The sequence below is a fragment of the Ictidomys tridecemlineatus genome, unplaced genomic scaffold, assembly GCF_052094955.1.
Source record: "Ictidomys tridecemlineatus isolate mIctTri1 unplaced genomic scaffold, mIctTri1.hap1 Scaffold_78, whole genome shotgun sequence".
NCBI lineage: Eukaryota > Metazoa > Chordata > Mammalia > Rodentia > Sciuridae > Ictidomys > Ictidomys tridecemlineatus.
The window spans coordinates 332705-404793 of NW_027525752.1; the positions used below are offsets into that span (position 1 = coordinate 332705).

A 72089-nucleotide genomic window follows, 5' to 3' on the forward strand; every position below is an offset into this window, starting at 1 on the left:
TTGAATCACGTTTTTTTAATGTGATACTCAAGACAAAGAGAATTGTTTTCAAATACTGATGGTCATTTTTATAAATTTGGAGAAATGTCTATTCAAGTCTTTTGCTCGTTTTTTAAAAGACTGTTATTTTTAACAGTTATATAATTGCATCTATGTATAATCCAGATTATTTTACATGAAAATATATTTCTCTCAGAGGCAAGAAAACCTGTACCATATAGTATATAAATAAAAAGAGTAATACTAAATACTCAAATAAGTACTTTAATTTTTTTATTTGTTAATTTTATATATACTTGAGAGTAGAGTGTAATTTAATATATTATACATATATGGAATATAACTTAATACACAACCTGAATATAACTTCCCATTCTTAAGGTTGTACATGATGTATAATTTTACTGGTTGTGTATTCATATATGAATATAGGACACATGTCTAAATAAGATAAGTAAGTATTTAAAATATTAAAATAAATAAAATATTTTTTAAAATTCAAGATTCTGTTATGAGAGGTTAACACTACAAGCTAAATACACAATTCTGAGTGATTCATACAGTCAAGATACTGTTTCTTCTTTCAGAACATTAAGAAATCAACTAAGCCTCCAAAGATATAACTGCCCTCAAGATTTTGATCAAAGTGGTTTTTTTTAACATTAAAATTCATCATGTGCACAATTAAAATATGTCAAAAAATGCATCTGCTACTCTAGCTGATGTTCATGCTTAGTATGGGTTTGACTAAATTAGATCATTTTAGGGAAAAAGAAGCCAAAACAAAGCATTTACTTTGAAATATATACTAAATGATATATTTGTTAAATATATAATAATAAATATATACTATTATTTCTAATAAAATAATACCTATTTTATTAGAAATAATAATTTAAGGTGATAAAGGATTATTTATCATGTGAAAAATAGAGCAAAACATTAGAATGAGCAAACATTTTAAAACAACAAATATGGCAAAAGACACTTGCATTCATTTTTATTATAATCATCAATGATTTTTATTATTTCCACTGTATTTCATCAGCTTCTGAAACACCTCCTGAATCACTCCAGTTCATGGCAATATGGCCAGACAGGATGGGGCAATGTCATCCCAATGAGCTTCTTGTTTATGCTGCTCTTCTATTTTAGTAGCTGAATGCCTTTTTAAATTGCTTCTGGAAGTGCACTCTTGGCATCACTGATACAGATAGGGTTGGTCGATGACATTTTGGCTTATTAGCAGGCATGACTTATTTTGGAAGTGATGGAGGTATTAATGGAAATTGGGGACTTGAGGTGGTAGTGGTGGAATTAGATGGAAGAAGGTGGAACTGGAGTTGGAATTGCCCACAGGTAGCATGATGTCTAAAAGCCTCAGGTTTTGTAGAGTTTTGAGTTCTCAGTAATTTTCATTTGCCATAACTAGCAAAGAGATGATGTCATTAAATTAGGAAACTTGTGATAATAAATATTTCATGGAATTTAACTTTTTCAAGTTATTATTGACTTCTTTGTGTGGTTATGTGGTATGTGTGTGTGGTGGGTTGGTGTTGGCAGAATTTTAGAAAATTGCTAAGATCACATGTGCCCTGCTGTCATGGAACTTGCATTTGTGTGGGTTTATATTTATATTGCATATGTGTATTGAGGCAAATAGTTATTAGAATTCCTTGACTGTAAGAAACAGGAAATGATCATAGTTAAATAAGGAACAAATATACTTAATAGGAAGGATACGGTATAGTTCTCAAAACAGAGAAAAGAACCAGGACAGAAAATGAGGCAGCTACAGAAATTTAGGAAACTGTATCTAATGGGACAATCTCTCTTAAAATCACTTCTGTCAAATTGAGTGAGCACCAAATACATTTTGTCTCTGCTCATAATTGAAATTCTAGAGCAGAGAATATTGCTGGACTGCTTTGGGTCATGTGTTCACACTTTGGCCAGGAAAGGTGGGTTTGTAAATTGATAATACCATGAAATTGTGTACATTTAGGGAGTGGTGTTTCCTCAAAGCAAAATCAGGGTGGTGATAGCCAAAGGGGGAATTGGTTTTGGAAAGGTAAACACAGTATATATGAACCAGAAAGGAACAAGATAAATGCATAAAGGGCAATATTAGAAGGAAGAATATATAAGCACTATGAAGGAAGCTTTTTAAAATTCTGAGGAAAGACATGCATGTGCACATGTGCACACACACATATATACACACACACACAGTGATTCATCTTGAAAACTTGCACAAAGGAAATGACATTGTTTTCCTTCTAAGAAGGCATATTTTATTTATTTTTTCAAGTTGGTAAGCACTTCAGCATTTTATTAATTAAGATAATCTTGGGGTTAGGACTCATTTTTTAATTTATTTGTCTCTTTTTCCATATTTTTATGGCTATATTAAATTCTACCTAATAATGGGATTTGTATGACATGGTTATACATGCATGCAATGTAACAATTTGATTTGGTCAGTGTCATTTTTCAGTACTTCCCCTTTCACTCCTTTCAAAACTCCCTGTGGACCATTCCTGTACTCTACTGGTCTCCCTTCTATTTTCATGACATTTTCCCCTGTTATGAGTTACATATGAGGTGTGCCCCCAAAGCTGCTATATGCATTCAGGAATATTCAGAAGTAAAAGAATTGGATTGCAGGAGTAGTAACTTGACCAGTTCACCCAAGTTTGAAGGGACAGGGTGGTAACTGTAGGCAGGTGGGACATGGCTGGAGAAGGTGAGTCAGTAGGGATGTGCCCTGGAAATATAGATTGATCTTCCCTGTGACTCTTTTCCCCTTTCCTATCTCTCATTCCTAGCTGCCATGAATGTAGCAGTGTTCTCCATGAAATTCTCCTGCCATAATGTTCTGCCTCACTTTGGGCCCAGAGCAATGGACTCAGCTGAACATGGATTAAATCTATGGAACTGTGAACAAAAGTAAACTTTCCCACTTCTAAGGTCTTTTTGACAGAAAAATGCAAAATTTGTTAACATGAAAATTGGCACTAAGAAGCAGTGGCTAACCTGACCATATGATTCAGAATCCTTTGGAGCTTGTTTGGGGGAGAATTTTAAAATATCTGGAGCTGCAAGCTAGAAAAGCTTTAGAATGTTGTAAATAGAGCTTAATGGGAAATTCTGGTGGGAGCTCTGAATACTAGAATGCAGAGATAAAAACTGCTCATGAGGTTTCAGAGGGAAATAAGGATTCCCTTGGACATTTGACTAGAGTCCATTCATGTTACATTGTGTCAAAGAAGTTGTTACATCCTGCCCACGTTCTGAGACTTCATGTGAGACTCTATATAAAGACATAGACATCTTTTTGAGAAAATTTCAAGGCAGCAAAGAATTCAATCAGTGGTGTGGATATTGTCCCCAGCTTTTAGCCAGGTTTGCTGTGAAAACGTGGGGAAATCATATCTGAAGGATTTTAGAAACTTAAGCTTGACTAGACAAGTGCATGTAAATCTGTGCTCAAGAAAAATGTGATTGTTAAGGAGATTATGACCACTACAGAGATGTTAAGCACTTTGTAGAGGCACAATAGGAAAGATGGCTGAGGGCACCTCAGGAATTTGCAAGACAGCACACATTGCCTACTGGATAATGTGGAGGAAAAAAATCCTTTGAGAAAAGATCTTGGTGGCAGCCTGCTTTCACCAGGGGGCCTAGGAAATTGTTTCACACTGCTCAGCCACGCAGGACCTAAGATACTGCTGTTGTGATTACAGGGGCCCTTGGTACTGCCCCAACTGGTAGCAGACATTGACATCATCTACAGGGTGTCACTTCTGCTGAAATACAGAATGCTCAAGGTAAGGACCATGGAAGCTTCCACCAAGATTTCAATGGAATGACTGGGAGGCCAGGCAAAGTGTAGCAGGATCCAAGTCCCTGTTTCTTGACCATGAAGGGGTGATGCATGAAGTTGTGATCATAACAACAAAGCTGAAATGAAGGTCCCAGGAACCAAGAGATGCCTGTAATATGAACTTACCACTGGAAAGATCTTCTGCCTGTGCAGAGACTCAGACTATTGAGAACATGTGTGCACTGCAACTAGGAAGACTAAAGAGGCGGGGCTGTCCAGATCCTTAGGAAATCACATCTTACCACCAAGTTTCCCAGATGCCAGAGGTGGAGGTATAAGGCTTATTTGTTTGGCTGAGTTTTGGTCATGTTTTAGTCCCATCTCTTTTGTCTCTGTCTGTATTTGTCCATTTTGGAATGGAAGATTTACTCTTTGCTTCTGTACATTGGATATATTTAACCATTTTACTATTTATTTATTTATCTTGTTAAGGTTATGTAATTTTAAATTTGTTCTAATTAGTTATACATGACAGTAGGATGCATTTTGGACACATTATATATAAATGGAGTGTAACTTCCTCATGGAACATGTTGTAGAATCACACTGATTGTATAATCATATATGCACATATGGCAATAATATCTGATTGATTCTACTATCCTTCCTACCCCCATACCCTCACCCCTCTTCACTCCCCTCTGCCTAATCGAAAGTACCTGTATTTTCTTCCTAGTCCCCACTTATCGTGAATTAACAAAAATTTTTTTTTATCTTTACAATGACTCACAGTCAAGAGTTTTCCTTGAGTCTCAGAGAAGACTTTGGACATGGACTTTTGGAACAATGGTAAACTGTTAAGACTATGAGCCTCTTGGAGAGTGAGTAAACTCATTTTTGTGTGTGTGTTTTGAGAGAGATGTGAGCTTTGGGGGACCAGGGATACAATGTTATGATTTGGACATGAATTGTCCCTCAAAAGCTCCTGTGCTAATGCAAGAATATTCAAGATAAAATGATTGTATCATGAGGGCTGTAACCTAATTGGTTCATCCTATTCTGAATGGACTGATTTGGTGGTAACTATAGGCAGGTGTATCATGGTTGGTGGGTCACTAGGGCATGCCCTGACCCTTTCAGCTTTTCCTCTCTTTGCCTTCTGAATGCAATGAAGGTAGCTGTGGTCTTCCACCACACCTTTTCTCCATGATACCTACCTCATTTGGGGCCCAAAGCAATTTAGACATGGAATAAACCTATAAAACTTGAGCCCAAATAACTTTCTCTCCTCTACATTGTTCTTTTCAGTTATTTTGGTCACAATTAGAAATCATTGACTAACAATTCCCTCACTACTTTTTCCCCTCTTTTGCATTTTTTCTAACTTTCATATATAAGAGAAAACATAAAACTTGACATTCTGAATTAGGCTAAATTTACTTAATATATGATCTCAAGTTTCATCCACTTATCTGCAACTTACATGACTTAATTCAGAGAATATATCTTCCAAGATAGCATATAGATTGTCAGAAAGGATCAAGACAGAGGAATAAAGTTAAGGGGTTGGGAAGGTGGAGATCTATTTGATTAATAGAGACCATTCCTGTTTGATTTCAATGTAGAGCAGCACTTTCCCAAGTATGCTTTTGAAATAGTGGTGATAATTGGGCAGGGGATGTGGCTCAAGCGGTAGCGCACTCGCCTGGCATGCGTGCGGCCTGGGTTCGATCCTCAGCACCACATACCAACAAAGATGTTGTGTCCACCGAGAACTAAAAAATAAATATTAAAAAAATTCTCTCTATCTCTCCCTCTCCTCTCTCTCTCTCTTTAAAAAAAAATACTGGTGATAATTGAAACCCTATCAGGAGTCCCACAAGGTCAAAGTAATGTTCATAATAATAAGTTGGCATTTTTCTTTTACGCACTCACTCTTTAAGGAATGTGCCCTGGGTTCTTCAGAGCTATATTATATGTGATGATGCCATTATTTTGATGATCAATGAAATGATGGAATAAGTAGTATGTGTTCCTGTGTCTTAAAAAAAGGTCTCATGGGATTTCTGACATAAAATATATTGATGAACAAAATCTATTTGGACTCCTAAATAATATAATGGCCATAATACTGTGGTAACTTTTCTAATCCTGTTTCAAAGAGTATATGAGTAGTCTGATAGCCAATAACTTGCAAAGTGTTTTGTGTAGCAAAATGGCATATTTGGAGCTTCCTTTAAAGGAAAGTATGCTGGAAGAGCACCAAATGGGCTGGGGAAACCACTGTGGAGAATAGGAGGGAAATTACAAGGCAGCTATAGGATCCCAGGCAAGGGATACATGCTACTGAAGCAGAAATGATAATGGGAAAGAGAAAAACAGCAGGCAAAACATTATGGACAGGTGGCCATTACTGGATGTGATGAACATGGAGCTTGCTAGAGAGTGAGATGTTAAGAATGCACAACTTGGATTCTAGCTCCTTATGATGGTCTATTTTTTATATCAACTTGGCTGGGTCATGGGATCCCCAAATATTTGGTCAAACATGATTTTATATATTTTCATTAGGACATTTTTGGATGTGATTAACATTTAGACTGAGTAAAATGGTTTGTATTGGACCTTATCTAATTAGTTAATGGCCTAAATACAACAAAAGGCTAAACCTTATCTGATTAGAAGAGTATTCTTCTATTTCACTCCCCCCACCACCATTTTTTTTTCTTTTTACAAAGTTGGGCGTCGACAGTAGGTCTTGTGCATGCTAAGCAAGTTCTCTGCCACTGAACTGCACTACAGCACTCCCTGATGGCTTTGGAAATGGGACTCTTGCAGCAGTCCTGTGGTCTTTGGACATACTGAGATGTTAGCTCTGTATATTTTGGACTTGCGGCTTTCATGATTGTATGAGTCACTTGGTTATAATAAATATATATTACATTCACATTCGTATGTTTGTACCATGGTTTCTGTTTCTCTAGAGAGTAGTTCTGGAAGAACAAATCTTGAGTGAATTTTCTGAATTGCTCTTATGTTTTTGAAAGTCAACTCTCTAATATATTGATTTAAAAACGTTAACGATTCTTTTCAGTAGTAAATAGAGCATGATAGGCCATGACATGATCTGACTAAAGAGGTATAAAAAATCCCCTTTCTAAATTCCTAATCAAACACAAAAAGCAAGAATCTGGGTGATTACATAGATGGTACTTGCAAATATTCTGGTCTAAATTAATACATATAATAACATTGCTCCTAATGTTACAGAACAAAGTGGGGAAAGAAAATGTTGGGCCAAGGGCTGAGGGCCACACAAATCTATCTGAAAGCTTTTCTGTCCTGAGAGAGATTTTTATCTCCCATAGCTGCAGAGTTTATTTTCATTAAAAATCAAACCCAGAATCTTATCCTTTAGGTGATTTAATTACAACTCATGGGCTGGGGATGTGGCTCAAGCCGTAGCACGCTTGCCTGGCATGCGTGCAACCCCGGTTCGATCCTCAGCACCACATACAAAGATGTTGTGTCTGCCGATAACTAAAAAATAAATATAAAAAAATTTCTCTCTCTCTCTCTCCCTCTGTCTCTCTCACTCTGTCTTTAAAAAAAAATACAACTCACACTGAATCACCATCTTCACAGGATGTCTACTCTTAATGTAAGGACATTCATTTGGAAGAAATCAGTTGAATTGGGAAGATAAGTAAAGACTGAAGAACTTAGAGAAAATGAATCCCTAAATTCCAATGATAGTCTTTTCCAGTAGAAGCAACTTATTCAAAATCATCTGAGGAGTTAACCTTGCATTACCTAAGGAAAAATAATAGCTCCATCCCCACACCAGCCAGTTGTATGGCAAAGGAGTGATCCTCTACTCAGGACCTACCCTATCATTCCTCATGGTTCTAATCCTATAATTAGAGTCTGAAACCAGAAGGCCCCAGGTTAAGTGCAGCATGTGACCCATGAAGAGGTGAACCATACCCCATAAGAACAATTTGAGTTTTCCAGTTTATACAAGATAATTGGAGTTTACATGTGAAGCAAATATTAAAGAGATGGGATAACAAGGAGGGGAACACACAGTTGGATCTGGCTGAGTTTATTGATATGAGTTTACTAAGTGCAGGTAATATTAGAGCCTGGGGACTTAGAAAAGGCTTTCAAAGTTTATATGGTTGGCTGAAACATGGCTTGAGAAATGGCTCACAGTGAATGAGCTAGAAGTGTCAGACCAGTCTTGATTTAGTGTAGACATACGGATTGTAAGACTTAGGAGATTTCAATGTCAGAGTGGATCTGTCACTTAAGATCTTGTCACCCATTTTGGAGACATACTTTTCCTGACAACTGTGAGAAACAAATAAATGAGGAGAGCCCTGGCCTTCTTGAGGACTTGGTGGTTGCTCTTCTCTGTACACGAGTCAGTATAGTGGGAACTGTGGCCACTGAATCGGGAATTCTGAATTCAGTGAGAGTGACTGGATACCAGAATTGCAGGAGCCAAGTGGCAGACACTGACTGTAAGGTAATGAGTTAAAGCAACAATCAGAAGAGTCTGCCTCATGCAGGACTATGGTGTTGGTTACTTGATCAAGGTGTTCCCAGAAATTAAATAGATAGGACTGCTAAATTCATGTTCTGTGTAAGCAGGAAAGTTCTAGGTCAAGTGAGCAAATGTCTAACCTGAATCATAGGATTATAAATCTGTTGTCCCGCAATCACTTCCTAGGCTTGAGTTTGTTCACAGATTCACAATATTTTGAATGGAAGGGAAAGGGCCCTGTACACTGCCAACATCAATATTGTTAGTGTTTCTCCCAGTCTTCCTCAAAGGAACCTATGGTCTTTTATCAGGTTAAATGCAATGAGAAAAAGGAAATAATCAGAAATTTTGGAGACTACTGAACACATGGACTCTGAACTAAAATTAATCCTAGGAGACTAAACATCAGTGAGGTCTACCTGTTAGGCATGCGGAGGTTGAGTGATCAGTGGAGTTTTACCTCAGTTCTCTCTCCTAGTGGTTTTCTATGTTCACAAACTCATTCTGTGGCTGTTTTCCTGGATCAGGCATGTATAACTGGCACAGTCATAATCATCAACAGTGATTTCCTTTCCTATGGATTTAGGGCTATTATGATGCAAAATGGTGTCATACAGTATAACTGTCCCTTCCTAGAAAAAAGTCACAAGCCAAAAACAGTACCACATTTCTGAAGGGACTGGAGAGTAGTGCCACCATCAAGGACTTGGGAAATGTAAGGATGGCGATTTCCACATCCTCATTCAACTTTCCTGTTTACCCTGTGCACAAAGCAGATGGATCCTTTATATACAACCAGAGATATGAAAAATTGTGCTCTATAAGTGTAATAAGAATTGTAATGAATTTTGCTGACATATATAAATAAATAAATAAATAGGAAAAAACAGATGCATCTTAGAAAATTACAATGAATTATTCTAAGTTTAACTAGGTATTATCTTCAATTGCAGCTACTATACCAGATTTGGTTTCATTGCTTAACACATCCTTGGCATATGGTATGCAGTTATTGATTTGAGAATTTTATTTTTAGCCATTTCCTGTCAATTAGGTCCACCAGAAAGAGTTTGCTGTTTTCTGGCAAGACCATAAATTCACATTCTTTGTCCTTCCTCAAGGGTATATCAACTCTCTAGTCCTTAGTTTTCACTAGTCTGCAGAAATCTTGATCCCCTTTCCCTTCCACATGATGTTATGCTGGTCCATTTTGTTGGTTGGACCTAGTGAAAAGATACTACTTCATACATTTTAAGATAGTTCCATGTCAGAAGGTAGGAAAAAATTCTGATCAAAATCCAGATCTTCCTGCTAAAAAATTCAGGACAGTGCTAAGTGTCTGGTGATATGAGGCCTGTTGAGGTATCCCTTCTAAGGTAAAGGGTCATTTGCTGCTCTCTTACAGGCAAAACAATAGAGGAAAAATGCTGAGTAGAGCTCTTGAGATTTTCAAGGCATCATATTTTTTATTTTGGTGAGTTATACCAGTCCATATATTTTTTTGAAGTATGCTGTATTATTTTATTGTATATTTCTAGCCTTTGTTATTATACAAAACTTGAGGTGACTCAAGAACCATGAGAGTAACAAGGAGAAAATAAAAAAGAAACATCTAATGAAGGAATGGAATATCTTCTAACTGTAACAAGTACCTGTTCTTATTTGTTGAACGGGAACCTCTGACATAATCAGTGTGTGGGGACATGGGCACATGAACTAGGGAAACGGACATGGGCCTGGTGCTTGTGCCTACTCATTGCCAGAAGGCACGTGTCTTCTACACCTTTTCTTAAGTGACCGAAGACAAACTACATGAGAATCCAGTATTTAGATTCTGCCCATTTTGAGGTATTAAATGCATAAGGAAAAGATTACTTATGTCCAAGTAACATGCAAAAAAATGTCTTTAGGGGCTGGGATTGTGGCTCAGTGGTAGAGGGCTCGCCCAGCATGTGCTCGCCCAGCCCTGGGATCTCTCCTCAGCACCACATAAGAATAAATAAATAAAATAAAGATATTGTGTCCAACTACAAATCAAAAATAAATATAAAAAAAATTAAAGGCTGGGGTTGTGGCTCAGTGGTAGAGTGCTTGCCTAGCATGAACAGGGCACAGGGTTCGATTCTCAGCACCACATAAATGTAAAATAAAGATAATGTGTCCACCCAAAACTTAAGAATAAACATTTGAAAAAATTAAAAAATATATATATTTTTAAACCAACATGGTTAAGTGTTAAGATTTTTAGAAATCAGAATATTTATTCACATAATTTTAAAGTCATAGCTAATCATACTTTACAGTAATGATTTAAGTGATGCAGTTTTCACATTTGTTTCCTTCAGAGAAAAGGTAGATTAGTTGTTTTTGAACAACTCAACTCAATGCAGTTTTGCAAGAGGAGACAGAGTTTCCAGCATGCTTTATTTTCAGTTCAGACACCTCAATTAAGTTCTTTCTAAATTCTGCCACTGTCTTTTGTTTGAAATTTATAAGCTCTTCTTTTGCAGATTCAGAAAGCTGTTCTAATTTCTCATAGCATTTCTGCTGGTGTTCCTCAGCCAACTTGACATCTTTGCTTTTTAATTGGGCCTTATCCAGAGCTTTGTTTGAGTTCTCTAGTTGATGAAGCCTTTGGTGCCTCTGTATAAGAGACCCTTTGCAGCCTCTATGAGCATTTAATATTGGAGAAGCTCTGTCAACTTTAAATCTTCATCTGATAAGACTCTATCCTCCACTTTCCTAAGGTTTTCAAATTGTTCAGCAACTTCAATAGGTATTTTTTACGATCGTGGGTTTACCTAAAGCCAGGCTGTGCAAGCTGGCTGCAGTGTGAATATACTCATCAGCAATATTTGTATGAGATCTGGTCATTCTGTCTGCTTTAGTACAGGAATCCTTGATCCTGTGGGAATAGTAAATAAGAAAGTTCTCTTGCTCCAAGAAGTCATCCACCTCCTTAACTGCAGGAAAAAGAACTTCATCAGCACTTTTCACTACACTTTTTAAAAAGCCACCAAACATCTCTTTTTTTTCACCGAACACTTAGATCCTGATCATATTCTAGGAAATCATGAAAGTTGTGATTTACTGAGAACAGAATGAGAAGAAAGCTACTGAAGAAATACTTCATGAGAGGACATAGTCTTCTTAAAGAAAGCAAGATACTCAGCTTCCAGTTATTGCTTCATCTTTGCAAATTCTTCTTTGGTCATAGGCCCTTCACCCTCGGCCGGTTTCTGCATCTTTTTTTGAGGACAATTAAAATTTGGTTTTGTAGGAGCAGGAGGAATAATAAGCCTTGTCTGTGGCTTCAATAGAGTAATATGTAGCCACTCAACGTTTCGATATCACCTGGTGGGAGAAAACTCTGGGCTCTGAAATGTGGGCTTTGGAGTCTTGGTGTGACTGCCTACTCAACCTTATCTCTGTCACTGAGTGCATCAGGTGTGTCAATCTGAAGTGAGGGATCAACATTCAGGTGCACAGGCACAGACCTCAGGTTGCATGGACCTCCTGCTGTTGCAGCCACTCGGGAACCATGGTCTTGGCAATGCAGCTCTAGAGCAGATGCTGCCTGGCCTTACTTAGCACCACACAGAGACCATTGACCCGAGGACTGCGACATGGAGAGCAGCACTGATGCTCTTCCAGTGAGGTGCACGTTGACAGAGCACAGTCCCTATATTGTTGACCACAAAGCTTCTGTGTTGAGTGAGGCCCAGAACGGTATGTGTAGTCTGCCTTGCCACACGATCCACCAGATACAATGGTGCTTTGATGGTGCTTGTGATATTGATGCTGTGAAGAGCCTCAGGCAGGGCTCTAGGTGAATCATCACTCAGGCCTTCAGGATTTTTGAGCAAATCACTGTAATCACCCTCAGAAAACTATCTCCATTTTAGAGATACATCTTAGCCTGCTACCAGACTTTCATAGAGACTGAACATTTAACTATGGGCCACCAGGTTACCATGTGACCTCAGCTGCCCTCACAACCTGCTATAATCTGGCCCCCCAAGTTATTAGGTGGCATGTGGAGTGCAGCACCGACATTGAGTGGAAGAGGTACATATGAGATTGGATTGGGCAGGCCCTGATGCTGCAAGTACCGTACATGATGTATTGCCCTAAATGCCCATGGCCCCACAGACTACGATGGAAGCAAGGAAGAGCAAGTCTAGGACACAGGAGATCTCCTAGATTTTCTCTTAGTATCATTATACTCTGCAAACATGAATTAGAATGGAATTCTTGCATGACCTGTGGACACCAATGGGAATTATAACACTTCAATTCAGACTTAAGACTCTTTGGGATGAATGTTTAGGTCCCTTTCCACACACCAGGTAAAGATCTGCTGAGCTTTTGATGGAGACAAAAAAAGAATATGAAATGGGTAGTGAAAGTAGATACAGTTGGCCCTCCATGTCCACAGTTTCTGCATCTTCAGATTAAACAAATGTAGACTGAAAATTGTGTCTATACTGAATATGTACTGACTATTTTTTGTCATTATTCCATAGACCATACAGTTTGCCAATCATTTACAGTGCACTCTCACTAGAGTTGACTTAAAGCATACAGGAGTATGTAGTTTATAGGCAAATACTGCAGCATTTGATGTAAGAGAATTGAACATCCATGGACTCAGGTATTCATGGAGGAATCCTAGAACCAATTCCCCTGAGATACATGATCAGTTAACACAATTGAGGACTGTCATTGTGTATGTTTGTGTACTCTCCACTCTATATATATTGTGTTCATACTCTTCCTTCCCATTTATTAACATGAGACACTTTGCCTTTGTGCCATAGTATTTAATAATTTTAAACTTTATGCCATAGTATTTAAAATATTGGACCTCCACAACAAGAGCACTCAAGGAAACTGCTATCCTGAATAGCAAGTGGAAATCACCTCTGGTTCTCCCAGCTTGGATGGCAAAAGGCAGGGAGGAATTCACGACTCTGGGCTGGCAGGTCAGTCTCACATATGGAGCCCACATCCTGCTTGGCTTCCATTTGGTCTCCCTACTCCCTGATGATTCTCTCCTGGAAGAAGTTGCACACAACTCTCACTGCCAGGTCTGCTTCTGGGAGCCCAGCTCCAGAGTTTGCCGTGGCTTCCTGAAGCTGTGAGAAAGCGCCTCATAAAGAGCCTGTGGCCGATTGCAGTTTCCTCCAGGATTACAAGCAGACTGTGACCTGATGTCCCAACAATTCCACCTTCCTCCTCCCTGAGGCCTGGAGAGGAGTCCTGGGCTCATAAATGTGTGGGCTGCTGGGAAGGGCATCTGAACGTTTCGCCCACATCCTGCCAGGGCGCAGGAATAGGGAATAGTTCCCTCCAGAAGCATGGGCTGGCTGAGGAATCAAAGCTAAGTAGTACTCCTACGAGATGACCACCGGTCACAGAAGAGTAGTTTCAGAGTGAGGGCAGCCATGGGCCAAGCTGACCACACGGGTTTATCTTCTAACAAAGAAGGGAGCCCACGCTTGATTTATTTATATCAGAAAATATCAGAGATTTTTGATAGAAAATTCTTTACCAAAACAGGATAAAGGTAGGGGCAGGCAGGTTGCTCAGTTCCTAAAGGGTCATGCCATCTCTGGTGATGCTTGGGGACCTTTTGGCAGATGGAGGGGGAGTCCACTTGCAAAGGACAATCTTGATAGCAAGGATTGCCACTGTAAGTCCCCAGTTGGTCCCCCTTGATGGCTTGTATGCTCTGAAGGTCCTCATGCATCTCATGGTGGCTTCCCGCAGGGACAGCCCACTGTTCACAAACCCTCTGGAGGGAGGCGAACTGGCCTGCTGTCCCCTCACCTGCTCTATTCATTATTCCTTGTTGCTCACACCTGGTGGTTGGGGATGTTCTTCATCACCTCAGAGTTGAGTGAGGCAGACAGTGGCCCCTGGTTAAAGACATGATGGACTCTGGAATTTTCAGCCTTGGCAGGCCAAGCGCTAGTTAGTCAGTTCAGTTTTTTCTCTGAAACTCTGGATATGGGCCTGATCACTCTGGGGGGTGCCATTCGTGACTTCTCCTTGGAAACTTGTTCCCCACGACATTTCACAATTCAGTGGTTCACTGGGGATGACCTGATGCATGGAGAGCTAAGTACTCCAAACTCTTCTTGATTCCCTTCCTCTTCTGGATGGAGGCCATGTTCCTGCTAATGACTTGAAAACATCACCTTGTCTTTACTCTAGAGTTCTTGCCAGCATGACCCACATTGACCATGGGTCCCTTCTGTGTCCACCTCCCTACTCCTATGTAATGTAGACCATTTCCCAAGGGGTTGTCCCCTGGGGAGCTGAGTGGAGGAGGAGCTCCCGCCTCAGGAGCTCAGGAGATCCGGTAACCTGGACCCTCATCTTTCCTGGACAGTTGGGTGTTTCCCCCTCATCAGCCTCACACAGATGCAACCCCCTCTCTGGTGACAGTCTCCTATTTGAAGGAGGTCTCCTCAGTGCTCTTTGGGAAAGAGATTGAAAAGTTCTTAGAGCATCTAGATTTGGGGACTTCCAGGTGATCCTAAACCAGGACTTCTACCTTCATAAATATGGATCTGGAGAACGTCTGTTCACCTCTCAGGAGAAGTCCCAGTTAGATGGCACCAGAAATGCAGCTTGAGCCACACTGCCTCTCTGGGGCAGAGGAGAAGGAACCATGTTCTGAATATATTTTTATCATTTTGTCTCTTTATGTAAGGCTCAGATGAGGCAAATCAGTGATGTTCACTCCAGGCAGATGGACATTTATGCAATCCAAGCCTTCTGCTTTTCAGGGTGTGTGGGTGGTTGGTATAGACACACTTCCATGAGTTCAACAAATACACTACCACTGTCATGCCACATTATGTATAACCACAAGAATGAGATCCTAGTTGGAATGAGTTGTACTCCATGTATGTATAATATGTCAAAATATGCTCTACTATCATGTATATCTAACAACAACAAAAAAATAGAGTATATATCTGTTAAAAACATGCTTTGTAATGTATACATACGAAATTACATTATATACATATTAATTTATAAAATGGCTGTTTAAATAAAGAAAAAAACAAGAATGTTGGCTAACATGAGGCAATGCCGGTACAAGGCCAGATGCAGCCCAGTGCACAGGTAGATTTCCCAGGAAGAAGAGGTTTCCAAGAGGGATACCAAGATACTCAGAAAAAACAAGGACCCTTCTTTTTGCTTTGGTTATGATGAAGATGAAATATGAAATGGTTGATGATTTTAATGAAGAGACTTTATAGTTAATTAAATGGAAGCCAAGGTGGGTTTGGGAGTCAGGGAAATTCAAGGATTAATCATGGAATAAAGCCAGCTTGCTAGGTTTCAGGATTTGTTACATGATAAGAAAGGATCCAAAGAGCAGTTAAATTGTGGTAGTGCTCTTCTAAGTGCTAAGTAGAATCAAAGAACTAAAAAATGTTGTCTGAAGAGAAGGTACTTTTTTTTTGGTACTAGGGATTAAATCCAGGGGTACTTAACCACTGAGAAAAATCTCCAACCATTCTTATTTTATTTTATTTTTATTTTGAGACAGGGTCTTAATAAGTTGTTCCGGGCCTTGCTAAGTTGATGACGCTGTCTTTGAACTTGCAATCTTTCTGCTTCAGCCTTCTAAGCTTAAGGCATTTTTAATCTATGGTGTGTGTTTTTTTTTTTTTGAGAGAGAGAGAGAGAGAGAGAGAGAGAGAGAGAGATTTTTAATATTTATTTTTTAGTTTTCAGTGAACACAACATCTTTATTTTATTTTTATGTGGTGCTGAGGATCAAACCCAGCAACCAGCGCATGCCAGGCAAGCACATTACTGCTTAAGCCACATCCCCAGCCCAAATCTATGGTTTTATAGTGAGGAGGGAATGGAACACTAGCTAGAGACTGGGGGAATCCTTATTCCACTGCATCCAACATAGTCTCTCTCTCTCTCTCTCTCTCTTTGTTTTCTCATCCAAAAAGTGAGATTGTTGAATAGTGAAATATTTCTGGCTCTCCTAATTCTATTTCTAATTTTTTGATCAAACTTATTGTAAGTGAATAGTTACAAAGTAATTTTTCCATAACTATTTACAATTTGATCTTCCATGACTGATTCATTTAGGTGTGTGTGTGTGTGTGTGTGTGTGTGTGTGTGTGTGTGTCTCATTAGAATAAAGGTGTTTTTGAAAGTACCCATGAACGTTGAGCATGTTAGGTTAGCAAGGCTATGTGGATGTTCTTTGCCTCTATCATCGTTATTCTATAGGGTTGGGACCACAGATATTTAAAAATTAAATTAAACCACTAATTATTCTTTTCTGTTGGTACTAGAGATTAACCAAGATACGCTTGACCACTTAGTTACATACCCAGTCCTTTTTTTTGTATTTTTATACAGGGTTTTACTAAATTGCTGAGAATCTCATTAAGATACTGAAGCTGACCTTGAACTCTCAATCCTCATGCCTCAGGCTCCCAAATCACTGGGATTACAGGAGTGCAACATGGAAGCCAGATAATATTCTTTGTAGTACCTAGACTATTATAAGAAGTGCATAACAGAGCTTTAAAGAAAGAAGTTCAGAAATACTTTAATTGAAATTTTTGAGAACTAGGAGAGTGGAATTCATTTTTACAAAAATAAAAGTAAAAAAATTTTTACAATTTTCAAAAAAGTAAGGTAGGTTTTGCCTAGTTTTGAAAACTCCAGACATATTGCTTATATTTTAATACCTCTTATATGACCAGCCCACATGACATTGAGAAGGGAAGGATTATGTGCTTTCTGTGGGAAGTTTCAGGAAGTTCCTGGTATGTGAACTGAAGGCGTTCACGCTGGTCCACACTGCATAACGACCACAGCACTGGATTTTTTGTCATGTGGTTAATGATCTGCTTTCCTTAGAAAGTGGAAAGAGGAAAGAACACAGATAGGGCTTCATTTGTTCTTGGATGGAGAAAATTTTCTTTATCATTTGTTTAGTGGTATAGGAAATCACCCCTCACACAAAATGCATTTTGCTAACATTCTATAAAAATAATGCAGATGTTTGAATACCTTGTGCAAATGATGGCAGACATAGGTTTTAATGAAAAGGAGAAAAATGAACATGATTTTATGATTAACTTGACTGTAAGGACAATTTTGCTAGAAGCCTTCTATTCAAGAAGTATGAAAAGTGATATTTTCCCCCAGAGATATAAGATTCAAATCTTTCTGAAAATGTACAAGGGACTGGATATTTCATTTTATTTTTCCTAGGTGAATTTATAGTTCTTTTTTTTCTAAGAAGTTCATCTGAAATATCAAATATCTTTCTGCTTTCCAGTCTTACTTTGGTCACAGAGGTTGGCTCAGGTTCTTGATTATCTTCAGTTTTTCAGCATTTGCTCCAATGCCAAGCAGTGGCCTTTCTCTTTGGTCTTTAGACCGTTTCAACATCACCTCACTGGATTTCACTCTTCATGTTATCCTCTGTATCTCATGGTCTAATATTAGAGTTGTGTCATCATTTTTCTTATTTTTGACCATCACTATTTTTAATATGTCCCTCAACCTTGTGTTAGATACTCAGTCTCCATCGCAACACTGTCGAGAGGAAGATCCTCATAAGAGGTGATGAGGTCATTAAGGGCATCACCAGAGGAGTGAATTGGGGGGGGGAGTGAGTTCCTAATGAAAGGATAAGCCCCCAACCCTGATCTTTTCTTACCATCACACTTTCCACCATGGAATGATGCATCAAGAAAGTCCTTGCCAGATGTGAACCTTTCAACTTTGAAATCCCTACGCTTCACAATTTTCAGAAACAAATCTCTGTTCTTTATAAATCATCCATGTCAGTTATGGCATCACAAAGTGGACCAAGACAAATGTTTAGAATAAAACAATAGTTCTTCACATTCTCCCTGGTACTTCTCATTCCCTTTGCTTTATTTTTAAATTCCTCTTGAGCGGAAATTCTGTTCTTATTTGTTTATCTCTTTTGTTTTGTCTTTGAGAAACCAGATAGCTGTAGACAAGTGATGGAGTGAAGTTGTATTTATTTTGCCTTAGTACAGAGTATATTTTCATGAGGCAGGAGTCCGCACCAATGACCATGTAACTAATTTAAAACTTTCTACCCAGGATTTGACTGTGTTTTAATGAAGTATGATTATAGTAGTACAGGATCTACAGATAGCGTGGAATGACTTAGGATGGGAGGAAGAATGCTTTTAAGTATCATGGGGCTTAAATGGGTACAATCTATTAATAACATCTGGGGAAGCACCCCACCTCCCCCACCAGCAGCTCTCAGATCTCTGTGCGAAAAGTCAGAGTGCTCCCTGCCATCTTCTTCTGGTAGTCCTTGTCAAATTCTTCATTTTGGGCCACAGTGAAATAGTTCTTCCAGTCACCAGGCATCCCTGAAACAAGGCAAAATCTCAGTGACTGCTGCAGGAGTCCAGGGAGAATTGAGTGTCCACCCAAGTTGTACAGTGGTGCTTCTGGCAAGAATAAGCAATGCAGCAGCAAACACTAATGGAAAAATCAAGTAGACATGAGAATTACAGGGTTTCACTTGGCATCTTAGGAAATATGTCTCAACTACCTTTCTTCATAAAAGGGGAGATGGAGTGGTCCCTGATGCTGCTGGGTAGAGTAGTATAGTTGGCCATTGGGTTTTGCTTCATGACATCAAATGAGGTATGATAGATGATTTTATTCAGAACTTCCTCCGTTACGTCTTTCTCTAGGAACTTCAGTATCTTCTCAGTTTCTCTCTTTGGGTCCTGTATGTAGAACAATTACACAAAACAAATATTTTGGGGTCTTCCATAGGGATGATATTCTGTTTAGATTAACTGCATTTCTAAAGAGATGTGTTAAGGGATTCATTCAAACATATTCAACAAATATTCTCCAGTGTTACTAGTGAAAGGCACTGTACTACCCCAGATGTGCAGCAACAGAAGATTGGGACTATTTCTATCATCAAGGAAATTACCCTGCAAGAAGAAAATTGGGTATAAAATGACCAATTGAGGTTCTGGTGGAGAAGGAATGTGCTTCTTGCACCCAGAGAGAGCACCAGGAGACCTCAAGAGAAGGAGAAATGTCATCTTCTGGAGGAGATCAGGGAAGGTATAGTGAGCAACAGATAGTGTTGGTCAGTATGATAATCAACTCTAGTCTCTGGGATATAAGAATTGGCAGCAAATGGTCTATGAGTTTAATAGAAGATTAATAAAAGGATGAGTAGAAGGAATATCCAATTTACCAAGAAATGAACATGTTTATACCTTGCTTTTTTCTGATTAAAAAAGTTGCAAAAAAGGAGTTATAGCTTTAGATTCAATTTTAGAGAACATCTTAGCATGGTCATAGGTGGTAGTTTTGTAATTCAAGGACATTAATCCAGACTCACAAGGGTTGAATCTGCTATCCACTCATCCACAGTTATCAGTTCACTGTCCTCATGTGTGACACTAATCCTACAGACTAGGCCTCAAGTAGTGATGAGGGCGTAGGAGAGAGAAGGAAGTTGATATCTTGAACAGAACTATGCACACTTGATCATTAAGATTGCACAAATCTTCACAATGATCTCATGAGATAGAGATGGTATGATTTTGTAGGTAAAGAAACATGGCTCCTATGATCAGGACTCAACAAGGTGATCTGGCGAGAAGGCACAGGCTATTTCCAGAGGAAGAAGGATCTTCTGGGAAGTGTGAACAAAAGTCAAGGTAATTCTGAAGACAAAAAATGTGTTTAGAGCTTAGGAGAAAACCTAGCTTGAAAGAGTGCCATGGAGAGGTTCTTCTGTTGGTAAGTCCACATTCCTGTGCCCCCACATCCCAGGAACTGGGAGGACATGATGGGATCATATGCCCCTCACCTCCTTCATGTCCTCATAGAAGAGGTAGAGGATGCGGTGCTGGTCCTTCACATCCCACCATCACTTGACGTGGTCATACCAGGAGCCCCACAGCACTGAGGAGGAGAGAGAATGTCAATATGAAACTCACCAAATGAGCCTGACTTATCAAATAAAAGAGGACAGTTACTAAATACAACCAAAATACAACAATACTGAGCAGAAGGATTCTTATTGCACAAAACAGAAAACTTGTCCTTTGAAAGTATTTTGGAAGATTGTGAAAAATATTCTGAATTCCCCGGGTTATATTTCCCGGGAAACTTAGTTGAACTTAGTTTTCCATAAAACATTGTCTATGGCCAGGGAATAAAAATCTTTTCCTTGCATCACCACCAGTTGTCTAGATCAATAAATATCGTTTCCAGCATGCTGATTTTGAAAAAAAAAAAGGCTTTTATTTTAAAGCGTCTCTAATGACCTGCTCTTTGGGCATCTTTGTGTTCAGTGATGGTGAATGGGACGGAGAGAAGATTGCTGGGTGAACCCTCCTTTACCTCGCGTCTTTGTCTACATTGCCAAGCACTTTGCAAGTTGACCTGCCCAAGCTGTCACCAGAGGCTCCTTTTCCCTCAGAATTACAGGTGGACTTTACCTCAAGAAGCATTGGGAGGCTTTGGCAAGCAGGAGGAAAGAAAGAACAATACATTTATTTCACGGATGCCTCCCAGTTTACTCACTTTGTTGATTGCTCCCTCCACTGAAGGCCTCAGCTCCTGGGAAGGGCACCTCTCCTATCTGCAGGGAACTGTGGCTGCTTCAGGAATTCTTCACTGGTTCTTGCTGATTTCCCCAACTCTGCCCACAGCACTGTGAATAGTCTATTTGCTGACATCTCCTGGGAGACCTCATTCTTGACATCTACTTACTTGCAGGACCTTGACAGAATCAATTCAGCGAAGACTCTTCTTTTCTGATGTCAATAGCTGAGTGAGTGAGAAAATAGGATCCCACAGTTTCCTTCCACTTACCTTTCCCATCTTTGAATGTTTCGATGTATTCCTCCCATGTACCAGGGTCAGGCACCATTGAATTATTTCTTGAGAAATGATAGTAGGACACCAGACAGTCCTTGGCATTTCTGGCTACATAGATAATCTGGAATCATCCAGAAAAGGGAGAGAGAGGCAGAGAGTAAGCAAGATAGAAAATCATCACCATTTAGTGCTGAGGTTGTTGTTTTTAGAAAGCTGTTTTGAGAATCTTGGATGATCCTATTGGAGAAATAGAACGTACATATGTTTTCTACAAAGTGATCATCTCTTCCAGTCTGCCTCGAAATCATTCTGATTTGTGGCTGGTAGTCTTTGTATTACTACTGAGTACCTCTTTTTTAAAAAAAAAAATTCTAGAATTATCCTGGTTTGCACATAAATACTGCACTCATTCAAACTTAACTTGGATTCATCCATTCAGGATGCTCTAACGAAATACCACAGACTGGGTGTCATATAACAACTAGAAAGTTATTTCTCACAATTCTAGAGGTTAGATTGCCTGGTCAGGTCTTGCTTCCTCACAGATGACCATGTTTTATAAGAGTCCTAATCTTAGGACCTAAGGACCTAATCATCTACGAAAGCACCCCCATTCTTAAAACCATTACTTTGAGGGTTAGAATTTCAGTATTTGAACTTGAGGGTCATAACATGTGAAGGAGAGGTTCTCCTTGGATCTTGATAAACAAGAAATCTAAATTATAAAGTGGAAGGAGCTAAAGCAATGAGCTTATCATCCCATTCCTACAAGACAAATCCCAGGCTTATAGATAAATTATCATTGCTACGTTTTTATTCCTGGATAAGATTGAGGCCCTCTAAGGACAGTGCCAACTCTTCCTTTAGTGATGTCTGTGATGCTGATTCTCAAAGAAAAGGCAATGGTATGTCCTGGCAAGGAAAAAGTGACCTCTTGGCTTCTTGTCTTGCTGTCCCCCTCCTGCCCTAGCCACCTTGGCTCCTGTTCCAGCCTCTGCTGCTGTCAGTGGGGTTGGGGAGGAAGAGCACTGTGAGGTTGGGCAGTGTCCCCACAAAGGTCCATATGTAAAGAGTTAGGATTTAGGGCAGAATTACTGGAAGTGCTATGGACTTTCAAGAGACTGAGCCTTGTGAGAGGGAGGTCTTAGGTCATTGGAGGTGTATTCTCACAGGGGATTGTAGGACCCTGTGTCTTCTCTCTCTCTCTCTCTCTCTCTCTCTCTCTTCTCTCTCTCTCTCTCTCTCTCTCTCTCTCTCTCTCTCTCTCTCTCTTGATGTGAAAACTCACTCTGATATGCACTTTTGCCATAAATTGCCCTCACTGGAGGTCTAACTAAGTGGGCTGCCTGGTCTTGTATTTGACCTTCAAGCCAAAATAGTCCTCCTTTTACTTCACAAGTAACTGTGTCAGGTATTTCATTACAGTACTTCAAAGCTAACTGATACAAGCTCAGTATTTTCTTAAGCACTTTTGCCCAGCATATCACTTTATCAACAGAATTTGTGTCCAACACAACTAATACTCAGTTATAGTTTCCTCTTGGTGAATTTCTCTTTCTCTCTCTCTCTCTCTCTCTCTCTCTCTCTCTCTCTCTCTCTCTCTCTCTCTCTCTCTCTCTTACATTCCCAACTGCATTTCACGTATTATTCTCTTAGTCCTGTCATAAATATTTTTCTGGCCCATTTTTTGCTGTTGGATTTCCATCCAATATTCATGAACATAATTAAGAAACCAAAAAAATTGAGGTAACTACAAAGCCATATATCAATATATTTTCTTAGCTATTTCTTAATTTTTATGTTGGCTCTTGCTTTCAAGGCCTGAGTAACTAACAGTATGAGTCTTGGGCTAGATACGGATGTGTAGTCCAATGTTAAATCAATTTCCAAGAGTTTGTTGACCTGTATTAGTTTTGAATTGCTGCTGAAACAACTCACCACAAATTCAGTGCCTTAAAACAATGCAGATTTATTCTTTTATAGATATGGAGGTAAGATTTCACTGGGCTAAAGTCAAGGTGTAAGCAAAGCTGGTTCCTTTTGTTAGCTCTAGGGAAAAATTCATTTCCTTATGTTTGACTTCTGGAGTGTGACTGCATTTTTTGCCTCCTGAAGCCCTCCTGGGTCACTCTTAACTTCTTTATTTGTCACATTTCCTATTTCCTCCTTTGATCAGCTTTCTCCTGTATTATAAAGTTCTTCATGGTGATATCTAGAGCCTAGATAATCCAGGATAATTATACCGTCTTAAGATCCTTAATTTTATCACACCTACAAGGTCCATTTTGAAATAATAACATTCCCAGGTACTGTTTAATAGATGCAGATATCTTTGTGCAATCAGTCTTCACCCTATTATATCATCCTAAAATGAAAACCTTGTACTAAGTTCTCTAAAGTCATTTCCTACTCAACTAATCCACAAATCTTAGTGGATAAAAAAGAGATAATGCCATTGATATTTCTATATTATTTATAAGCCCTGAGTTTACAAAAAGAAGGTAGTATTAGTATGGTGACTAACCAAGGACTAGTTTATCTTCTGACACTAAGCCTACAATATCTGGTAATTATTCTGGTTTTTGAGCAGCAAAATTAGCATGTCATGAATGGAAGTATCTGTGGCAACAAAACAAAAAATTTTCACAAGTCAAAGTATCTTGGGTGTAATCTCAGGAATGGGATAGAATTCCTGAGCATAGTCTTATGGCTGTCTATACTATTTTGTCTTGCCCCCCCCCTTTCCCCCTCACAGGAATGGGAGAGCATTTCTGAATATGAACAGCTGTTCAGTAGTATTGTACTTTAGGGAGAGAGGAGATGGTCAAGATAAAGAATTGGTGAGTCCTAGAAACCCAGAAAACAAAATTGCATGTTGTATATGGACACGGCACCAAGGACAGTGCTATAGCTAAACAAACATAACTCTTAGGGTTTCTAATTGAGTTCATATAGAAAGTGCAAAAGCTTGTGGTTATCTTGGCAGTGAGAAACCTAACATCAACTCACTTTGTTTGCAACTCTTAGGTAATTGGGTTTCCCTAGGATCTTGCCCATAAGGAGATATTCTAGTTCAGTTAATATGAGCATCTGATTCTGCCACGTGATTGTACTTTCTATTGGAAATTTTAATTTGGTATTTGTTTTATATTCCATATTACATTGATTTCAAGTTTCACTGGTGGAGCACATATCAAAAGAAAACACTAATGTAGTCAATGTACACTGCATTTGTAGAATTTGAATTAGGAAGTGTCAAAAATATTTGTAAAGGAAGACATAGAGGCATAATACCATCTGGAAGCTTGCTTCATGAGATATGTTCTTTTTAAGTGTGGGCCAAGTTTTTAGATGCTAACAAAATCAGATTTCTCATCCTGAAAGGAAGAGAAATAGTTTTTGAACACCAAAGTGGACATTATCTAATTGGAACCGCCAGATAATGAACATGAGTATGGACTTCAGATTTTGACAGTGGAGAATATAATTGACAGACTCAGCTGCATCACTCTGAATTTGCCACCATATTCCTTGAAAGGCCACATTTCTGAAAGGCTGCTCTTAGCTAAAGAGAGAGCATGACAGGGCTATCTAGGCGATCAGGGCTCTCTGATGGTTGGCTTTGGTTGGGGAATCTGCATTGCTGTGGCTGCATTTTGCTCAGGGCTTCATTGCGAATGTCCCCAGATCTCCTTACTTGCCCCACCGGATCAGGCCTGCATTGCGATCTGATGGCTCTGCATGCTCCTTTGTCTCCACTTTCTCCCCGCAGGTTTTACCCCAAATAGATATTTGCATATCTAGCTCCCCCGTACCCTGTGCTTGTTGGAGGACCCAAACTAAGATACCAACCTTCCTCAGGAAACACCTACTTTGTTTCATTGACCACTGCCTTGGAAGGTGGCTTAGTTGTCAATCAGAACAATTTCCCAGTATATTTCTAGAAATAGTATTACGAAAGACAGGTGGATCCAGAGTGGAGGGTATGGTATCATGGCCTACAGCCACCATGTTTTAGGTAGTTCTCTGATCAGTTTCCTTTGGCTGTCTTTGCTTGTTTCTACTTAGAGTAGCAAACCTTACTTTTGAATTTTCTCTCCAGAAGGACGGTGGTAGCATCTGAACAGGTAGATGAGTCTTCAGGGTTCTAGGAGAAGGCATCTTATTGGCCAGGTCCAGACCTGGGAAATAAGTTGACATTTCTCATCAGCTACATGGATCCAATAGTGTTTTGTCAAATGTTGGGAACCATATTGACCCCATGACTGGCTCTGTGCCTTAGAGAATGATGTCGTAGACCGTGTTGCTGCCCTTGACCACACAGTCTACCTGTCCATTCTGGTAGAGCACAACACTAATGAGGCACAGCAAAACACGGAGGCAACAGCGCTTCCCCCTCCTGTTGAGCACTGAGGTGCACCTGGGTGGGCAGACAAAGAGGCTTTGGAGGTTTAAGTTTAGGGAGAATAAGACTTAGGGTATTTGGTTCTTTGCACGTCTCTGTTATTGCATGGAAAAGAGCTGCCGATTCCTCTGAGGGGAGGGAGGTTACTGGGGTACCTCAATGGCCCTAGAAGCTCTGTCTAGAGTTTCAGCCTTTCTTTCAGCTTTTACTTCTATAAGCAAGTTCCTGTCATGGGCCAGCACTGAGCACTGTGCAGCAAGATATTTTTAACTGAAATGTGGAGCTTTCTAGTGATCAAGTCATTTTTTCACATCGTTAAATGTGGGAGCCATGATGGGAAGTCATCAGTCGGTGGTGTCGAGGGCACAGAGGTGGAGCTCTGTGAGAAACAGGAGATGAGCAAGGCCAGCAAGACTGAGTAAGGCCTGGACGAAATCATTCCTAGAAAGAGAAAGTCCAATGCTAAGTGCTAAGACACTGAGTGCAGCTGGGATTGGTGAAACACGACGTAAACTTCAGGAGAAGGCTTGCAAGTAAAGCAAAAGTGCCAGCCCTGGAGAACAAACCTTCTGACAAAGAAGCAGATCTATGGAGAAAGGGAGGTATTAGATGAAAATATGGTGGAGAAAGGAAAGAAGGGAGGGAAGGAAGAAAAAGTAAAGACCTCGTGAAAATTAAAAGAAAAGCAACTCTTGACTCTTCTTCTTCCTCTTCCCATCTCTGCCACTATCCACAAAGAAAAGCACACAGAAGAGGCACTACAGATGCAAGAGGGTGCTTTCAAACTAAGGCCTGTCTATAAAATGAACATGAGTGGAAAAGGACCGAGTGTATTAATACCAAATTACTGTAAAAGTCAGAAAAAGAAAACCAAACACTTTCCCAAACCAACTACAAACCTGAAAACATGGTGCCACAACCTGTCAGACTAAATTCAATATTCTGAAACAGAAATTTGGGAATTATATATATTATATATATAATCAGAACTACAAAAAATAAGAGTAGAAATAAAAAAAAAAGATAGACAAGTACAAAAAGATCTGTAGAAATCAAGAAAGACAAGAAAGATATAGGAAAAAACCAAAAGAATACAAGAAACAGATTAAATTATGATGTAGACAATGGAGAAAAGCTTCAAATGCAAACTTAATAGGAGACAGTGAAGGAAAGCAAGAAAATGACACTGACAAAATGAAAGAAGTGAAAAGAAAGTGTCCAAAGCAGAAGACAGGTGAGGAAGTTCCAAACCTGGCATGCATCGAAGTTCCTGAGAAGTAAAAAAAAAAAAAAAAAATAGTGGGATGGAACTAATTTTTAAGTCCATAAGTTGAACAAACTTTCTGGAACAAGGCCTTTAATTCACATCTGAGCCATGGGAAGTGGATTTATAATGATCAATTCTGAAACATACTGAAGTTATCACATCTGAAGATAAGGACCTCTAGAAAACAGATGAAATGATTCATGAAGTTGAGAAAATACAACTAGCGTTGGACTTCTTAGAAATAGCATAAAAAAACAAACAAACAAGGAAAAGGTGCAGTAGCATTTTAAAGAGGCTTTAGGAAAAAACTGTAACCAGCATCTTTTATTAACTGGTTACAGTGCAGCTGCGCTTTAAATACCAAAGAGTTGTAGAATGAATGATTAAGTGTGCAAGAAGTCACTAAATGCAGCACACAGGAGCCCTTCCTTCACTATCTACGAGAATAAGTTTCATTGAACCAAGAAACGACCCAGAACACTTTGTTAAAAGTACTTAAGAGCAATATTTCACATTATGTAGTACTAGATCTAAAATAATGCAAGTGAAGTCCTGGGTAAAATAATGTGTAAATCTCACAGAATACAATGAAGTAGAAATAATGCAACTCAAAATTTGAGTAATTTACCAGCTCTTGTATAAGTAATGAGGGAGTCAGAAGATTCTTTTGAAACCAGCATATCAGATCGTAAAAGATTAGGTAAGAGAAAAAAAAAATCAACATTTTTAGAGGTAGTAGTTTATAGATAGATAAACACTGGCGAAAAGGTAGAAATTTTCCTAATCATAAAAAAATACTACAACAAACAAAACAATAAAAACCCAAACAAAAAGTCCTGCATACACTTTAATAAAAGAAAAGAAAAAAATCATATAAACATAGTAAACATTATTATACATAGTAATTTCAAATGAAATTTTTAAATCTGACATAATTAGAACCAAAATTTTTGAATTTTGAATTTTTGAATTAGAACCAAAATTTTGAAATTTTTGAATCTGACACAATTAGAACCAAACCTATTAGTCATATCAATAACAGTCAGTGCTCTTAAATTTAGAAGTTTTGAGGTTTTTGAAATTGACTCATAAAAGGAAATCTAACTATATGCAGAATAGACCTTTTTCAAACACACTAATAAAGGCCAAAATAAAGGAATGAAAAGAGATAAAACATGCAAATTAAAAATAAAAAGGGATTGTGATGCTATTAGATAAAGCAGGATTCAATTCTCATATGAAATGAAGAAGGAGGAGCTTTATAGTGCTAAAGAACCTATTAAATTTAAATTAAGAAAATGTTATAACAAATATCTGGTATTATTAGGTATTATTATTTATATTTATATTAGTAATAATATATAAATAATAATATGTATTTATTATAGGTATTATTATTTTACAAATAAAAAACATTAGACTTTGAGATGCCAAATAAGTTGTTCATGTTCAAGAATCCCAACCATTATTTCTAGCAGAATTGTTGGATTCCCAAGTCTATGCCTTCTCACTATTGGGTTATCTTCTGTTGCCAAAGCTCCCATTTATTACTATATACTTTATAAAAAACATGTTCTTTATTCTCAACTTGATTACAGACTCTTCAAGAGTGTTGTGTCTTACATTTCTTACTATATTTGGTCTGATGCATGATCTTTTTTGATATTGTTACTATATAAATTTGACTTAATTCTTTGGTAGACAGGTTTTAGATAAAATACATTTGAAGACATTCCCTTCATGAGCTGGCAGCAGAATGACACAGGAACATGGGTTTTCAAAACATGTTAAAAACAACTGACACATGATCAACACAAAATTATATATTCTTACGGGGCACTGTGACAATGTAACATGTATACAACGTGTAATCATCAAGTCAAAGTAATTAGCATCTTCATCTTTTTGAACGTTTATCATTTCTTTGTGCTAGGAAACTTTGGACTCTTCTAGTTCATTATGAGATACATAATGAAATTATTGTGAACTATAGATGACCTACTGTGCTGTATGGAAGGCTGAAACTCTTTCCTCCCTTTTAACTGTATTTTGATGCTCATTATTCAATTTCTGTCTGGTCCCCCTTCCTAACCTCTAGTGACTTGTAGTCTACAATTTCTATAAAATTAACTGTTAAGTCCCACAGATGAGCAAGAACATGCAGTATTTTTCTTTCTGTGTCTGGCTTATCTCTCTGAACATAATGTTCTTTAGTCACATTCACACTGGGACAAATGACAGAATTTCACTCCTTTATGGCTGAATAATATTTCAGAATCTATATACCAAAAAAATACGGCTCCAAGGGTGCTATGGCTCCTCAATCCTGCTATGTTAGCTTTCCATCACAAAAACAGAGACTTCAGATAATCAACTTATAAAGAGGAAAGATCTGTTTCCATTCACAGTTCTAGAGGTTCCAGTCCAGGACCATTCGGCCCTTTTGCTTTGGGCCTATGGTGGGGCAGCACCTCATGGTGACAGTGTTGGGTACAACAAAACAACTCACCTCATGGACAGGAAGGGCAAGACAGAGAGCAAGGGCCCAGGCCCCTCTCTTTCCAGGGCACACCCAGTGCTCTAGACCCCTCCCGCTCATGTCCTGCCTACCCAAGGGACTGTACCTCTGTCAGCTCCACATGGGGGTTAAGCCTTCACTGTGTGGAACTGGGGAGACATTTAGGATCCAAACTATCTAAGATCCATCTGCCTCCTCTACACTAAGACGCTCCAGCCTAAGGAAGGAATGTGGACCTGATGCTGCCAAATCGTACATCATAGAAAAGGAATTTGAAAGTCTTTTTCCCTAGTTGTCTGACTTAGATTATCTTCAGATTCCTTCTCAGTTTCATGTGGAAATACTTTCCAAGAGGCCTATGGGAAAATGCTTTCCTTAGGTGAAGACTGACCCTGTCTGGTGGTGACCACCTCTCAGGTCCCAGCTGGGCACACTTACCTGAGTTGAGAGGTGGAGGTAAAGACCACTCTAGGAAAGGGTGCTGGTCAAAGGTGTTGGCCCTCTGGCACTTTTGCACATCTCCATCATTTTGGATCATGTCCACAATCTCCTGTGTCCAGGTTGTACCTAAAAGCATCGATTATTCTCAATTCCATTCACCATGGCACAGTTTGATCCATTTTTCCTTGATTATTCAGTTAAATTTGCTTTTTCTGAACATGGAACAGGATCATCTCATGTGTCATCTTCTCTCTGTGCCAACCAAAGTGGGTGGGGTCCTCCGCTGAGCACTGGTGCCCCTCCATTCTCATGGTCACGACCTGCTCATAGATGTGCTTCGTTGCAACACCTGTTCTCTGTATCCTTAGTATTTAGAATAGAAATTGGCAGGTAATAGACCTGGATTGGTTGTATAAATATTGAATCAAATGTAATGAGACGTAAAGATGAATTAACTAATGTCCCTCCTTTAACAAGCTTATTATGTTTTTTTTTTTTTTTTTGGAGGAGATATGGCAGAGACTACTTATTATCTAGCTACTATTCATTTTTTTTCTTTCAAATTAAGAGATCCTCAAATATTAGCTGGACTTATAACTATTTATGTAAAAAGCTGCATTTTCAATCTTTCTTGCAATTACATGTGGCCAGGGCACTAAATTCTGGGAAGCAGTTTTTAAAGGAAGGTACAGAAACTAACTCCTTATTTCTGACCTCTTTGATGGTATTTTGGAATGATGATTGGACCTCCAGCAATTTATAAAGGACCATAGAAGCAAAAGCCACATCTTAAGGTGGTGGAGTAGGAAGTTAGAAGGAGTCAGGTTTGCTGATGATGGGTGCAGCCACTGTTTCAGTATTGGACTACCAATATAAGGACAACTTTTCTTTTGTGTTATTTTGAGTTTTCTGATACTTGTAGTCAACCTGAATTCTAAATGATAGAGAAGAGGGATATTAATGGACATATGGTAGGCAAAAGGTAAACTATGGGAGGGAGGCTGACTTACTGCAGTGGGGGTCAGTAGGTCTAATTGAGGAGAAAGGTACAAGGCCTGTAATGAAGACTCAAAGCAGGAATGGAGTGTGCATCTCCATTAAGGAGGCAGGGCAAACCAGTAGAGGAAACTTCAAGAGCTAAGAGAGAGGTGGGCATATTCTCCAAGCTGGGAAGTGTAAGAAAGGCTCACAGGAGGTTGAGAGGTATTGAGAAGTGGGGAATAGAGAGAAAGAGTGTCAGGACCATGATATACAGGACAATATGGTTTACTGATATAGAAGACCATGATATAGAGGACAATATGGTTGAATGCATAATTTCCAAGGTGAGTTGAAACAAAATTTCTTCCTGAGGAACAATACAGGATGAAGTTCAGAACTAGGCAAGAGAAGTGTCCAAAGCAAATTAGTCAGGAAAGCAAAGTCTTGAGAAACTGAAAGCCCCTAACCTAGTTTACTAAATAAGATCTGGTGAGGTTGGGTGCTTCAAAACCTATGAGGAAAGAAGCATCTTCCAAATATCTTCAGTGAATGCACACTTTCTTGCAATCTTTCTGGTTATGAATATCTAATATTTTTCTTATTGAGTCAAGTGGTCCCTGAGAAACTTTTTTCCAAACTGGTTACAGCTTATAGTTCTTTGCTTCACTTGGTCACACTGTGTGGAATTAGAAATATAGAAAATGCAGATCATCCGTCACTTCATCACAGTCTTTCCTGGTGGCCATGTTTCCTATTTGTCTACTCTGCACAACCCTGAGATATCCTTTGCCTTTTTACCCCCCACATAATCCACTTCATTTTATAAGAGGCTGGTAGACATCATCTCCACTTTCCCAGATGCATTCCACCATACTCACGTAGGTTTTAGACACAGTTATTTTAGCCCAGTATCGACTGGGCTGAAAGCATTCATTTTATTGTCAATTTCTCCCTAGGAGGAACATCTCAGAAATAGGGGCTACTGTTCGTTTCAGGAGAGCTTAACAGAGAAGAAGGAGCTCCTGGACAGCCAAGATTAACTGGAAGAACTTCCACACTATTTCTTAGATTCTGTGCTCTTACGTTATTTTGTAATTTATTTTCATTCCTTTGCAATTCTGGCCACCTCTTTCTTTACCAAGGACCTAAATAAGTGGGAGGATCTTGCATTTGCATTCATGAATAAGTCTTGGTTTCACTTTTTCCAGGAACCAGTCCTGGAGAAACACTGTATTCTTTAAAATCAGGAGTCCCACTTTCAATATCACTGCTTTGCTAAGGCTGATGCCACCTGCTGCTATTTCTGCACACCCACCTGCCTTCGAGTAGGTTGCAATGAGGAGATCATCAGATTTGGCTTGGAAATTCCAGATTTTGTCCCAGTTATCACTTATCAGCTTGGTCATGAGGATTCCATTGATTTCTGTGGTTTCTGGTTGTAGGTATTTTTCCTCCAGGTGGAGATCTTTGATTTCCTCCAAGGACATTTTAGTATGTGGACTCGACAGTGCTTAAAAGAAAGGTATACTTTTGTCATTTCCAATACTTAGAACAGTCACTACTTAATTTTTTTTTCTTTGGAGAGAGTCAGGAGAGGTGCGTGATAGGAGATTATTATTGCTTTTAATATTTATTTATGTAGGAAAAGTCAAAACCATGGAAGCCTGGAGCATTTTGAAAAGCTTTATTTCAGGGTGTAATAATGATAAAGATGCAAATGCATCTCCAATGGAGATGAACATGGGGAAGGAAAACAGATCTGGGAAATTGTCTCCCTTGGGTCGGCACTTCAGAGCCTACCTGTCTGCGGCCCCAGTGACCAGCAGAGATATGAAGAGCCCATGGCAAAGGGCTCTGGTCAGGTTTTAACACAAAGAAGCCAGAATGGAATCAGAATATCGGTTGACTGGCTTTGAAGCATGCTGGAAGAGGGTGAATAGACTACGTTTGATCTGAGTAGCTGTAGAGCTTGGGGAAGTTACTTACACTCCTCTTGGGGTTCCTCATTAGACAATGACTATCAACAGACTCCACCATGACAGAGTGAATGACAGAAATCCCCTTGGATTTCTACAATCACAGATTATGCAGTGAGTCTTCAAATTTTGACTGAAGAGTAATAAGCCAGGTAAGCATATAACCTCTATTTGCTAGGGGAAGTAACCCTGATTTGCTTCTTCAAAAGAATCAATATCATGTAGCAACATACAATAAAAGAAGACAAAAGGGCTTGGGCAGAGGAGACAGTTATAAGTTAGAAAAAAATAAAGTGAGCTACATAAATGCAATTCAAAAAACTTAACTGGAATCTAAAATGGGAAAAAAAAGTTTTAGAAGGTATTGGGGGAAATAGGACATAAACTGTATGTTTAGTGTTAGGATGAGAGAGAAAAATAGCCTGACCCTCAGAGGTATCAGCTCAAGTATACAGAGCTGCAGTGCCACAGTGCCCCCAACATCCCTTTAGATGGTTCAGTAAAATAGTGTGCATTCATGTTTGCTTACTTGTACAAATACACACAGATGCACATAAATATGAGAAGGGAAGGGAGAACAGAAGTGGAGAACATGAAGGAATATCTAGAAGCGAATCTGGGAGAAGGTTCCCAAGTATTCTTCATACTCTCCCTGCCAATCTAAAGGAAAAGATATGAGGAAAAACAAAGTCCCATTTACTGTCAGAGTACTGTGTGATGTGAGCTACCTATGCACGGGAGAGGCAGCTTATAGTTTCAAATTTTTCAGTAGAATGTTCCTCCCTCTTTACAAAGTCAACACCAACACAGTGGGGGATTGTGTGCCACCCTTTTCCCAAGGTAGGTTTTTCACTGGATTTGGTCCCTTAGCAAGCTCTGCATGTTCTGGGCTCTTGGGGTTTGGTTCCTGGCCCCCAGTCCCTCTGGCTGTCTGAATGAGAACCCTCCTATTCCCTAGGAACTTTTACTTCCTTGTCATTTCTCTGGGTTTCCTTTACAGTTTTGCCAGCTCAGCAATGCTTTAAAGAATATGTATTTTTAGAAAAGTATTTTACCTAGCTTTTTAAAAAGATTTCTGAGCCAGGCATGTGTGTGCCTGCACAGGTGTGTGCCTGTAATTCCAGTGGCTCAGGAGGCTGAGGCAGGAGGATCACAAGTTCAAAGCCAGCCTCAGCAACAGGGCACTAAGTAACTGAGTGAGAGCCTGTCTCTGAATAAAATACAAAATAGAACTGGGGTTGTGGTTCTGTGATTCAGTAGGTCAGTGCCCCCAAGTTCAGTTTCTACTAAAAAAAAAAATCCATAGCTGTATCTACTCTTACATGCACTTGTTTTTTTTTTTTTTTGGTTATGTCTAATGTACATTTTAAAACATTGATGGCTATCTATCTGTGCTCCAATTGCCTGAAGGTTTAGAAAGCCTCAATATGCGGTTTTCCTTTCTACTTTTGAGTGGGCTTGATTTTGGATGGCGAGTTCATTTTCTGTGGGGCCACATGTCAGAATGCTGTATGGCCTGGCTCAGGGCTTGTCTCTACTAGACCAGGTGGCTCAGGGATCCTTCTAATTTCTGATTTGTTTCTGTGTTAATTGATTGTCTTGGGGGTTGCTGGGTCTAGCTAGTGAGCTTAATGATTTGAATCTGTTGCACAGACTCAGGCTCACATATTCTGAGCACAGAATGACAGTTGAGCATTTTTACTTTTCTCCTATGGTGGGGGGGCGGGCAGTTTTCTCTAGAGCCCTTTCTGGAATTCACATTTGTATTAGACTGTTCATCACACTCTGCTCATCACAAGCTCCTCATCTTCTGAGCATTAAACACCAGCCCCATCCAGTGGGGCAGCCACCCCAGCTATGCTGTGCCTGGATGTTGGAGTCTTTTTTTCTGGGCACATGGGAATTTCCTTTTATCCCTGTACACTCAACTCCACATCTCAAAGAATGTTTTTTGTATGTATTTAAAATTTCTTAGTGTTTGTCTTTGGAGGGTTTTTCAAACAGTCTCGTCTTGCCATATATATATATATAAAATTTTATATATATGAAATTTTATTATGAAAGAATATCTTGTAAGAAATATATATATAATCACTTTTTTTATTTATTCTAATTTGTTTTGTATGACAGCAGAATGCATTACAATTCATATTGCACACATAGAGCACAGTTTTTCATATCTCTGGTTATACACAAAGTACAGTCACACCATTCATGTCTTCATACATGTATTAGAGTAATGATATCCATCTCATTCCACCATCTTTCCTACCCCCGTGTCCCCTCCCTTCCTCTCCCACCCCTTTGCCCTGTCTAGAGTTCCTCTAATCATCCCATGCCCCCTCCCACCTTATGATGAATCAGCCTCCTTATATCAGAGAAAACATTTAGCATTTGTTTTTGGGGGGATTGGCTTACTTCACTTAGCATGATATTCTCCAACTCCATACATTTACCTGCAAATGCCATGATTTTATTTTCTTTTAGTGCAGAATAATAGTCCATTGTGTATATATGCCTGTTTTTAAAATCAGACCTGGAAGTTCCTTAATCTGTTATTTTTGGCTTAAGGGAAAAATAACAAAAAACAAACTTTTAATCTGTGAACTGGCAGAAAGGATCTATCTTCTTGCCATAAATGGTTCAAAGTTCTTAGACTGAGTAAAAACATAAATTGTGTGTACCTAAAATATAAATTCTTAAATGTGCATCTAAACACATTAAGTTTAGTAAACATAATTTCAATAACATAGGAAAACAGTGATACTTAGTAAACTTGGCCACAGAAATTTATAAACAAACTAGTTTCTGCTTTTCAATTCCAGGAACCCTATCTGTGTAACATGTTCCTTCTGGGGCTGGTCTGATGCCAGTGCAGAGTGGGCACCTGGTTTCTGTCATTGCTAAGTGACTTGGAGCTTTCCACCCATCAGATGGGAAGGCATCTTTGACTTCTTGAGTTACAGCTTGCTTCCTGCCCAGCCCCAGAGGGCTACACATGATCATGACTGCAGATGCAGCTCTGGTCTGCAGACTTCCCTGTGGGAAGATGAAATTGGCACATGGAAAGCTCTTTTGCACTGGGAAGGAGAGGGTTTCACCCTGGGCTGCCTGGGAGTTTCAGGCCCCCTGGACCCAGCCTCTGTCACACCTGAGACGTGGAGGCCTGAGTGAGACAGTACTCTCTTAGGGAACAAGAGTGCTTTCTGCAGCAGCCTGGTCTAGGTCACTGCCTGGGGATGTGGATGTGCCCCACTGGATCAGGGATGTACTTGGTCCACATTCCATATGCTCACTGTGTCCTTGTGGATTTTTTCTGTGCTCCAAGGCAGGGTGATGGGCACAGAAGTCAACACTGTGAGTGGCCTTGGTGGAATAATCTCCAGGAGGTCCCTGGGGCCTGGGCCCTTCATACACCTCACAAATTCACCTGAGGGATGGGTCTCAGCTTTGAGGTTCCCATTTCAGGGGAGCCTAGAGAGTGCTAGGAGGTCTCAGGATATTCCACAGAGTTGATACTGCGAGGTGACAAAGATACTGTCTTCATCAACCAGGTCCATGCCTAAGTGCCTCTAGGGGCTTTTAGTTCCATGTTAATCTGTCACTGGTGTGAAAGGTATTTCAGGCACCCTCTGAGCCTTGTGCATCTGAGACCTTGAGAGTTCCCAAAGAGCCTCCTTCTGCCTCCTGTGGCCTTGGAGTAGCATGATGACTGGATTCCTAGCTCTAGCACTGCCTGCTGACCACTGGGTAAGAGCTCTGTGAGACCTGTGAAGCCAGACTGTCAGATCAAGGTGTCTGTGGCTGTGTGGTCCAGGTTCCTTCTGAGGATGTAGGTGAAGAGGAAGGAACCCTCTCTCTAGCTAGAGGAAAGGAAGGAGGATCAGCCCTTGGTTACCAGTCTCTGTGGAATGATCTCCAGGAGGTCCTGGGTGAGCAGACTCTGCACACTGCTTACCTGGGCTCCTTAATCTGCTGTCTGTCTGTGCTCCTGTTCTTTTCAGTAGGATTTGTATGAACAGGCAGTGCAAGTTGGCTAGAGAACCCTGATACCCTTGTTTTGTGAACTCCACTGAAGAGATCCTGGCCTAATCTTAAAGCAGACACATTTTAATGGGGAGGCCAGCTTCCTCCATGAGGGTAGGCCAGCGTGTCTCTCTTCTACGGGGAGGGCAAGGGCCTGGCAGTGATTTGCTCAGAAAGCACTTAACTTAACCCTTGAAGAAAGACTTAGTTATGAATCTAATAATTCCACCACAGAACAATGGAAAGAGGCCTTGGGAAATGTTGTATAAGAGGCAGAAATTTTTTTTTCCTCTTTTATAGACAAAATAAAATATTTTTCTCTTCTGTATTTCCTCTCGGAGGAAAGCTATTCTGGTCATTCACTAGGAGGAGGTTCAGCCAGTACTCACCAGACTCCAGGTGGGGGTTCTCAAGACCTAGACCTTTGCTTTCTGCTTGTTGACTCTCCTCTCTGTTCTCTTGAAGCTTTTCCTCCAGGGTAGCTCATGAGTTCCGAAGCCCCAACAAGCCACCAGCACAGGAGGGCCTGCTGAGCAGTTCTTGCATTAATCCTGTCCCTTCCTTCCTTAGATATAGGACCTGCTTAAGGTGTCCTAGGGATCAGGCTACACAACTGCAGTGCTGAACAATGGAAGGAGGAGGTGAACGAAGGAACAGATGGAAACCCTGGTTGTGAGCTCCACCAGACTTCTGAAAGCACAGCCTGGCCTGGGTTCCAAACTCCTCTGACCTAAGGCTGCTTTTTCCTGGTACTGGCAAACCACTTTGATTTACAAGTTTGAGATTATTAGCAGTACTAATTATGTGGCATGTGCTGCATCATTTTTCCTTCTGCACTTGTTGGGTACATCAATAAATGATTAGGAACTTTTTCCCAATGAACCCTGATGTGTCCACAGAATACATCCATCATAGAGTCATTCCAATTGATAAGAATTGGGTAGAAGATAAAACCTGTTTGCTATCCCTGGTTTGTGATGTGCATGATATACTTGGAAGAATGAAAGCCAATGGCTAAAGATGCAGTGAAACACTTAATGTCTTTCTTTATTTCATTTTCCCACTTATTGAAAATTTCAAACTAGGCATTTTATCTGATTTTTCTTATTTAACTTAATTACCTGGGTGTCTTATATAAATCTCTTACTATAAAATACCCTTAGAGACACACTGCATGGTAATCTTACACATTTGCTAAACTGTTGTTGCTATTTTATTAAGGTATAGTTACATCTTTCCTAGTGTTGTTTTATATGTTTTTGTTGTTGTTATACATGCAGTTTAAACTGCATTTAAAATTTTAAATTTGATTTGTGGGGCTCTACAAGTTCATTTTGTTTATGTTAATTACCAAGCAAGAAATTTGCAGATCCCAAATGAAATAAGCCAAATGATTATTCCCTAAAACTCATTAAAAGCTAATAGATATTGAGCCCAATTCCTAACTGCTTTACTTATTTTATTATAATTTAAAATCTTTACCAAAGTCCTGTCCAACAGGTACTATCATTTTCCTATTTTATAGGTAAGAGATCTAAGGTCCAGAGAGCATCAATAACTCATCTGGAGTCAGAGACTAGTGCAGGATTTGAATCCAAACAGTTGAAGCTCAAAACTTTTTAGCTTCTTTATGGTTCAATCTACAGTAGAAAGAGATATCTCAACTGCAAAGCTGATTTGGGAAACTTGATGCCTACTTCAAATATACAAAATTAGATCTAGTTGATCTACTGGATTCTTCAGTTTTTGAAGCATTTATTTTAAAGAAAATTATATTAGCAACATACAATTGTCTAAGTAAACTGTACTTCAATATTTTTTATGTTAAATTATAGTGAAAGCCTACAAAGTTTATATATATATATTACACATGCATGTGTGTGTATGTGTGTGTGTGTGTATTTTAAACTATTTTGAATCAAGTGTATCCAAAAGATTCTTGCTCTAAGTAATAAGATTTTAAATTATAAGTACTATGTTTTGACCTCAGTTTACTCCAAGTTTCTGTTTCTCTGGGGAAGAAGGGCAAAATGGAAGAAATAGTATATTGTTTTACTGGAAAGGGAAATTACTAATATTCATCAATTATTGAGGCCCACACATCTAGAACTTAAACAATAAGATGTGTTTATTATGAGTCACCAAAAAACATTCAATCACTGTATTGATTCTGCTATCCATATACAAATGCCCCAGGACTTCTAACTGGACTAGCCAATGGGAGGGACAGGGAACAAGAGGGGAAATGATGAAAGGAGACCAGACTGCCACTCACATGTAGGCGTCAACATTTGAAAACAGCAAGTGACTATGTGTGTATTGTGGAGTGAAACAGAGTATAGTCATTTATTCATGTAGTTCAAAAATAGGTGACTCTTGAGTCTTCTCGCTGAAAGCCAAAGGTAGATGGGTGTCTTCCTTTGTTCATCTACCCATCCCCACCCACTATCCAACAGTGACTGAGCACGTATGCTGGGCACTACCTAAGTGTCAATGTTGTGGAGAGAAGTTTCCCATCTGATGTGAGAGATAGGTGACAATTAACAAGAGTTCAGCAAGTGTTATGTTACAAGAAAAATAAGGAGAGCTAGCGATGGGAACCAGTGGTTGGTCATCAGTAAGTCATGGAAACTTTCTCTGAGGCAAATGGAAGGTGGAATTTAGGCCTTGGCAGGGGATTTCCAGGCAGAGGGAGCCGCAAGTTCTAAAACCTGGGACTTGACCTGCTCTAAGAACCACAAGAGGCTCAAGCCTAAGTGGTCTTGAGGGGTTGGTGGTCGAGGGTGAGACCAGAATGGCAGGAAGGGAGCACCCAAGTATGCTTTGGGACTGGGTAAGAGTTTGGCCTTCATTCTAAATCAAACAGAGCACTTAGAAAGCTTTAGGTCCTTGCCTAAAATCAGGGTTCTGATTTCCACCGGACAGAGAACATGGCCTGCTGTTGGAGAGTCCTTTGTAAGGGATAGAAATGACCATGGGGAGACCAGCTCAGAAACTCTTGTGCAGTGAAATAGTTTCCCTTAGGTCCCATGGATGTGGCTCTAGATGTAACGTTTGGCAATGGTAATGGGAATGTGTACTCTGCAGATCTTACTTAATGCTATTACAGGCTTGTGTGGTCCATGGGGAAAGAATGAGTCACAAAGCTCAGCTGCCTTGTCTGCTGGCCTCTTTTCAGTGGGGCACCTGTGGTGTGTATCAGCTTACCACTTGGACACCTGCAGGGATTATTGGTTTCTCTCCACAAAGAAAGTGCTTTCAGAGAAATCTAGACTTACAGGGCAGCTACCCTAGGGACTTATGGGATTTCATTGGAAATAAGTCCAACCATGTGTGATCACAAGAGGATTAAGGAATTGTTTACCTGCTTATGAAGAGGTAGAATATACCTCAGGCTATGAACTGACATGTGGTCCCTGAGGAGTGGCCTTGATGAGGCCCATTTCTGACTTACTCCTTCTTTACTGAGAGAAGAGGAAAAAATGCAGTTGAGTGAAATTCAGATAGGACTACAGTTTTAGGTAGGTCTGTAGTGGAAAATATGAATATATGTATAAATATATACATATATATTTATACATAAATATACATTTATGTATATATTTTAAATTACCCAGGGGAGAAAGCAAACTTTGTAAACTTTGAGAGACGAAGTCCCACCTCCATGAAATTTGATGTCCAATTGTTGATTTCCTTAACAAATTTTCCTGTAAGGACTTAAGTTCCTGAGATGTGGAGCTGTGCATCTCCAGTGCCTGATACTAGCACTAGGTTGGAGCAGGTAGTTACTGGGCCATGTATGGGAAAATAACTTAGTGGGCTAGAAGCATTGGGAAGAGAACTTGGGTCAGAATAACTTCATGCATGCTGGAAGTGTGGGGGAACTTGTGATTCTTAAGGCAAGGAGGCTGGCTGGGAAAGAGAGCCTGGATCTGGAACTCCAGATATGAACTGGAACCACACTGGCCTTGCCAGTTAGAAATTCATGATGGTAATATGGATACCACATAGATAAAAATAGCAGGAAATAAATTCAAATATTTCAAGGTAGATTGCTCATGTAACTGTGGGAGGGGGTGGATATGGTAGGTCAACTGCAAATGGCAGCATCTGCACATAATCTCAAGTTATTCAAGTTAAAGGTATATTTTCAAGAATTAAAAGTAGCTGTATGGGCTGGGAATGTAGCTCAATGGTAGGGTGGTTCCCTGACAAACATAGACCCTGGGTTTGGCCAAGGAACTGAAAAAAAAAAAAAGAAAAGAAAAACAAAAAGCACATATGCACAGTATAAATAGCATACTTAACACTAGAGTAAATACTAATTGCATGTTAAAAAATTACGAATATATAAAGATATAAGGAAGAAATGGTAAGTTTTTGAAATGTCACTACTCCAAAAAACCCATCAATAACATATTGGTTCCTCCCACTGAACATCTCCATATCCATACTCACACTCAAATATAGATATTCTACAACTACATTCATAAACTCAAATATGACATATCTATACATATTTATGCTTCCACATGGATATATCATTGTTAATGAAAATGGTATTACCTCACAGAGAATTTTTATACTGGCGTTCTTTCCAAATGAAATTTTATATGTGAATGTTTTCTTCCCCTCTCACTAGTGTATATTCCACACCTCTTTAATCAGCTAAAAATCTGATGTGCATATCTTTTGTCATGCTTAAACACTTTTATATAATGTGCATTAGTACGTTTATTGTTTATGTTGTAAAACTAAGGTCACACTTTGCACTACCATGCATTTTGTACCTCTGTGAATCCTGCAAATCCATCTGATAAGTAGCTCAGGCTCATTTGTTTTTATGACTGAGTAACGTTCAATGAGGTGGATGTGTGGGGAAATAAAACTTTTGGATTTATTTTTATCAATTCTATAAAAAGCCCTGACCTCCTGAGACTTTACACCCATAAGAATTAGTTCTGTAGCCATTTGTCTAGTTAATTGCTCTGATTTAAATGTTAATAAAATTTCTCTTTAGCTTTCCCCCAGAGGACTAAAAGGTTATGACCTAGATTAGGTTAAGACCTAGGGTACCTGGGAGAGTGGAGTTGCAATCTCCTTAGGTGTTTGCAATCTTCCCAGGTGTTTGTATTTTAAAAATGAATGAGCCTTGGAACTTGGAGACATCTCTAAATCAAAGGTGCGCTCTTCACCTTCAGAGATTTTATTGCCAAAAAGTTGGATTAAAGAAGAGACTCTTTCAAGTGTGCTGCCTCCTTCCCCTTTATAAGCAGGGAAAACTCTTCCCTCATTTCTGGCCTATGTAGGGCCTTGATGCTCATGTAGGAAAAATTTCCACCTGGTTTTCATTGAGCCACTCTAGGGGTTGGTCTGAAATCTGGGGTGAGGAAATCTAGCACTTAGGGAAAAGGAGGCAAATTTATTTGTGGTGAGGTAATTAGAGAAATATAGACACTGAGCGTATAGCTCAGCAGTAGAGTGCTTTGCCTTGCATGTACAAGGCCCAGGGTTGAGCCCCAACAGAAAGAAAAAGAAAGAGAGGGAGCAAATAAAAGCCAGTTTTCTGACTCAGAATACTTTGTATGTGCAATAAAATAAACACAAACAATCATACAAATCCCTACAAATGTCTTATTTGTTAACCCTTTCTTTTTTTAGAGGCTTTCACAGTGTTTAAAAATTATATTCACTATCCTACAAACCACATCACAACACATGTCCTATGTATTTACATATGTTTGTTCTAGGTACACTTTCCAATAGAAGGTAGGAGGTTTATGGGCTCAGAGTATTTACATTCTTTTTCAAAGCAGATATTATGTGTTCTTCTAAAGGTCCATTAAAATTAGATTTTTTCCAAGCATACTAACAGTCATCTTCCTAACTTTGCCCACTCCAGGTCCACAGTAGATGTTATTATTCTTTTCATTTTTAAACTTTAGCCATTTTTTTCATATTGTTCATTATTGTTGTTCTTAAATTGTACTTCCCTGAGAGCTACAGATCTTTTTAAGTTTTTTTGTGCTTGTACTTTAATTTTGTGAATTGCCTATTCTATTTCTTGCCTATTTTTCTATTGTGATATTTACATTTTCTTCTTAATTGATAAGTTATTTGCATGCTATAGACCATGATGGTTCAACATGATTTGTCTACCTGCAAATATTATTCCCTAAATACCATTTGTCTTTTGATTTTTGTGTTAATTTTGCCTCCTGAAATCATTAAAAGTATTTAAAATATATTTAAATAGATTTATCTTTTCCTTTATAAATTGTTCTTTCCTCCTTGATCAAAAGAAATCCAGAACTTAAGTTGTATATTCAATGCCCTGATTCATTTCCAAATACTTATATTGTTCATTTTTTGTACATTTAACTCTTTAATCAGATGGAATTTATTGTTGCATATAGAAGGAACTAGTATTCCCATTTAATTTTCTTCCAGCTAGATGGTCAATTTTGCTAGCACAAATGATCAAATAATTCAAATTTCAATGATTATATCAATTTTAAAATATATCAAATTTATCTATCTTGGGAAAAAATTCCCTATTCATCTTTTTATTTCTACTCTAATATTACAAATACTCTTCCTTTGTAATTTAATATTTGATAAGACAATGGCTTACTGTTTCCTTTAAAATTCTTTTATTGGATACTGTCAGTCTTTTAACCTTCCATATAAAATTGAAATTTAATTTTAATACATTCAAGTATGATATTGGCTTTACATTAAATTTATGTGTGAATTTTGAAAGATTTAACTTTTTATATTATTTCATTCTTAAGAATATACTATATCTTACTATGTTTCATGTCTTCTTCTTTTGATCCCTTTTATTAATAATTATTGTTATCTTTTTCTTACATTTATTTCTAAATATTTTATTGGTTCTTTTTAGTACTAATGTTAATGTAATGCCTTTTTACATCTTCATTTGTAGTTACTGATTGTACATAGGGATAAATGCAAAATATCAATGTCTTTTCTGTATAGATGAAATCATGATCTACAAATGCCAGTAGTAATTTTGGGTGAATTAGCTGTTGTTAAACTTTGTCAATGTGCTAAAGGAATAGAATTAAAATCTTACATTTGTCAGTCATCAATTCAGTGAATACTGTGGAGTTAGAAGGCTTCCTTGGAAATGTTAAAAAGACTGTAGTCTCCCTCTATTGGAGGAAACACTGAAGTTCAAGTTTCAATGGTAAGAGTGGAAGAACTGCAAAGGAGATGGACAATGCAGCCTTGATGAACATCTTTGCTAAAGTCAGAGCTCAAGTGTGGAAGGAGAGTCTCTAAGACTTGGGGCATCCGAAGAACCTTGAGCTTCTATTTTCCCTTGAAACTTTGGACGTGTAAATTGGCCTCATGATGGTTCAACAGGGAAATACCTCTCCTTTCTGTTTTATAGGAACAGGGCCATACAGCAGAGTTTTCAACTTTATCATAATGAAATTTTGAGCTGAATTAATCCTTGTTGTTTTTTGTCCTGTGCATTGAAGAACTTTATCAGTATGCAAAAGTCTTACCTACTGGATGCCTATAGCATTAGCCTAGTGTGGCAATCAAAAATGTTTCCAAATATGTCCCTTGACACAGGAAGCATGGGGTAGCAAAATCACTCCCAATTGAGAATCACTGTTCTAGAAGAAGAGAAAAATGCTTTCATTCAGTGGAAAAGAAAGATGCTGTGTTGAGCTTCTGTCAAGTCTCAATAGGAAATCACAGTATGGACTCCCAAGGTGCTATAAAGAGCAAGACCAGACCACACCATTTATAATGTAATGTTGTGGACCAATATGAAAGCCGATCCCCGGCACAGTATTTAGTCCCAATAGAGATGAAACACCAGACCATGAAAGATCCAGTGATTATTCAGTCAGAGTTGGCTATGATCTTTAAAAAAAGTCTGCATAAGCAGCAACCCATCAGATATTGGAAAGAGCATTTGAGATGAGAGTCTCTGCAGATCCAGAAGGTCTGTGCTTCATGAATGACTCCCCCACACTTGTCCCTTCAACACTTCCTTCATTTGCACCAACATCTCTCCTTCATGCTTTGTGAGGAGTTCCCTAGGAATAGTTGATAGATTGATAAGGGAAACCCTGGAGTCATAATGGATTTATAGCCTTTGTGTTCCATAGGTTCATGAGATCTAATTACAGACTGTTTCCAGATTCTTGAATTGGCACTGAAGATAGTGAAGAGGATAATTCCTCTCACTGGGCTGAACTCTGGGTGGTCTGGCTGGTCATCATTTCTGTGTAGCGAGAAAGGTTATCTGTGGAATGGACCTAGCTGGACTCCTGGGCAGGAGAGAATAAAAGGAAACTTTTGGAACTAATGAAGGAATTTGTATATCCACATGCATGTGTGTATAAAACATATACATAATAGACACATGATCATTCCTGAATAATACCACTGAAGAAAAAGTTGGAAAATATACAGAAAATATACAGAAGTTTCCTTTCCTGATTGCAAAAAAAATTAAAAATAAAATTAACAAAATATGTTTGTATCAATATGAAAAGATTGTTAGACAAAGAAAATTTTATATGTGTAATAAAATTACATATTTCTGTAAGTAAAGATTTAATGTAAGTATGTAAAAATATAAAAATATTTTTAAAATTAGAGATATAATACTTTCAATCAAATTGCTATTTCTCTTTTGACCCTGAAAATATTAAAACTTTCATATGAAAAATATTTTGTGTGTATGGTGTTGCAGTTGGACTCAGGGCCTTATACATGCTAGAATGCAGAATGTGTGTGACACTGGAATTATACAGAAGCATCCACCAAACATCAGATTTAAAGAGAGATAATTTTAAAAAATAAAATAAAAATAAATTAAAGCAGAATATAAGCCTCCCTCCATTTATGGATACACCAAATAAATACATACTCCTGTTTTGAGTCCATCTAAAACCCGTAAAGGATTTAGAGACACACAAATTGGAAAACTGAAAATAAAAATATCGAGCAAGACATAAGTAGAGGGGCTGTGGATGTGGCTCAAGCGGTAGCGCGCTCGCCTGGCATGCGTGCAGCCCGGGTTCGATCCTCAGCACCACATACAAACAAAGATGTTGTGTCTGCCAAAAATTAAAAAAATAAATATTAAAAACTCTCTCTCCTCTCTCACTCTTAAAAAAAAACTCTCTCTCTCTCTTTAAAAAAAAGACATAAGTAGAATGCACTTGAAGATTTTCCTAATTTGAGCAATATGCAAAATTACTGGAACAAAATGCCCAAATCCAGGGTTAATATAAATAAAGGAAGATTGATTTGGGTTTGAAATATATTATTTAACTCTAAATTTCCTGTAGTTTAAATGCTAATTTATCTGTACACACAGAGGAAGGAATAAGATATACATGAGTATTTGCTCCAGGAAGAAAAAAAAAATAAGTGGTTTTCTATGGCCATGCAAGATCCAGTGGCTTTATTCCATTAGACCAGAGTGAAAGAGGTGTTAAATCTTAAGGGAACCCCTTAATCCATTAGAGGGATTTGCCAACATTTTCTAAAAATGCAAATAGCTGTTGCTGACAGTTGATCTTTTATCAGGACATTACCAAAATATTAAAAGAAGAATACAGGCCACCACTGAAAGCCAAAGTGTCAGTTTAGCACTTCTTGAGCTCTCTCACCCAGCTCACTTTACTAATAACATCAGACCTAACCCATTCTTTCTGTAAGCAATTTGTCCCGATATTAACTTTTTCCATTTAATGGACTACACCTGAAACCTCAAAGCATTGAAAGCACTGGTAACTGTGCAGGTGCAAATTTCCCTAGCACAAAAAGAAGTGTTTTCACATTGGTGTGCAAACATTGTAATGGGCTAAAATCTCAATTATTAGTGAAGAAAAATGTTTACAATCACAGATGCCTCTTTATTTCTAAAATAGGTGCATGTCAATTTTTTTTCCAGTGAGCATAAGGCACCCTGGAATCTAAAAAGCTTGCATCAGAATTTTAGTTCACCATCCAACTATAAGATCTTCTGCATGAGCACAGCTGTTAGAATGGCTACTCTCAAAAAGTGGAAAAGTAAGTAGTACTCCAATTATATGAATATGGAAGAAAGAAATACTGTGCTAGACTATAAAATTAGTGAAGACATTTTTAATAAAATGGAACATGAGAGTTCTATAAGTTATTTCTTTGAGAAACTAAGCTCTCTACATTTATACTGTTCTTGAACAAGAAAAGCCCCAAGTACTGGTCTGGACTTATGAGAGGCAGTAGATATTCCAGCTGTGGCATCCTCGTATTACATAGTTCTGAAACACAGTTCCAGGAAAATACCAGAGTATGCAATGAGAATGCTCTCATACACATTTCACAAATGAGCATAAAGACACTCTGACAGGTTGTCTGCCTTTGGAGACACAAAGGAAGAATAGAAACACATGATTTTTCCAAGATCAAGTGATTCTTCTTTACTTTTCAATTATGTAAAATGCTTATAAACAACAACATAAATTTTTTTCTACGGTACTGGGGATTTGAAAGAGCAGCATGTTAATTCTGGGCTACATACCCAGCCATGTTTTAAAATTATGAGACAGGTTTTTCTAATTGTCTAATTAGTCTACCTAAGTTCCTGATGTTTACCTTGAAATTGCAATCTTAATGACTTAGCCCACTTGAGTCTCTGGAATTATATGCATGTATAATTGCACCCAGAGAGATAAAAATACTTTAAATTCTCATCCAGTTTTTGGTCTAACAATTGAAAATACCATGTTCATTTCAAATATAATATGGGTAAAATAACTGATAATACTGCAAAAATGTAACTGATAATACTGGAAAAGGGGGAAGTTGTCATTGAACAGAAAGCTAAAATTTTATATATAAAAGCAACTCACAATACAGAGGCATAAATTTAAAATCACACTCAGCAACTGTCTGAAGATAAAAAAAAATAAAAGTACCAGGTATGTAGCAAAGTGGTACAGTACCTCTGGCTAAATCCACAATACCACAATTTCCAAAAAGAAGGAGAATGAATTAAGGAGGAAAAAAAAACTGAGATACCTATATAGTGTCTCACCCTGCTCCTGGAGGAAAAAACACATGGATTTGTGATTATGATGATCTCCTCACTCCAGAATCCACAACACAATCTGAAAAGATTCGGAAATATTGCCACAAATGTTCTCACATAGAATTTAAGATAGGGGCTGAAGATATTCTATAGGATACTATAGGACTTCCACTGTCTACTGTTAATATATGATCCAGTTGACTGGCCAGTGGAAATTCATGGCTGACCTTTCTTAGAAGAAGACACAGAAATGCAGAAACCAAAGATTACACCAGGGATTCTAGCAAACCATTGCCAGTTCCCACCATATTCAGTGCAACCAGTTTCAACCTGACTCACCATCCAGTCTCAGGATTTCACTGCACACTCAACATTTACTCTATTTTTAGAAGCCACATGTACTCTCTATAAATCACAAAGTACCTATACAGGAGAAAAAAATCAGGTTCACTGAACATAAGTGATGAAGCCTAGAAGTGGATACCCACTCTGGCAGACTTGACACCAGATGGTCAAAACTTGCTTCTCTTTACTGAATATGTGTAGATTGGACAATGCTTATATAAGGGGGTCCTGATTGGACACAACTTATGTCTTCATATGCTCAATCTGAACCTAGAGATTTTTTGAGAATCAGGAGATAACCTCAAATTCAGAAATAAATGATGTCACAATTGTAGGGTCTTGTCTGTACACTTATTTATTTATTTATTTATTTATTTATTTATTTATTTATTTATTTATTTATTTATTTATTTTGAGGATCTGGGAATTGAAATCCAGATCCTCAGGCTGCATCGAATTTATGGCAAGCTATCCTTGGAGAAGTAAAATCCAGCCAACCCAGAAAAGCATTTGCATTTAAACTTGCATATGAGGCCTTTTGAATGTGTAGATTACATGTGCAAATATATTATTTATGGATAGAAATAATACAGTGACAATTTTGTAAAATTTCAGTTAACTTCTCTTGTATGGAAACAGATTGAACATTAAAATTATATGAGGTGGAAAGATAATTATTTTTTAGAATTCATATAAAAATAGTAAAATTGAATTTTATAGTATAACCCATAATTTCCACAATGTAAAAATTACCATTATGTATTTAAAATATTACTAATAAAGTATATGTATTTTTGGAACAGCACCCTCAAAACTATGTCAAGACTCCAGAAAATCTCAGTTCACAGAACCATATTTGAGAGTTATGCTTATCCTGAGTTCAGGAAGATGAAAGACATAATCACTTCTTTTTCTTCTACAGGTGAATGATACATTTATTTTTTTACCAATATTTCTCCTGAGATATAAAAAACTAGAGATAAACTGCCCTGAATCAGGGCAAAGAGATTTCACCAGAAAGTGTATGGTGTGTGTGTGTGTGTGTGTGTGTGTGTGTGTGTGTGTTTGTAATATATATATATATATATATATATATATATATATATATATATATTTCCCCAGATCCAAAGATTTTAGTCTATTGTTTAAGTTGACTAATGGAATATTCTTATTTTTATGACATGGCCTTAGACCCAATGGCCTGTCTATAATATTTTCTTTTTCTTTCTAGGATGAAATCCCCTTAAGAAAGTGAGCTTGAAATGAAGATGAATTGTGTTGCTATCATGATGTCATACACCTGTAATCCCAGGTAGGGAATTTGAAATTTTGCTTCTTTAAGAATACTACTAAAGCACAAGAAATAGAAACAAGAGTCACTAGGTGGGATGAATTCAAACTGAAAAGATTCTTCTCAGCAAAAAAAAAAAAAAAGGTGAGGCGAAAAGTGATACCAGAGATAGCAGCAAATTTTTACCACATGCACATCAAGTAGAGACCTAATTTCCCGGCTATATAAAGAATTTAAAAAACTTAATACCAAAAAAAAAAACAAATTTACTAATCATTAAATGAAACGGACTAAGGAACTGAAGAGACACACTTTTAGAAGATAAACAATCAATAAATCATTAAAAAATGTTCAACATCTCTAGCAATTAAAGAATTGCAAATCAAAACTACTCCAAAATTTAATCTTACTCCAATCAGAATGGCAGTTATTAAAAATACAAGCAAAAATGTATGTTGGTGAGGATGTGAGGAAAAAGCCCCATTGTAACAATGTTGGTAGGACCCTAAATTTGTGACACCAATCTGGAAAAGAATAAGGAGATTCCTTAGAAAACTTGGAAAGAAACCAAAATTTACCCAGCTACCCAACTCCTCAGTTTAGACCAACCAGAGCTAAAAACCGCATAATACAGAGGCATATCCATATCGATGTTCATAGCAAAACAATTCACAATAGGTAAACTACAGAACCAATCTATATGTTCTTCAATAGATGAATGGATAAAGAAAGTATGGTCTATTTACACAGTGGAATAATACTGAGCATTAATAGAGAATAAAATTATGGAATTGGAAAGTAAATGGATGGAGTTGGAGAATATCATGTTAAGGCAAGTAAGCCAATCCTCCTAAACCAAAGACCTAAGGTTTTCTCTGCTAAGTGGATGGTGATCCACAACCACAATGAGGGAAGTGGGAGGTAGCATGGAAGAAATGAAGAAACTTTGAATAAGACAAAGGGGAGGGAGGTGATGGGAGATGGTATAGATGGCGGAATGAGATGAAAATCTTGTTGTACACAAAGTAGAGTTACATGGGTTTTGTAACTATACTTTCTGTACAACAAGAGAAATAAAAGTTTGTCCTCCATTTGTGTACTATGAAGTGAAATGTATTCTGCTCTATTAGCAAGTTAGAACAAATTAAAGAATTAATTGATTTTTAAAAATTCAGGAGACTTGCATTTCCCTAGAGCTATATATAAACATACATGAGGAGATTATATATATCATGAACATATTTAGTGTATATAATTTATGAACAAATTTTTTCATATTTCTATCAATTTTTTAAAGAAATGACAACAGAAGCATTACAATTCTTATTTCTTGTATAGAACACAATTTTTCATATCTCTGGTTGTATATAAAGTATGGTGATACAAATTTGTGTCTTCATACATGTACTTTTGATTATAGTTTGTATCACCTTCCACCATTCTTGCAAATCCCGTGTCCCTTTTCTTTTCCTCCCACCCCTCTTCTTTATTGAGAATCCATCTATTTCTCTCATGCTCCCCCTCCCTACCCCATTATGAGTCAGCCTCCTTATATTTCGCATTTTTCTTTGAATTGGCTAACATCACTTAGCATTATCTTCTCCAATGCTATCCATTTACCTGCAAATGCCAGACATGATTATATACCTAAAAGACTCAAATATCTCCACCAAAAATCTTCTAGATCTTGTAAATAAATTTTGCAAAGTAGCAGGATATAAAATCATCATTCATAAATCAAAAGCATTTCTGTATATCAGTGAAAAATCTTCTGAGAAAAAAAATGAAGAAAACTACCCCATTTACAATAACTTCAAAAAAAGATACTTGAGAATCAAGTTAATGAAAGAGGTGAAGGGTCTATACAAGAAAAACTACAGAAACCTAAAGAAGAAAAATCAAAAAAGACCTTAAAAGATGGAAAGATCTACTTTGCTCATCAATAGGCACAATTAATATTATCAAAATGACAGTACTACCAAAGCACTATACAGATTTACTGCAATTATGATCAAAATCCTAATGGCATTCCTCATAGAAATAGAAAAAGCAACAATGAAATTTATCTGGAAAAATAAAAGAGATCAAGAATAGCTAAAGTAACCCTTAGCAGAAAGAGTGAAGCAGGTGGCATCACTATACCAGACCTTAAACCATACTACAGAGCAGTGATAACAAAAACAGCATTGCATTTGAAAAAAAAAAATACTGCAGACAAATGGTACAGAATAGAGGTCACAGAGACTAACCCACAAAATTATAATTATTATATATTAGACAAAGGTGTCAAAACATGCACTGGAGAAAAGATAGCCTCTTCAACAAACCACCCTCTCTCACGATGAACAAAACTCAACTCCAAGTGTATCAAGAACCTAGGAATTAACCCAGATACTCTGTGTCTAATGGAATAAAATACAGGCTCTAATCTTCATCATGTGGGATTAGGCCCCAATTTCTTTAATAAGACACTGATAGAACAAGAATTAAAACAAATAATCAATAAATGGGATAGAATCATACTAAAAAGTTTATTCTCAGCAAAAGAAACAATCTGTGAGGTGAAGACAAATATTTTAGGAGGAATATTTTACCCCTCACATATCAGACAGAGAACTAATCTCTAGGGTACATAAAGAACTCAAAAGACTAAGCAAATAATACTAATAGTGATGATGATGATGATGATGATGATGATGATGATGATGATAATAATAAACCAATCAAGAAATGGGCCAAGGATCTGAACAGAGTTTTTAGAAGAGAATATACAATTAATCAACATTTTTTTAAATATATATGATTGGTTATGGTCCTCCCTTTTCAGTACCAAGAACACTTCTAGTTCAGTTTCTAAGGAGGGGAAACACGAGCAAGAATTATTCTCAACTCTCCTTTATAAATTATCAAATACAATTATCTATGTCATTTTCTAAAAAGCTGGTCATGGAATATATAGGTTTAGAGCAGAGAACATTTTTATTAGAAACAAAGTGGAAAAGAAAGAAAAAAAAACATAATTATTTGTACCACATTGAACCACAAGAGAAATGGAACCTGGAATTCAGAAAAGAAAGATTCAAACTTTTATACTTTGGAATGTGGATTACATGGATGCCTAAAGTGAAAAGGTTATTACAAGCTTTTGAAAGAAAATTTATGTGAATGGTAGATAATGGTTAACCAAATAAAATCTGCACAGTGTATTCCAGGGGCTTTGTCAGCTGTGCACTACAGAATATACAGGTATTCATAGCCTCATGAAGAGCATTATTCATCTGTGCCCTCTATAATTATTCCCATAGTACAGATGAAAAAACATGGGTATTTGGATACTAAATGGCAATTCAGCAGCCCACAGAAAACTACCCAGAGACAGAACTGTATGGAATTTCTTCAAAGACCATCAATGTATTGTCAGCTCCTGACACAGGGATGTCAGTCTGGGGAAATATTATTTTCTCTGCATTTTGATAAGAGTGCATTGAGAATACATTTCAGGGGCAACATAAATACTTTTTTCGCTTTCATATTAAGAAACTCTTCAGAAACAGAGCTCACAAGACAGATTTCTTAGAAGGGTAAATGACTCGAGATTACAAAAAAAAAAAAAAAAAAAATCAGTGGCCCTGAGTGACTCAGTAAGGAAACAAATCTAAAAGGCTTATAAGAAACTGAAAAGCAAAAAAGTAACTATTTCTAAAAATAAATATGTTCATTAGTTGCTATCTCCAAAACATTTCATTAGGTAAACAACAAATTATGTATGAATATTTCTAGGATTGGCCAAATTTGTTCCATATGATTTTATATTAAATTCCAAAGTCTACATAATAGAATTCATAATTCACTGCCAAAAATATTACAGAAAAAAAATTTTAAGGCGTGTATGTTTAGTAAATGTCATTTAACAATTTTATTACCATATGATTTTAAAGAAATTTATTCATTTTCCTGCAGCCATAGTATAGAGAAATTTCTTATTTATTTTTCCTGTAGTAATTAACAAAGATAATCCCTAGAATCCACTTTAAATAATCTACCCTTACAATTATATAAGAAACCCATAATAAATGATGAGTAAAAAAAAAGTCAATTTTAAAAAATAATTTAAACGTTTTTATTTATTTGAAATCAATCTCTAGCTGCATTTTTGGATCCTTTTCTCGTCTTTTAAGCCAAAATTATATAAAAGACAGAAGTTTGAACTTTAAATTTATACATCAGATATGTTTCTTAACTATAAAAATTCAAAATCTTTAGAAATTTAAGAAACAAAAAATAAAAACCCATCATGAGAAAAATTCAGTAATATTGATGAACATTTAAAACAAACTAATAATCATTAACTCAAAAGGAGTTTAAATTAGTATCTATTTGTGGAAAATATTTTGCTATTGAATATACATGATACTCCCCATCACAGAGACTTACTGAAATTAGAGCATATGTGATCATGATAACATGTAAATATGCAATGGTACTCATCCAAACACTTGAAGCCCAAGGGCATGGCTCAATACAATATACATCTTGGAAGATATAAATAATAATCTGTAGAAAAAATGGTCCCTTGGGACAGTCACCTGTCATAATATATCCAGTTTAAAAAAGAGCATAAAACACTGTGTATAAATTTTACATAGGTGCCTTATGCAAGCGGTATTTCACATGTGTACATTTTTAGAAACAAAATATGTAGAACTTATGAGAAAATAAAACTCACAAAAAGCACATAAAAGACTGAATTATACATCCCATGTAAATAATAAAACTCATCATTACAAAGGTGATGATTTTCCCCGAAATTAACCGACAATATATCTCACCAAAACTTCTAGGTACAAATATGAATATATCACAGTGAAGTCTACTTTTATGTGTATTGTATAAAGCAATAATTCAAAAAACTATATATAAATATATGATAGAAGAAAATAGGAGAATAGGGAAAGGGGAACTACTGGATACTGAAGTGGAGCAAATTATATTTCAAGTTTTATGGTTATGTCAAAATAAACCTTACTATTAAATACAAGAATAATGCAATAATAAGAAAAATCATCAAGCTTTAAATGAAGTAAGAAACCAAAGCATAAATTTTTAAAATTTATCTACAAAGTTATATGTAACTTTAGCCAAAAACCTTTTCAATTATAAGAGCAAAAAAAGAAGTTATCATGGCCTACTATTCATATATGGTGTGAAATTATAATATTGCAATAATAAAAAATCATAATATAAATAAGATCCCCATATGAATACATATGTATGTAAAAACAGTATGCTTTATTGCAATAGCAAATACTAGATAAATCAAACCATAACAAAAATAATCTCAGCAACTTAGCTAGGGCCTTTCTCAAAATAAATGTAAACCTGCTAGGGCTGTTTACTGATGAAGAGTCCTTGCTTCCCCAACACCAGAGAAGTGCACCAGGCACATTTAGAGTGGAGAGTAAAAGCTTTATTAAAGGACAGTAGAAAAGACTTCTCCCCAAAAGAAAAAGTGGACCAAAGAGGTAAAATACATGAAAGGGATTTTTTTTCTTCAACTTCTGAAAAAAAAAAAAACATCATTTGAAATTGCCTGTGAAGACTGTGAAGGGCTTTATCATAAGTTATTTAAGGGAGTGACTTTTTTTTTTGAGTAGCCAAAAATTAGTCATAAGCTCTCACAGTTCTCTGCAGGAAAGTGGACCCAGAACACCTTTTCAAACAACAATCTTTTTGATTCTTATAGTAGTTGCCTTACTCTTCCAAATAGGTAGGTGGGGGAAAATGCACAGATGTGTTTTTGAAAACTCACTCTCCAAAGGAATGGTGACCATTTTAGTGAGGGTATTTTAGTTGTCATTATCCTATTTTGGAGAAGTAATTTAAGCTTTAAAGTTCAATGAAAGTTTAAAGTAATGCATATCCATAGACGGAAGTTAATGAACTTCTATCTGCCTCTCTTTTGCTCCTTCCTTACTTTTCTACCTCCATTTCTCCCTCCCTTCCTCCCTCCCTCCCTTCCTTCCTTTTCTTTCTTCCCACAACAGAAACTGCCGGGTCCAAAAGCTCCATAATGCTGAGTTTGATAAAGTCTGCTTTAAAGCACTATTGACAATTGTAGCAGATGGTATCATTTACCAAAATATATTAACAAAATCTATTTCTAGTTATTTTCCTGTGCTCTATAGCTGGCTCTACATCACCACATTAGAAGGAGATAATGCAAAGGTATTTACTGAGACGGATCATTTATGGCTCAGTGGCTTTGTCTCCTGAGTGATTCAAACCCATCATCTCATTGATTTTTATCCTGATTTAAATGCCCTGAGAACTGAAGAACATGCGATTGCATTTGGACAAATCAAGACCAAATGTCTCAAGTTTTCAGTGTCCACAACATTCTCATTAGACATTTGAAGTCTAAACTGCTGAATTAGGTCATTTTTCAAGAAGACACCTCCATAGGCATAAAGGTAATAATGGAAAAGGGAGCTATTGGAAATAACAATAACAAATAAACTGTGCTCTGAGATGAACTGACTCGGGTAGAAGCAGGGAGGGTGATGGGGAGATGGTGTAATATTGCTCTGTGCCTCCCTTCTCCTTATAGAGACTAATGAGAAGGTGTATGTAACTAGGACCATGTTATGCTTTAGATATCAGTTGTCCCCCAATAACTCATGTATGAGATAATGCAAGAAGATTAGAGGTAAAATAATTGAGTTATGAGAGCTTTAACCCAATTGGTGAATTAAATCCCCTGATAGAGATTAACGGGTAACTAATGGCAGGAAGGGGTGGGACCCTGAAGACACACCTTTGGGGTTTATATTTTGAGCTTGTTGAGCAAAGCCGTACCCCTGGCCCCATCCTGGTGTGATATCTTAAGCCACTTCCCACACTCCTCTGCCATGATGTTCTGCCTCACCTTGAGCCCCAAGGAGTGGGTCCAGCTGTCTATGGCCTGAGATCTCTGAAACCATGTGCTCCAAAATAAATTTTTACTTCTCTAAAATTGTTCTTGTCAAGTCTTTGCTCACAGCAGCAAAAAGAGCTAACCAAAAGAGATCATGAGAGTTAAAGTCTGTGATCTTAAGAGCCCACAGCAGATGACACCTGTTTAGCAAAATAGTAAGGTCTGTCCCAGGACAAGTTTGCCGAGTAGAGACCATGTGAGGGGATTGTGAGGGCTGGTAAATCCCAAATCAGCAGTGTTAAGAAGTTAACCACATGTTAAAATCTTGTGAATTCTGCCCCGGCACAGTGGTAAGTGCTTGTAATCCCAGCAGCTCAAGAGGCTGAAGTAGGAGGATGGGGAGTTCAAAGCCAGCCTCTGCAACTTAGCAAGGCAACTCAGCAAGTCCCTGTCTCTAAATAAAATATTTTAAAGAGGGATAGGGATGTGGCTCAGCGGTTAAGCACCCCTGGGTTCAATCCCCAGTACCAAAAAAAAAAAAAAAATTAAAAAGCAGAAAATGGAATCAAATATATAAACTGGGCTCTCCAGAGACACTGAGGAGGAGATATGTAAAATATGGTCATTTTAATTACAGTTACTATGGCAATGATGAGGATTTCACCCATGATTGTACCTCTGAAGAAAATTGATGCTGACAGTGAGATCACATTTAGCTCTTTAGAGACAGATAAAGTGTGTTAAATTAAATGATTTCATTCTCCAAAACCAAATATATAAAAATTGTAAGTAATAATATTTATTTTGATGTTATAAAACAATGTTCATGGAGTTTGAGATGAGTATAATGCATATTTTGCATTATTTGGTCATTGGTCTGAGGATCCACATAAAATTCTAAAATATTGGAAAATTACAAAAATAAGAAAAGGTTGAAAGCTACATTGTTGTCTATGAATTTACAAGTCAGTGCTAAAATGTAAACATAATATATAATAGTTTTAAGTACTTCTTGGAAATATACTAAGACAAATTTATTTTAGAATTAACTCAAATACTTCTTTATTTTCTATCCTCTTCAAATGCCTGATCCTCCATAGAGCTCAATGTGACATGACACAGAACTGAAATAGTTATAGAGTGCCTAGTAATTCCATAAATGCTCCATTACACATAGATGCACACAATGCTTATGTATATGTGTGTCTTTACTCACATGTGAATTGCTCCCTACACATAGCTTTGGTCCACATGCAGTAAGAAAATCAGTAAAACCTTGTCACAAATCCATATCATAGCATCTTGTTGTCTTATTACTTGACCTGGGTTATCTTCATAAATATGTCAACATAGACAAGGTTAACATGAGCATGCATGTATGTCACATTTAATTTAAATATGAAATAATTTAATATTTAAAAATGTTACTAAATATCAAGTTAAAATTTTAAACAACAACACTATCCCAAGAAGTCGCCAGCACTGTATGACTTTAGAGCTGGTTAAGGGAATTGCAAAAATTGCTGGTTCATGCTTGCTTCATGGTGATCCCACTCACTAACTGGTAAAGGTTGTTAACCTTTGGAAGTATTATATGGAATATCATGCTTTTAAATGGATTCCTGTCTGGTTTTGTTGTCAGCTAACACAGAATGTTATAATTTAAACTCTTTTTGGATCCCATAACAATATATTTCAAGTGGCTGCTAAAGAGTTGTTTGTTTTGTGCAGACATTGGAAATCATACCTGAAAATCAATGATGGCAAGAGTAACTGCATTATGTAAAGCCACAAAAATAGAATCCTAAATACAATTATTTATACTCCATATATGTATAACATGCCAAAATATATTCTAAAAAGAACAAATAAATTAAATAAAAAAGAAACTATTGAGTTATAGTCTCTCACATGTACTATGCATCCCCAAGCTAAAGCATGGATGATAACACAGGATACCAGAATTCAAGAGCCTCTTCTGAGTCAGTCAGTACTCTTGATTCATTATTTACTTTGTCCATATCTTTCCAGTATCTTGAGTCCTGATTGGAAGACTTCTGATTTTACAGATGAGTACACTAAATTTGAGGTCACCATCACTGCAGACTAAGTCTCTGACAATTAATTTTTGTGATTTCCAATTTAATGAATCATGTATAACAATTAAAAATCAGTCTTGTTTACCCACCTCCCACCTCACTCCCATAGGAGGAGGAAGCAAGAGGTAGAAATTACAAAAGAGCAACAAAGCCATCTGCATAAACTATTAATGTTAAAAACTTGATTGTGGTCATTTTTACACTGGTAAATATATATGTCCTAACATGAAAAAGTATGAATTATATATATATATATATATATATATATATATATATATATATATATATATATATATATATATAAATATATGATTGTATTTCAGTATTACCCTAATAAAATTGTTTTAAATTTGAAAGAAATACATATATTCCTCAGGGAAAAAAAGTATATATTTGGAAAGCATAGGAAAAGATGCTAAACATTATATGTTATCAAGAAATTATAAATTAAACACACCTAATTTTAAACCTGACAATATCAAGAGCTGCAAAGATGGGGAACAAGAAGAACTCTCATAAATTGCTGTAGGGATATCAAAATTGAACAGCCACTCGGAAAGACAGCTTGATAGCTTCTTAAAAATTAAATTTTCACTTACTATGACCCACTATTTGTATTTCTCAGGTTAATTCAATGAAATTGAAAGCTATATCCACACAAAACCTACATACAAATGGGCACAGATTCTTTATTCATGATTGCTAAGAGCAGGAATCAGCTAAGAGAGACTTCAGTAGCTATTTACCTGTTATTAATGTAAATATTATGATACATCCATACACTGGAGGGTCATTCAAAAAAATTTTTTAAATGAAATTTACTAATAAACATGGAAACACATGGAGGCATCATACATAAATATTATTGGAAAGAATATATTGTCTGAAACACACATTTTTTTGTGATTCCAAATTTGTGACATTCTTGAAAAGTCAAAAAATTAAAAATGTTTAACATTGCCAAGAAATCAGGGGGGGGTAGAAGATGCTAAAGAGGGGAAGAACAGGGATTTCTGGCATGGTGAATCTACTCTATAAGACACCATCATGGTGAAAGTTGACATTATTCTTTGTCAATGCTTAAAAAACTGTAAAATTAATGTTTTAATAAATAATTAAACTATGTATTACCATTAATAATCATTTAATACCTTAACTATTGACAAAATATTTTGATTTTGTGCTTATATAAAATATTTTTCAGTAATATACAAAGCAAAACATAGTGAAAACTCTGAATAAGGGAAGGCATATGGGAACATGGTACTATGTGCTTCATTTTCTTGTAAATCAACAACTATCTTTAAAATAAAGTCTGTTCATTAAAGAAATCACAGAAGGCTTGGTAATCTTTCTAGCCTCAAACATGGCCTGCCCTAAGACTGGCCCTAAACAATAAAATTTGTACTGAGAATAAATAATTTTCAAAAACCTGTTTTTCTTCTTTCTTTCTTTTCTATTTTTACAATTTTCATTATCTTTTTAGAGAACAGTGAATATAAGGTCTTTTTGAATAAACTAGTATCCTACATTCAAAAGATGCTTACACATCAATAAAAAATAATTATTTATCCTCAGCACTATAGTTAGTAATTCTTTGAATACTAAGGAAAAGATGTTCTAAACTTATTTTACTACACTTATATTCATGAGAAAATTTTCTGAGACTTTTTAAGTCCATCTTACTTCCAATATGCTACCTATAAAATGAGAGTACTTTCTTTTACTTAATCAACAAATCTCTGGTTGAAATAAATGAAGATAGTTCAAGTAAAGATGTATGCTGATAGACATTAAGGGACAGATAAATTGTGGGTGATATTACTGAGAGACACAGTCCTATTGTTCAGATAAATAGTAGGAATTTGGTGATACTTAGAGCTCTATGTTCTTTTTTTTTAATAACTTAACCCTTCCCATATAGATCTTGCATTTCTGAGTAATGGTAGTTACTAACACTAACCTACCAGAAACAGATAACAAGGTCTGTGAGTCATTTCTGTCCAGATCAAGTTCCATTATGCTCACAATATTTAGTAGAGTTGGACATGAACAGGGCCAGTCAGGAACTTCCCTTACATTCTAAGCTAAGGTTAACAGGAAAGAGGTTCTTATTTTGGTTCCTTGGCATTTCCCCTCTGCTGTGTGACCACACTGCCCAGATGAATAGTAAATAGCTTGGATAACACCCCCTCCAAGTATCCTGACAATCACCAGTTGCCCATGGGTAACAACAGTTGTCACATCAAACCTGGCTGGGGATGTGGGCCTCAGTGGGTGTCAGGACACTAGATACAATGATCCAGTGGGCCGCAGGGCATATCACTGGTGGAATGCTGACTCCATTTGGGGAAATCAGCTGTTTACTGTAGATAGAAAGACAGGAAATATTTCAACATTGGGTATATGAGTTTTGGCAGGGAAAGATTTGATGACTTAATGACCAGAACTGGAGGCTAATTTCAAAACAGCAGATATCTCCATCTGTACCTAAAATAGTAGGCTGAGCTATTAAAGTGGAATATGCTGACAAGCCTGAAGACAGTGTTATTTAACTTGGACTGGATGGAGGATGTTCAGCACCAGGCAATCACTTTTATTTGTATTTAGAATGGATGGTGTGGGGCTTGACCTCTTTAAGTCTGCAGGCTGGCTGGGCAGGCCACCCCTCCTGAAAGTGCCATTGACTGGAAGTGACTGTCAATCTTACTGGAGGGCTCTTCTGTCTTCTGAAAGGAACAAAACAAAGTGATTAGAACTCCATATGACCCCATCACACCTGAGAGCCCCATTTCCTAGTGTGCCTATGAAATTAGCCAACTCTCAGTTACCCAAAATGGCCCATCCACAGAAAATTTAGTGTTTCAGACAGCACTGCTGATGTCATACCATTCTAGGCTTGGTGCTGGGGTAGACAGACACAAAAACTCTCCTCATTCTTCAGGCCTACCCATGTTAAGGTGTATCAGGGAAAGTGAAGAGTTACCTCATGGTGACAAGCCATGAGGTGGAGCCAGGCATGGGAGCTGTGGGCAGAAATGCCAGACCAAATGTGTTCATCTCTGAGGTGTTCAGCAGAAGCTACTGTCCCCAAAGAAGGACAGGTGGAGGGGAGGGCCCTGGGGAAACCTTGCTGGCAGCCAGTGGTCACATCCTCAGGAGCTGTGAGGTCCTAAACATCCTTGTTTGAAGATCTGCTTCTGGAGACACTTCAAAGTTCTCATGACCTTTCAGGGAGGTCCTCCTCCAAGTTGAAATATTTTTGCTTAACAATATCCAAAATGACTATAACCAAAAAAAAAATAAATGTTTTGGAAGCAGTATTCATACAGAAATACACACATTGAAAAGTACACACTCAAGAATTGTCAGGAGGTGAAAGCCTACGTCAAGGTACAGATACTACTAGATCCCAGAAGTGTTTGCATTTGTCCAGCTGTTGCAGATACTATGAAAACGTTTTCCATACTGCTGTACAAATTCTCATTCTGTTAAGAAGAATGGAAGGTTTTGGCTTGCTCTAAATCTTCATGGCATTTGATAATTGCCTATCCATTTTGCTTCAGGCATTCTGGTGGGTGTGTGGTATATCACATGGTAGGTTTTAATGTTTCAGTTCCCTGATGATCATTTTCAATATGGTTTGCTGCCATATGATTGTTGTCATTTGGAAATCCTCTTTTGTGGAGTGTTCCCACCTTTTTTTTTAGTTTTTCTATTGGGTTATTTGTCTTTTTCATGTTCATTAGCAGGAATTCTTGATATATTTGCACTATGTGTCATTCATCAGATAAATCTGTAATATATCTTCTTTCATTCTACAAATTATATTTTTCACTCTTTAATTTGAGGACTTTTGATGAACTGGATTTCTTACTTTTAACATAGTCTAATTTATTAATTTTTGTTTATGTTCCATGATTTTGTGTCCTGTTTAAGAAATGTTTGACTGCTCCAAAGTCATGAGGGTATTCTCATGTATCTGGATACATGAGGCTTTGTCTGTGCTTTCTTTTGAATTGGTCAGCTTATCTATAGTTGAGTTTATTCTATTTTTACATATAGCTTTATAATAGGTATTGACATCTAAACTTATTCAAGATTACCTTTGCTTCTCTTCCCTTTGGACTTCCATAAAAATTTTAGAATCAGCTTGTCATTTTTTAAAGAAAAAGTTTTGAGGATTGAGTGGGAATACATTAAATCTATCAATTCCTTATGTGGAAAATTGACATATTTATAATATTATGTCCTACAGTCCATGAATATGCTATATAGATTGATTTGCTTCATTTTCACTTATTTTCTCTAGATGATATATTTTTAGTTTTGAGCACAGAGTCCTTGCTTACCATGGGCTATTGGAGCTCTAAGTTATTTCAAAGGCAACAAAGAATCAATTGAGAGGTGGACATATTCTAGTGAGTGCAAGTTGAACTGTTTTCAATAAATCGCCTACCAACAAACTACACAACTATTACTAAAGTAATACTCTGGAGTGAACTTCAATTCTTTCTCCCAAAGGAAAATAACTGTTGTGTGTTAAATTGTAATCTCCAAAAAATTAGGTGAAGTCCAAATTTCATTTAAGTCTGAATGTGAACTTTGTAGATGAAATCAAGATGAAGTCACACTTTTTGATCTTTATGGGAAAAGGAGAGACCAAGACATACACATACACATGTGCACACACATGCAAGAGCGCGCGCGCGCACACACACACACACACACACACACACACACACACACATACAATATCATGCAACAATGGAGGCAGAGATTGGACTCACTGCTGCAGGACAAGGAAAGCCAAGGCTTGCTGGCAGCCATTGGGAGCTTGGAGAGAGGCAAGAGACAGCTTCTTTTTCAGAGCCTCCAGAAGTAGCCCACCTCCAGCCTCTCCATTTCCAACTTCCAGCCTCCTGAGCTGTGAGTCAATAAATGCCTATTCTTTTAAGTTGTCCAGCTTATAGTACAAAGTCACAGCAGCCCCCAAAACAGATTTAAGGATGATCTACATGCCAAGGAGCTCTTAGGTCTCTACTCTTCTTTGTTTCTTCATATGTTAATCCCCATATCATCCTGTCAATGCTTGGTCTCATCGTTCAGAAAAATGTCACAAATAAATTAAAGTCTCCATTTCCTTATCTTTGCTTAGGGGGTTTTTAAAGTATGTAATTTTTATCTCTTTATAAAGTTTTTACCTTTCCTGAGCATATGAACACATTTTTTATTGAGAAAATTTGGTAAGTATAAAAAAAGTATAGAAATCTTTTCTGGCCTACTCTTCATCTGGCATTCCTTAACTTTTACTGCCAACACAATTCCATGTGATGATGGAAACTAAGGATTCCCCTCCTGTTTAATGCAGAATCTTCATGCATCCTAAGAACTTCCTCTTTCTCTCCCTCCCTCCTTCCTTCTGTCTCAGCAAAAGGGGTAATATATGAGGGTGTTGTTTGGTGGGTAGTTTATTAGTTGGGGCTCATTTGCAGAAAACAGAAACCATTCCAACTAGTTTAAACAGAAAGAGTTGATACAAGACTGCAGGTGACTTATAAAAAAATTTGAGAGTCTAGCAGCAGAATCTCGACAAGGCCCTAGAGCCATCCTGCCTCTGCAGAGTGGGGTGCTTGCTGCTTTTCCACAGGATAAATCTGAAGCAGAAAGCTCTGGACTGCAGAGCCATCCTGCCTTTGCCCTGCAAAGTGGATGCTCCCTGCCCTGCTGTCTCTTCTCATAACTAGTTTTGCACTTATGTTTATCAGGGCTGCTTGGTATGATTAAACCTAAATCACACTCAGGACTCTGGATCCAGGAGAGGCAAAAAATATGAAACCCTTACAGTGGCACAGAGACATGAGAGTCTGCTTTGACTTCCAGAACTTCATAATTCTTGAGCTGGAACTTGAGGAAGAGCAGGACATGTTTGTTTGTTTTTATGACTTTTTGTTTTCTGATTTTATATGAACTGTGTGACTAGAAAGTACAGAAAGCCTAAGAAAAATAAACTGTAGGAGAGCTATTGCAAGGGATGAATACTGTGGGTAGAGGGTGGGTGGTGTATCTTTCAGAGAGACTGACAGGTCAGGTGTGGAGAACCATGAGCAGGTTGCAAGGGTCAGCCTGAGAGATTCTGAGTTGACCACAACTCCAGTCTTTTCTAAATTTCTCTTGACACAGGGTCTCACTAAGTTGCTTGGGGGGTCTCACTAAGTTGCTGAGGCTGACTTGGAACTTGTGATCCTCCTGCCTCAGCCTCCCAAGCCTCTGGGATGATAGGGATGTGTCACTGTGCCCAGCTCATGCTTTCTTTTTGCTTGGAAAACCTAACTCCACATGTGCGTGAAACATAGCCACAATTACCTCAAAATGCAGGCCTGCAGCAAGTCTCTTGTAGGAAGACCTCAGTTTCCACATTTAGGACACAAGGGATGTGAGGCAGGATGGCACCAGGGCAGGCAGGAGGAGCTCAGTCAAGAGCAAGGGCTTCCGGACAGGTGTGGAACCTCCCCTCATAGGATGACCCATCAAGGAGAGGAAACCAGCAGCCCACTGCCAAGAGACCACTGCTGCCCACTTGGTGACCAGTGTTGGTCAAATCAACTCTATAGGACACTCAATCCCTGGGGCTCAAGGCTATTACCAACTCCTCTTGGTAGCCGAGAAGTGGAGGCAGAGACCACAGGCTTTGTGAGTCTGGGCACTGGAGTGCTAAGGCTGCTCCCCCATTGTGCCCATGGAAATCATCCCAAGGCTGGCCACATTGGTGGAAGCTGGAACAGCCAGCATTGGCTGGAGTTGAAATGACAGCAACTTAACTAGACGGGGACTCCATCTCATTCCAGTCAGAATGGTAGTTACAAAAAATACAAGTAACAATAAATGTTGGCAAGGATGTGGGGAAAAGGTACTCTCACAGATTGCTGATGGGACTGAAAATTGGAGCAACCACTCTGAAAAGCAGTTTGGAGATTTCTCAGAACTTGGAATGGAACCATCATTTGACCCAGTTATCCCACTCCTTGATATATACACAAAGGTCTTAAAATTAGCATACTATAGTGATACAGTCCCAGCAATGTTTACAGCAGCTCAATTCAAGATAGCTAAACTATGGAACCAGCCTAGGTGCCCTTCAACAGAGGAACTAATAAAGAAAATGTGGTATACATGCACAATGGAATATTATTCAGCCGTAAAGAAGATGAAATTATGGCATTTGCTGGTAAATGGATAGAACTGGAGACTATCATGCTAAGTGAGATAAGCCAGTACCAAAACCAAAGGCCAAATGTTCTAATATGTGGATGCTAACACACAATAAGAAAGGTTGGAGGGAAGAAGTTCATGGATTAGAAAAAGGGGAATGAAAATACTGGAGAAGAAAACTATATTTCTCAATACATTTGACAAAACCCTTCACAAAAGAATAAAACTTAATGTGATAAAGAGCCGATACTCACCAAATGAACCTGTGGATTTAACAGAATCATCTGAGTGATTTTTTTTTGTAGAAATTAGTGAGCTGATTCTACATTTAAATGGGAATGAAAAGGAAATATAGAAGCCAGATAACTTTGAAAAAAAGTTTGGATTAATAATTCAAGATATTATAGTTAATAGGGTAAATTTTGTGAAGATAGACACATAGTTCAACAAACCCATCTGAGAGTTCAGAAGGAGACTGCACATATACTGACAAGTTGCTTTTGACAAAAGTGCAGTGGAAAAAGCAGTCTTTTAAACAAATGCTACAGGAACAACAGGACATTCATATGCAAATGCATGAACTTCATCCATAAGCTGTAACTATCACAGAACTGTGAAACCTAGGGCCTTAAAAATGTGTAGATGAAAATGTGAGGGAGAAAATCCTGTGACTTTAGTAAAGCAAAAATTCTTATATATAGCATCCAAATCACATTTAATGAACAATTAACTAAAATTTTTGTATTGTGAAAAACACTGTTAAGAGAAAAAAAAGTACAACCCTAACCCTAACCCCTAACCCTAACCCTAACCATAACCCTAGCCATAGCCCTAGCCATAGCCCTAGCCCTAACCCTAACACTAACCCTAACTCTAACCCTAACCCTAACCCATAAAATAGCAAATATTTGCAAAGCATCCATTTGATACAGGTATTGTATCTGGAATAAAGAACTCTCACTTGATAATAAGAAAAATAAATGACCTAATGAAAAATGCAGATTTAAATAAGCACTTCACCAATTTTTTTATCTATATGTATTCATATAGATATAAAGTATATATTATGTATAGCAGACAAGTATATGAAAAGGTGTAAACATCATTGGTCATTAGAAAAAGTATAAATTAAAATCATAACAAGATACCACAGCACACCTATTAGATAGCTACAATTAGAATGATCACTCATACTAAGTGTCAGTATGTGGGAATATAAAACAACATACAGTATCCATTTGCTGCCTTTGGAAGAGTTTGACATTTTCTTAAAAGTTACTCAAAACCTGTTTTATAAACCAGCTATTCCAAGAAAACGAAAGCTTATGTCCACACAAAGACTCACACATGAAGGTTTATGGCAATCTTATTTGTGATATTCAAAACCTGGAAAGAGCCGGATGTCCATCAGTGGGTAAATATACAGATGGACTGTATCCATAGAATAAATTGCTATTCAGCAATAAGAAGGAATGGAGCCCTGGTGCATGCCACAACATGGACAGACTCAAGAACATATGCTGAATGGAAGATGCAGATGCAGAGACCACACCTTGATTATTCCCTTTATTGGAAATGTCCAAAGAAGCCAAGCCTGGAGTGACAGGTGATGATTGTCTGCATCTAGGGGGAGAAACAGAGAGTGATGTGCAAATGGCCACAAGTGGTCTTTTGCAGTTGGTGGAACTGTCCTGACACTGCATTGTGGTGATGGTTACACAATTTATTATAAATAAATGAATTGTACATTTATAACAGGTGAAATTTAAAAATGTACCTTTAAAATGCTGAGTTTTATGAAAATGAATGTCTTATCACCACCATGAAAAACATGAAGGAATCTCAAGATAATTATAGTGGATGAAAGAGGCCAACACCCCGTCCCCCAATACTGTGTGATTCCATATACATAAAATTCTAGACAATTCAAATGAATGTGGAGTGAGAGAAGACAGATCAGTGGTTGAGGGATAGGGACAAGGTGGGAGAGAGAGATCACATAGCAAGGGGTGGGAGACAGAAATTACAGAGGGGAACCATTGGGGAGTGATTGAGATGATTGATATGTTCATTATCTTGATGGTAGTGATGGATTTGTGGGTGTATACATGTGTCAAAATTTATCAAACTATTCACTTTAAATACATGCAGATTGCTCTGTTTTGATTCCACCTCAGTACAGCTGTTTTTAAGGGACATGAATAGTATGATAATTACAAAAATATAAAATTAGTTGTTGGATTGAGTGATTTCTTTATTTCAAAAGTTTAAGTTATTGTTACATTATGAATTAGCAAATAAAAATTCTTTTAGAAATAGCTTATTACTTAGTCTTCAGAAAGGCCTAGTTTGGGGAGCTGGGGGTTGAAGAGAAGATGATACTGCTCTTGTTGCTAGAGGCAAGAAAGTCCTTGGGGTGTATTAAGGCACACACAAGAAGCCAGTAAGGAAAGGAAAAGTTCTTGGGCTGGGGCTGGGGCTGGGGCTGGCCTCTGTGGTAGCGCACTTGCCTGGCATGTGTGAGGCACTGGGTCCAATTCCCAACACCATGTTTTATAAATAAATAAAGGTCTATCAACAACTAAAAAATATTTAAAAAAAAAGAAAAGGGGAAGTTCTGCAAGTCTTGAAGGAGGCCAGGAAGGAGGGAATCCCAAGCAGATGGATTATTTTTCCTGGGGAAGAGGGTGGCCTGTCCCCATGAGAAAGAGAAAGGTGGGTGCAGAGGAGTGCTGAGGAAATGGGTGGGGTGCAGGCAGAGGTGTTCTCATCAAGGAAGGGACCTGCAGGCATCTTTACTTAAGCCACTGATCTCAGAGAAGGTTCCACATGCTCTGCTTCCCTTCTCCTGTCTTCACGATGGCACCAACATGTTCTGGGAGTGCTGGTCCCAGGATGATAGCCCATGCCCTCAGCATCTTCCCATGTTAGGCTCTTCACTCAGAGCCTTCCCAATAGGAAATCAGAAGGTTCCAAAATAAATGTGGATGGAAGGGACCCCAAACTGCAAACCCAGATTCCTGAGCGCCAAAGAGAGGACCAGGAAAGACCAAGCTACCCTGGACAAGGCCTAGGTTGGGCCAAGATGCCCATTCCCTTATATTGCTCTTTCAGAGCCCCTACCCCAGGGCTGGAACTATCCTGCTGCAGCCCAGCTTTAGGCTCAAACATGAGAAGGAAAGCTGTCCTTGGTAGGTCCACTCTGATCTCAGCCCTTCCCATCTCCGATGGACTAAGCCAGAATGAGGGGCCCATTGGAATCCTGCATCTGGAGCCTTGCCTGCCATGTCCTCATTAGGGAAAGTGGATATGTATAACTGACTTCCTTGTCCTCTGCCACACACCAATGTCACCAAACTCCAACCATGCCCCCAAATCCTAGGTCATGAGGGGTGATCATAAACTTCAGCTAGGCGTGGTGGTGCATGCCTGTAATCCCAGCAGCTGGGGAGACTGATGCTGGAGGATTGAAAGTTCATATCCAGCCTCAGCAACTTAGAGAGGCAATAAGCAACTCAGTGAGACCCTGTCTCTAAATAAAATATTAAAAAGGGCTTAAGATGTGGCTCAGTGATGAATCACCCTTGGATTCAATCCTTGGCTGGGGTGGGGGAAGCCCTCCAGGTAACTCTTGCCTTCCATCAGGTTGCTCCCCCCTCCATCCCAGGACTTTCTCCCTGACCTCCTAACCACTGACCACTGTCCTGCTGGCCAAGGACCTGCTTCATATGGCAACATCTTCTGGGATCCAGCTCAGCTTGACAGCTCCCCCAAGACATGGAGTCTTGTGACCCAGTTGCCTTCCATGCACTGTGACAAACTGGGGCAGCTTCCTCTACTCCAATCCTACCCCCATGACTCCCTGCCCCAAGGGACCACAGAAAAAAGATCCCAACAGACAATGTTCAGGCTCACCCCAGCTCTCAAATGAAATGAGCTGCATTGTTTAAGGAAGTCAAAAAATAAGAAAAAGGTCATTTGATCCATTTGTTGTAACATCCAAGCATTTCCAACTGATTCCTTAATACAGGTACACACTCACATTACTTATTTCATGGCTTTTGAAATTTGCCACCAATTATATCCAAATTCCTTTCACCTGCACTCAACTACATGTCTTAGTTGTATCTTCTACCTTTAACCATAAGGAAACATTGTTCTGTATTTGGAACATGGAGAGAATTTTGCTCTTTTTCCTTATAAACCTTATGTGGCAAATATTAGTTTCCTACCTCAGATTCATAGTAAACATGAATCTGGATTATGCATGGAATCACTGAACTACAGGTTACTTGATATTTCTCAAAATGTAAAAGATTTATTTTTTGTTTCTAGTTGTTGCTTTCTATTACATATCTTTGTGCACGAAACATTTATATGTTTTCAAATTATTTTTCTTTTTTTTAGTTACACATGGCAGTACAATGATCGTGACAATTCATACATTTGAATCAAATGGGGTATAATTCTCATTTTTCTTAGTGTACAGTTTGCAGAATCACATTGGTCATGCAGTCACATATATACATATAGCAATAATAATGCCTATTTTATTCTGCTGCCCTTCCTATCACCCCTTCCCCTCCCCTTCCCTCCCATCTCATCTCTCTACCAAATAAGTTTCCCACAATAAAACTAAAAAATATTTTAAAGCTGACTTAAAATATTGCCCTGGTGGAGGACTGAATCCATCAATAGTGTCACTTCTATGGTGTGAGGTAGCTTTCTTTAAGATTTATCAGCTGCCCCTGGATGTTGGCTTATTCCCAGGTATGTAACTGACCACACAACTAATTTCTATATCTTTGTTTATAAATAATATTAGAGATTTTTTCTTTTGGATGAGTGATTTCTGGGTAGATGTGTGTGTGTGTGTGTGTGTGTGTGTGTGTGTGTATTGGAGATTTGGTGACAATTTTTGAAATTTTATAAGCTCTTTGTGTATTTTATATACTAAACCTCATTTTGCTATATTAAATTTGAAAACTATCAGAAACTCTAAAGAATACTTAATATTATCCTCCGATGCTTAGACCTCTTACAGTAACTTAAAATATTTTGCTACTATTTTCTCCTTGTTTTATTGTAATTTTGAAGATACTTGAATTTTTTTAGACACTTTTGCCCATCTTTTCTTCACAACTTCTCCAATAATCTAAACTGCTTTCCTCTTTGGTTAAATAATCAAACTCTCTTTGTATATGAGTTTATTTTTTAAATTACAATTCTTTGAGGGAAAATTTGTTTTTGTACCTTACTGAAATAAAGTTACTCCCAGCAGAATGTACAAGAAAATTATATTCTTTATAATTCTATTACTTTCATTTGCAATGTATTGTGTTTTCATATGTATTTAAAATTATTAATGCATGCTCTGTATTATTTAAAGGTCTGTATTTCTCCTCTTAATGCAGTATTACATCAGATAAGTTATTGTTTTTTAAAACAGTCTATTTTTGAGCTAATTATTAATCCTTCATTAGCCCTCTAGTATGCTTGTCTATCTCACTATTTTTACTGTAAAATCAATTACTTTGAATTCTATAAAATGCCAATGACATCATTGGAATTCAGCTGAAGTTACATAAAAACCACAGATTAAGCCATCAAAAGTTACCGCTTCCATTTGATCTTCCAAGCCAGGAATAGGACATATTTCTCTATTTTTTTTATCTTTAAACTTTTGTAGAATTTTTTAGAGATACATATCCTCACACAAGCTTAATTAACACATAATTCAATTTTGTGGCTATCATTAATTTGAAGTCTTTCACTATTATATTTTTAGCTTCCTAGTAAAGGTATTTGAGTATCAGACTGAATTGTGTCATTGTATCTTTTGACCTGCAGTTTTTCTTCTGTTCTATTATCTCTAATAGTTCTATGTTGATTACTTTCCCTCTTCAGGGTGTATAATTATAAAGTCTTCTACAGAGAACCTTGTAAATCTCAGTTCTTTCCTAATCTTTATTATGCAGACAAGAGAAGAGAAATTTCTGAAAATCTTGCATAGTCCCTGTTGCCCATGACAAAAAGAAACTCACATCCCACATTTGGTTGGGCACCAAAACCAGCCGGCTCATCTTTCAAAACAGCTCAAGTTCCATCCTTCTCACCATCTCCATTGCACCACCTATTCTCACATGGATCACTGCAATGGACTCCTACTTACAATACTAAAGTATAGCCAGAACAAACTTTAGAACTGGGTTCAGATGTCACACTTTTGCCAGAAACCCTTCTCAGTCCTTACAAAG

At 37.7% G+C, this 72089-nt stretch overlaps 1 protein-coding gene and 1 pseudogene across 1 annotated transcript; both read right to left on the reverse strand.

Moving 5' to 3' along the window:
- Positions 1 to 10732: 10732 nt before the first annotated feature.
- LOC144374632 (sorting nexin-5 pseudogene) lies at positions 10733 to 11620 on the reverse strand (annotated as a pseudogene).
- A 6483-nt stretch (positions 11621 to 18103) lies between these two features.
- Positions 18104 to 32383, reverse strand: LOC144374633 (sulfotransferase 1C1-like). The gene is given in 7 exon segments (XM_078037400.1): positions 18104 to 18793; positions 18979 to 19159; positions 20269 to 20363; positions 21279 to 21405; positions 25368 to 25465; positions 29913 to 30041; positions 32212 to 32383. Coding segments are annotated over 7 exon segments (915 nt in total). The 3' UTR covers positions 18104 to 18680.
- Between the last annotated feature and the right edge of the window lie 39706 nt (positions 32384 to 72089).